The following is a 72,089-nucleotide window of genomic DNA, read 5'->3' as shown; positions in this document are numbered from 1 at the left end:
GGAATAGTAAAGATACGCAAACGATGTAAAGATACTCAGTTTGAAAGAAACACACTCCCACACTTGCAAAACTCTCAAATACAATAGAAACTCGCATCAGAAGCCTTACAGAAAGATACTCAAACGAGAAATGAAAAGATACACAATTGGAATAGTAAAGATACGCAAACGATGTAAAGATACACAATTGGAATAGTAAACATACGCAAACAATGTAAAGATACTCAGTTTGAAAGAAACACACTCCCACACTTGCAAAACTCTCAAATACACTAGAAACTCGTCTCAGAAAGCCTTACAGAATGATACTCAAACAAGAAATGAAAAGATACACAATTGGAATAGTAAAGATACGCAAACGATGTAAAGATACACAATTGGAATAGTAAAGATACGCAAACGATGTAAAGATACTCAGTTTGAAAGAAACACACTCCCATACTTGCAAAACTCTCAAATTCAATAGAAACTCGCATCCGAAAGCCTTACAGAAAGATACTCAAATGAGAAATGAAAAGATACACAATTGGAATAGTAAAGATACGCAAACGATGTAAAGATACACAATTGGAATAGTAAACATACGCAAACGATGTAAAGATACTCAGTTTGAAAGAAACACACTCCCACACTTGCAAAACTCTCAAATACAATAGAAACTCGCATCAGAAAGCCTTACAGAAAGATACTCAAACGAGAAATGAAAAGATACACAATTGGAATAGTAAAGATACGCAAACGATGTAAAGATACTCAGTTTGAAAGAAACACACTCCCACACTTGCAAAACTCTCAAATACAATAGAAACTCGCATCAGAAAGCCTTACAGAAAGATACTCAAACAAGAAATGAAAAAATACACAATTGGAATAGTAAAGATACGCAAACGATGTAAAGATACACAATTGGAATAGTAAAGATAAGCAAACGATGTAAAGATACTCAGTTTGAAAGAAACACACTCCCACACTTGCAAAACTCTCAAATTCAATAGAAACTCGCATCAGAAAGCCTTACAGAAAGATACTCAAACGAGAAATGAAAAGATACTCAATTGGAATAGTAAAGATATGCAACGATGTAAAGATACACAATTAGAATAGTAAAGATACGCAAACGATGTAAAGATACTCAGATTGAAAGAAACACAGTCCCACACTTGCAAAACTCTCAAATTCAATAGAAACTCGCATCAGAAAGCCTTACAGAAAGATACTCAAACGAGAAATGAAAAAATACACAATTGGAATAGTAAAGATACGCAAACGATGTAAAGATACTCAGTTTGAAAGAAACAGATTCCCACACTTGCAAAACTCTCAAATACAATAGAAACTCGCATCAGAAGCCTTACAGAAAGATACTCAAACGAGAAATGAAAAGATACACAATTGGAATAGTAAAGATACGCAAACGATGTGAAGATACTCAGTTTGAAAGAAACACACTCCCACACTTGCAAAACTCTCAAATTCAATAGAAACTCGCATCAGAAAGCCTTACAGAAAGATACTCAAACGAGAAATGAAAAGATAGACAATTGGAATAGTAAAGATACGCAAACGATGTAAAGATACTCAGATTGAAAGAAACACACTCCCACACTTGCAAAACTCTCAAATACAATAGAAACTCGCATCAGAAAGCCTTACAGAAAGATACTCAAACGAGAAATGAAAAGATACACAATTGGAATAGTAAAGATACGCAAACGATGTAAAGATACACAATTGGAATAGTAAACATACGCAAACGATGTAAAGATACTCAGTTTGAAAGAAACACACTCCCACACTTGCAAAACTCTCAAATACACTAGAAACTCGCATCAGAAAGCCTTACAGAAAGATACTCAAACAAGAAATGAAAAGATACACAATTGGAATAGTAAAGATACGCAAACGATGTAAAGATACACAATTGGAATAGTAAAGATACGCAAACGATGTAAAGATACTCAGTTTGAAAGAAACACACTCCCACACTTGCAAAACTCTCAAATTCAATAGAAACTCGCATCCGAAAGCCTTACAGAAAGATACTCAAATGAGAAATGAAAAGATACACAATTGGAATAGTAAAGATACGCAAACGATGTAAAGATACACAATTGGAATAGTAAACATACGCAAACGATGTAAAGATACTCAGTTTGAAAGAAACACACTCCCACACTTGCAAAACTCTCAAATTCAATAGAAACTCGCATCAGAAAGCCTTACAGAAAGATACTCAAACGAGAAATGAAAAGATGCACAATTGGAATAGTAAAGATACACAAACGATGTAAAGATACTCAGATTGAAAGAAACAGACTCCCACACTTGCAAAACTCTCAAATACAATAGAAACTCGCATCAGAAGCCTTACAGAAAGATACTCAAACGAGAAATGAAAAGATACACAATTGGAATAGTAAAGATACGCAAACGATGTAAAGATACTCAGTTTGAAAGAAACACACTCCCACACTTGCAAAACTCTCAAATTCAATAGAAACTCGCATCAGAAAGCCTTACAGAAAGATACTCAAACGAGAAATGAAAAGATAGACAATTGGAATAGTAAAGATACGCAAACGATGTAAAGATACTCAGTTTGAAAGAAACACACTCCCACACTTGCAAAACTCTCAAATACAATAGAAACTCGCATCAGAAAGCCTTACAGAAAGATACTCAAACGAGAAATGAAAAGATAAACAATTGGAATAGTAAAGATACGCAAACGATGTAAAGATACTCAGTTTGAAAGAAACACACTCCCACATTTGCAAAACTCTCAAATACAATAGAAACTCGCATCAGAAAGCCTTACAGAAAGATACTCAAACGAGAAATGAAAAGATACTCAATTGGAATAGTAAAGATACGCAAACGATGTAAAGATACACAATTGGAATAGTAAAGATATGCAAACGATGTAAAGATACACAATTGGAATAGTAAAGATACGCAAACGATGTAAAGATACTCAGTTTGAAAGAAACACACTCCCACACTTGCAAAACTCTCAAATACAATAAAAACTCGCATCAGAAGCCTTACAGAAAGATACTCAAACGAGAAATGAAAAGATACACAATTGGAATAGTAAAGATACGCAAACGATGTAAAGATACACAATTGGAATAGTAAAGATACGCAAACGATGTAAAGATAGACAATTGGAATAGTAAAGATACGGAAACGATGTAAAGATACACAATTGGAATTGTAAAGATACGCAAACGATGTAAAGATACTCAGTTTGAAAGAAACACAGTCCCGCACTTGCAAAACTCTCAAATTCAATAGAAACTCGCATCAGAAAGCCTTACAGAAAGATACTCAAACGAGAAATGAAAAGATACACAATTGGAATAGTAAAGATACGCAAACGATGTAAAGATACTCAGTTTGAAAGAAACACACTCCCACACTTGCAAAACTCTGAAATACAATAGAAACTCGCATCAGAAGCCTTACAGAAAGATACTCAAACGAGAAATGAAAAGATACACAATTGGAATAGTAAAGATACGCAAACGATGTAAAGATACATAATTGGAATAGTAAAGATACGCAAACGATGTAAAGATACTCAGTTTGAAAGAAACACACTCCCACACTTGCAAAACTCTCAAATTCAATAGAAACTCGCATCAGAAAGCCTTACAGAAAGATACTCAAACGAGAAATGAAAAGATACTCAATTGGAATAGTAAAGATACACAAACGATGTAAAGATACACAATTGGAATAGTAAAGATACGCAAACGATGTAAAGATACTCAGTTTGAAAGAAACACAGTCCCACACTTGCAAAACTCTCAAATTCAATAGAAACTCGCATCAGAAAGCCTTACAGAAAGATACTCAAACAAGAAATGAAAAGATACACAATTGGAATAGTAAAGATACGCAACGATGTAAAGATACACAATTAGAATAGTAAAGATACGCAAACGATGTAAAGATACTCAGATTGAAAGAAACACAGTCCCACACTTGCAAAACTCTCAAATTCAATAGAAACTCGCATCAGAAAGCCTTACAGAAAGATACTCAAACGAGAAATGAAAAAATACACAATTGGAATAGTAAAGATACGCAAACGATGTAAAGATACTCAGTTTGAAAGAAACAGATTTCCACACTTGCAAAACTCTCAAATACAATAGAAACTCGCATCAGAAGCCTTACAGAAAGATACTCAAACGAGAAATGAAAAGATACACAATTGGAATAGTAAAGATACGCAAACGATGTAAAGATACTCAGTTTGAAAGAAACACACTCCCACACTTGCAAAACTCTCAAATTCAATAGAAACTCGCATCAGCAAGCCTTACAGAAAGATACTCAAACGAGAAATGAAAAGATACACAATTGGAATAGTAAAGATACGCAAACGATGTAAAGATACTCAGATTGAAAGAAACACACTCCCACACTTGCAAAACTCTCAAATACAATAGAAACTCGCATCAGAAAGCCTTACAGAAAGATACTCAAACAAGAAATGAAAAGATACACAATTGGAATAGTAAAGATACGCAAACGATGTAAAGATACACAATTGGAATAGTAATGATACGCAAACGATGTAAAGATACTCAATTTGAAAGAAACACACTCCCACACTTGCAAAACTCTCAAATTCAATAGAAACTCGCATCCGAAAGCCTTACAGAAAGATACTCAAATGAGAAATGAAAAGATACAAAATTGGAATAGTAAAGATACGCAAACGATGTAAAGATACACAATTGGAATAGTAAACATACGCAAACGATGTAAAGATACTCAGTTTGAAAGAAACACACTCCCACACTTGCAAAACTCTCAAATTCAATAGAAACTCGCCTCAGAAAGCCTTACAGAAAGATACTCAAACGAGAAATGAAAAGATGAACAATTGGAATAGTAAAGATACACAAACGATGTAAAGAAACTCAGATTGAAAGAAACAGACTCCCACACTTGCAAAACTCTCAAATACAATAGAAACTCGCATCAGAAGCCTTACAGAAAGATACTCAAACGAGAAATGAAAAGATACACAATTGGAATAGTAAAGATACGCAAACGATGTGAAGATACTCAGTTTGAAAGAAACACACTCCCACACTTGCAAAACTCTCAAATACAATAGAAACTCGCATCAGAAAGCCTTACAGAAAGATACTCAAACGAGAAATGAAAAGATAGACAATTGGAATAGTAAAGATACGCAAACGATGTAAAGATACTCAGATTGAAAGAAACACACTCCCACACTTGCAAAACTCTCAAATACAATAGAAACTCGCATCAGAAAGCCTTACAGAAAGATACTCAAACGAGAAATGAAAAGATACACAATTGGAATAGTAAAGATACGCAAACGATGTAAAGATACTCAGTTTGAAAGAAACACACTCCCACACTTGCAAAACTCTCAAATACAATAGAAACTCGCATCAGAAAGCCTTACAGAAAGATACTCAAACAAGAAATGAAAAAATACACAATTGGAATAGTAAAGATACGCAAACGATGTAAAGATACTCAGTTTGAAGGAAACACACTCCCACACTTGCAAAACTCTCAAATTCAATGGAAACTCGCATCAGAAAGCCTTATAGAAAGATACTTAAACGAGAAATGAAAAGATACACAATTGGAATAGTAAAGATACGCAAACGATGTAAAGATACACAATTGGAATAGTAAAGATAAGCAAACGATGTAAAGATACTCAGTTTGAAAGAAACACACTCCCACACTTGCAAAACTCTCAAATTCAATAGAAACTCGCATCAGAAAGCCTTACAGAAAGATACTCAAACGAGAAATGAAAAGATACTCAATTGGAATAGTAAAGATACGCAACGATGTAAAGATACACAATTAGAATAGTAAAGATACGCAAACGATGTAAAGATACTCAGATTGAAAGAAACACAGTCCCACACTTGCAAAACTCTCAAATTCAATAGAAATTCGCATCAGAAAGCCTTACAGAAAGATACTCAAACGAGAAATGAAAAAATACACAATTGGAATAGTAAAGATACGCAAACGATGTAAAGATACTCAGTTTGAAAGAAACAGATTCCCACACTTGCAAAACTCTCAAATACAATAGAAACTCGCATCAGAAGCCTTACAGAAAGATACTCAAACGAGAAATGAAAAGATACACAATTGGAATAGTAAAGATACGCAAACGATGTGAAGATACTCAGTTTGAAAGAAACACACTCCCACACTTGCAAAACTCTCAAATTCAATAGAAACTCGCATCAGAAAGCCTTACAGAAAGATACTCAAACGAGAAATGAAAAGATACACAATTGGAATAGTAAAGATACACAAACGATGTAAAGATACTCAGATTGAAAGAAACACACTCCCACACTTGCAAAACTCTCAAATTCAATAGAAACTCGCATCAGAAAGCCTTACAGAAAGATACTCAAACGAGAAATGAAAAGATAGACAATTGGAATAGTAAAGATACGCAAACGATGTAAAGATACTCAGATTAAAAGAAACACACTCCCACACTTGCAAAACTCTCAAATACAATAGAAACTCGCATCAGAAAGCCTTACAGAAAGATACTCAAACGAGAAATGAAAAGATACACAATTGGAATAGTAAAGATACGCAAACGATGTAAAGATACACAATTGGAATAGTAAACATACGCAAACAATGTAAAGATACTCAGTTTGAAAGAAACACACTCCCACACTTGCAAAACTCTCAAATACACTAGAAACTCGCATCAGAAAGCCTTACAGAATGATACTCAAACAAGAAATGAAAAGATACACAATTGAAATAGTAAAGATACGCAAACGATGTAAAGATACACAATTGGAATAGTAAAGATACGCAAACGATGTAAAGATACTCAGTTTGAAAGAAACACACTCCCACACTTGCAAAACTCTCAAATGCAATAGAAACTCGCATCCGAAAGCCTTACAGAAAGATACTCAAATGAGAAATGAAAAGATACACAATTGGAATAGTAAAGATACGCAAACGATGTAAAGATACACAATTGGAATAGTAAACATACGCAAACGATGTAAAGATACTCAGTTTGAAAGAAACACACTCCCACACTTGCAAAACTCTCAAATACAATAGAAACTCGCATCAGAAAGCCTTACAGAAAGATACTCAAACGAGAAATGAAAAGATACACAATTGGAATAGTAAAGATACGCAAACGATGTAAAGATACTCAGTTTGAAAGAAACACACTCCCACACTTGCAAAACTCTCAAATACAATAGAAACTCGCATCAGAAAGCCTTACAGAAAGATACTCAAACAAGAAATGAAAAAATACACAATTGGAATAGTAAAGATACGCAAACGATGTAAAGATACACAATTGGAATAGTAAAGATAAGCAAACGATGTAAAGATACTCAGTTTGAAAGAAACACACTCCCACACTTGCAAAACTCTCAAATTCAATAGAAACTCGCATCAGAAAGCCTTACAGAAAGATACTCAAACGAGAAATGAAAAGATACTCAATTGGAATAGTAAAGATACGCAACGATGTAAATATACACAATTAGAATAGTAAAGATACGCAAACGATGTAAAGATACTCAGATTGAAAGAAACACAGTCCCACACTTGCAAAACTCTCAAATTCAATAGAAACTCGCATCAGAAAGCCTTACAGAAAGATACTCAAACGAGAAATGAAAAAATACACAATTGGAATAGTAAAGATACGCAAACGATGTAAAGATACTCAGTTTGAAAGAAACAGATTCCCACACTTGCAAAACTCTCAAATACAATAGAAACTCGCATCAGAAGCCTTACAGAAAGATACTCAAACGAGAAATGAAAAGATACTCAATTGGAATAGTAAAGATACGCAACGATGTAAAGATACACAATTAGAATAGTAAAGATACGCAAACGATGTAAAGATACTCAGATTGAAAGAAACACAGTCCCACACTTGCAAAACTCTCAAATTCAATAGAAATTCGCATCAGAAAGCCTTACAGAAAGATACTCAAACGAGAAATGAAAAAATACACAATTGGAATAGTAAAGATACGCAAACGATGTAAAGATACTCAGTTTGAAAGAAACAGAGTCCCACACTTGCAAAACTCTCAAATACAATAGAAACTCGCATCAGAAGCCTTACAGAAAGATACTCAAACGAGAAATGAAAAGATACACAATTGGAATAGTAAAGATACGCAAACGATGTGAAGATACTCAGTTTGAAAGAAACACACTCCCACACTTGCAAAACTCTCAAATTCAATAGAAACTCGCATCAGAAAGCCTTACAGAAAGATACTCAAACGAGAAATGAAAAGATACACAATTGGAATAGTAAAGATACACAAACGATGTAAAGATACTCAGATTGAAAGAAACACACTCCCACACTTGCAAAACTCTCAAATTCAATAGAAACTCGCATCAGAAAGCCTTACAGAAAGATACTCAAACGAGAAATGAAAAGATAGACAATTGGAATAGTAAAGATACGCAAACGATGTAAAGATACTCAGATTGAAAGAAACACACTCCCGCACTTGCAAAACTCTCAAATACAATAGAAACTCGCATCAGAAAGCCTTACAGAAAGATACTCAAACGAGAAATGAAAAGATACACAATTGGAATAGTAAAGATACGCAAACGATGTAAAGATACACAATTGGAATAGTAAACATACGCAAACAATGTAAAGATACTCAGTTTGAAAGAAACACACTCCCACACTTGCAAAACTCTCAAATACACTAGAAACTCGCATCAGAAAGCCTTACAGAATGATACTCAAACAAGAAATGAAAAGATACACAATTGGAATAGTAAAGATACGCAAACGATGTAAAGATACACAATTGGAATAGTAAAGATACGCAAACGATGTAAAGATACTCAGTTTGAAAGAAACACACTCCCATACTTGCAAAACTCTCAAATTCAATAGAAACTCGCATCCGAAAGCCTTACAGAAAGATACTCAAATGAGAAATGAAAAGATACACAATTGGAATAGTAAAGATACGCAAACGATGTAAAGATACACAATTGGAATAGTAAACATATGCAAACGATGTAAAGATACTCAGTTTGAAAGAAACACACTCCCACACTTGCAAAACTCTCAAATACAATAGAAACTCGCATCAGAAAGCCTTACAGAAAGATACTCAAACGAGAAATGAAAAGATACACAATTGGAATAGTAAAGATACGCAAACGATGTAAAGATACTCAGTTTGAAAGAAACACACTCCCACACTTGCAAAACTCTCAAATACAATAGAAACTCGCATCAGAAAGCCTTACAGAAAGATACTCGAACAAGAAATGAAAAAATACACAATTGGAATAGTAAAGATACGCAAACGATGTAAAGATACACAATTGGAATAGTAAAGATAAGCAAACGATGTAAAGATACTCAGTTTGAAAGAAACACACTCCCACACTTGCAAAACTCTCAAATTCAATAGAAACTCGCATCAGAAAGCCTTACAGAAAGATACTCAAACGAGAAATGAAAAGATACTCAATTGGAATAGTAAAGATACGCAACGATGTAAAGATACACAATTAGAATAGTAAAGATACGCAAACGATGTAAAGATACTCAGATTGAAAGAAACACAGTCCCACACTTGCAAAACTCTCAAATTCAATAGAAACTCGCATCAGAAAGCCATACAGAAAGATACTCAAACGAGAAATGAAAAAATACACAATTGGAATAGTAAAGATACGCAAACGATGTAAAGATACACAATTGGAATAGTAAACATACGCAAACGATGTAAAGATACTCAGTTTGAAAGAAACACACTCCCACACTTGCAAAACTCTCAAATACAATAGAAACTCGCATCAGAAAGCCTTACAGAAAGATACTCAAACGAGAAATGAAAAGATACACAATTGGAATAGTAAAGATACGCAAACGATGTAAAGATACTCAGTTTGAAAGAAACACACTCCCACACTTGCAAAACTCTCAAATACACTAGAAACTCGCATCAGAAAGCCTTACAGAATGATACTCAAACAAGAAATGAAAAGATACACAATTGGAATAGTAAAGATACGCAAACGATGTAAAGATACACAATTGGAATAGTAAAGATACGCAAACGATGTAAAGATACTCAGTTTGAAAGAAACACACTCCCATACTTGCAAAACTCTCAAATTCAATAGAAACTCGCATCCGAAAGCCTTACAGAAAGATACTCAAATGAGAAATGAAAAGATACACAATTGGAATAGTAAAGATACGCAAACGATGTAAAGATACACAATTGGAATAGTAAACATACGCAAACGATGTTAAGATACTCAGTTTGAAAGAAACACACTCCCACACTTGCAAAACTCTCAAATACAATAGAAACTCGCATCAGAAAGCCTTACAGAAAGATACTCAAACGAGAAATGAAAAGATACACAATTGGAATAGTAAAGATACGCAAACGATGTAAAGATACTCAGTTTGAAAGAAACACACTCCCACACTTGCAAAACTCTCAAATACAATAGAAACTCGCATCAGAAAGCCTTACAGAAAGATACTCAAACAAGAAATGAAAAAATACACAATTGGAATAGTAAAGATACGCAAACGATGTAAAGATACACAATTGGAATAGTAAAGATAAGCAAACGATGTAAAGATACTCAGTTTGAAAGAAACACACTCCCACACTTGCAAAACTCTCAAATTCAATAGAAACTCGCATCAGAAAGCCTTACAGAAAGATACTCAAACGAGAAATGAAAAGATACTCAATTGGAATAGTAAAGATACGCAACGATGTAAAGATACACAATTAGAATAGTAAAGATACGCAAACGATGTAAAGATACTCAGATTGAAAGAAACACAGTCCCACACTTGCAAAACTCTCAAATTCAATAGAAACTCGCATCAGAAAGCCTTACAGAAAGATACTCAAACGAGAAATGAAAAAATACACAATTGGAATAGTAAAGATACGCAAACGATGTAAAGATACACAATTGGAATAGTAAACATACGCAAACGATGTAAAGATACTCAGTTTGAAAGAAACACACTCCCACACTTGCAAAACTCTCAAATACAATAGAAACTCGCATCAGAAAGCCTTACAGAAAGATACTCAAACGAGAAATGAAAAGATACACAATTGGAATAGTAAAGATACGCAAACGATGTAAAGATACTCAGTTTGAAAGAAACACACTCCCACACTTGCAAAACTCTCAAATACACTAGAAACTCGCATCAGAAAGCCTTACAGAATGATACTCAAACAAGAAATGAAAAGATACACAATTGGAATAGTAAAGATACGCAAACGATGTAAAGATACACAATTGGAATAGTAAAGATACGCAAACGATGTAAAGATACTCAGTTTGAAAGAAACACACTCCCATACTTGCAAAACTCTCAAATTCAATAGAAACTCGCATCCGAAAGCCTTACAGAAAGATACTCAAATGAGAAATGAAAAGATACACAATTGGAATAGTAAAGATACGCAAACGATGTAAAGATACACAATTGGAATAGTAAACATACGCAAACGATGTAAAGATACTCAGTTTGAAAGAAACACACTCCCACACTTGCAAAACTCTCAAATACAATAGAAACTCGCATCAGAAAGCCTTACAGAAAGATACTCAAACGAGAAATGAAAAGATACACAATTGGAATAGTAAAGATACGCAAACGATGTAAAGATACACAATTGGAATAGTAAACATACGCAAACGATGTAAAGATACTCAGTTTGAAAGAAACACACTCCCACACTTGCAAAACTCTCAAATACACTAGAAACTCGCATCAGAAAGCCTTACAGAAAGATACTCAAAAAAGAAATGAAAAGATACACAATTGGAATAGTAAAGATACGCAAACGATGTAAAGATACACAATTGGAATAGTAAAGATACGCAAACGATGTAAAGATACTCAGTTTGAAAGAAACACACTCCCACACTTGCAAAACTCTCAAATTCAATAGAAACTCGCATCCGAAAGCCTTACAGAAAGATACTCAAATGAGAAATGAAAAGATACACAATTGGAATAGTAAAGATACGCAAACGATGTAAAGATACACAATTGGAATAGTAAACATACGCAAACGATGTAAAGATACTCAGTTTGAAAGAAACACACTCCCACACTTGCAAAACTCTCAAATTCAATAGAAACTCGCATCCGAAAGCCTTACAGAAAGATACTCAAATGAGAAATGAAAAGATACACAATTGGAATAGTAAAGATACGCAAACGATGTAAAGATACACAATTGGAATAGTAAACATACGCAAACGATGTAAAGATACTCAGTTTGAAAGAAACACACTCCCACACTTGCAAAACTCTCAAATTCAATAGAAACTCGCATCCGAAAGCCTTACAGAAAGATACTCAAATGAGAAATGAAAAGATACACAATTGGAATAGTAAAGATACGCAAACGATGTAAAGATACACAATTGGAATAGTAAACATACGCAAACGATGTAAAGATACTCAGTTTGAAAGAAACACACTCCCACACTTGCAAAACTCTCAAATTCAATAGAAACTCGCATCAGAAAGCCTTACAGAAAGATACTCAAACGAGAAATGAAAAGATGCACAATTGGAATAGTAAAGATACACAAACGATGTAAAGATACTCAGATTGAAAGAAACAGACTCCCACACTTGCAAAACTCTCAAATACAATAGAAACTCGCATCAGAAGCCTTACAGAAAGATACTCAAACGAGAAATGAAAAGATACACAATTGGAATAGTAAAGATACGCAAACGATGTAAAGATACACAATTGGAATAGTAAAGATACGCAAACGATGTAAAGATACTCAGTTTGAAAGAAACACACTCCCACACTTGCAAAACTCTCAAATTCAATAGAAACTCGCATCAGAAAGCCTTACAGAAAGATACTCAAACGAGAAATGAAAAGATACTCAATTGGAATAGTAAAGATACGCAACGATGTAAAGATACACAATTAGAATAGTAAAGATACGCAAACGATGTAAAGATACTCAGATTGAAAGAAACACAGTCCCACACTTGCAAAACTCTCAAATTCAATAGAAACTCGCATCAGAAAGCATTACAGAAAGATACTCAAACGAGAAATGAAAAAATACACAATTGGAATAGTAAAGATACGCAAACGATGTAAAGATACTCAGTTTGAAAGAAACAGATTCCCACACTTGCAAAACTCTCAAATACAATAGAAACTCGCATCAGAAGCCTTACAGAAAGATACTCAAACGAGAAATGAAAAGATACTCAATTGGAATAGTAAAGATACGCAACGATGTAAAGATACACAATTAGAATAGTAAAAATACGCAAACGATGTAAAGATACTCAGATTGAAAGAAACACAGTCCCACACTTGCAAAACTCTCAAATTCAATAGAAACTCGCATCAGAAAGCCTTACAGAAAGATACTCAAACGAGAAATGAAAAAATACACAATTGGAATAGTAAAGATACGCAAACGATGTAAAGATACTCAGTTTGAAAGAAACAGATTCCCACACTTGCAAAACTCTCAAATACAATAGAAACTCGCATCAGAAGCCTTACAGAAAGATACTCAAACGAGAAATGAAAAGATACACAATTGGAATAGTAAAGATATGCAAACGATGTAAATATACTCAGTTTGAAAGAAACACACTCCCACACTTACAAAACTCTCAAATTCAATAGAAACTCGCATCAGAAAGCCTTACAGGAAGATACTCAAACGAGAAATGAAAAGATACACAATTGGAATAGTAAAGATACGCAAACGATATAAAGATACTCAGATTGAAAGAAACACACTCCCACACTTGCAAAACTCTCAAATTCAATAGAAACTCGCATCAGAAAGCCTTACAGAAAGATACTCAAACGAGAAATGAAAAGTTACATAATTGGAATAGTAAAGATACACAAACGATGTAAAGATACTCAGATTGAAAGAAACACACTCCCACACTTGCAAAACTCTCAAATACAATAGAAACTCGCATCAGAAGCCTTACAGAAAGATACTCAAACGAGAAATGAAAAGATACACAATTGCAATAGTAAAGATACTCAAGCGATGTAAAGATACACAATTGGAATAGTAAAGATACGCAAACGATGTAAAGATACTCAGTTTGAAAGAAACACATTCCCACACTTGCAAAACTCTCAAATTCAATAGAAACTCGCATCAGAAGCCTAACAGAAAGATACTCAAACGAGAAATGAAAAGATACACAATTGGAATAGTAAAGATACGCAAACGATGTAAAGATACTCAGATTGAAAGAAACACACTCCCACACTTGCAAAAGTCTCAAATACAATAGAAACTCGCATCAGAAAGCCTTACAGAAAGATACTCAAACGAGAAATGAAAAGACACACAATTGGAATAGTAAAGATACGCAAACGATGTAAAGATACTCAGTTTGAAAGAAACACACTCCCACACTTGCAAAACTCTCAAATACAATAGAAACTCGCATCAGAAAGCCTTACAGAAAGATACTCAAACAAGAAATGAAAAGATACACAATTGGAATAGTAAAGATACGCAAACGATGTAAAGATACACAATTGGAATAGTAAACATACGCAAACGATGTAAAGATACTCAGTTTGAAAGAAACACAGTCCCACACTTGCAAAACTCTCAAATTCAATAGAAACTCGCATCAGAAAGCCTTACAGAAAGATACTCAAACGAGAAATGAAAAGATACACAATTGGAATAGTAAAGATACGCAAACGATATAAAGATACACAATTGGAATAGTAAAGATACGCAAACGATGTAAATATTCTCAGTTTGAAAGAAACACACTCCCACACTTGCAAAACTCTCAAATTCAATAGAAACTCGCATCAGAAAGCCTTACAGAAAGATACTCAAACGAGAAATGAAAAGATACTCAATTGGAATAGTAAAGATACGCAAACGATGTAAAGATACACAATTGGAATAGTAAAGATACGCAAACGATGTAAAGATACACAATTGGAATAGTAAAGATACGCAAACGATGTAAAGATACTCAGTTTGAAAGAAACACATTCCCACACTTGCAAAACTCTCAAATACAATAGAAACTCGCATCAGAAGCCTTACAGAAAGATACTCAAACGAGAAATGAAAAGATACACAATTGGAATAGTAAAGATACGCAAACGATGTAAAGATACACAATTGGAATAGTAAAGATACGCAAACGATGTAAAGATACACAATTGGAATAGTAAAGATACGCAAACGATGTAAAGATACTCAGTTTGAAAGAAACACAGTCCCACACTTGCAAAACTCTCAAATTCAATAGAAACTCGCATCAGAAAGCCTTACAGAAATATACTCAAACGAGAAATGAAAAGATACACAATTGGAATAGTAAAGATACACAAACGATGTAAAGATACTCAGATTGAAAGAAACACACTCCCACACTTGCAAAACTCTCAAATACAATAGAAACTCGCATCAGAAGCCTTACAGAAAGATACTCAAACGAGAAATGAAAAGATACACAATTGCAATAGTAAAGATACTCAAACGATGTAAAGATACACAATTGGAATAGTAAAGATACGCAAACGATGTAAAGATACTCAGTTTGAAAGAAACACAGTCCCACACTTGCAAAACTCTCAAATTCAATAGAAACTCGCATCAGAAAGCCTTACAGAAAGATACTCAAACGAGAAATGAAAAGATACACAATTGGAATAGTAAAGATACACAAACGATGTAAAGATACTCAGATTGAAAGAAACACACTCCCACACTTGCAAAACTCTCAAATACAATAGAAACTCGCATCAGAAGCCTTACAGAAAGATACTCAAACGAGAAATGAAAAGATACACAATTGGAATAGTAAAGATACGCAAACGATGTAAAGATACACAATTGGAATAGTAAAGATACGCAAACGATGTAAAGATACACAATTGGAATAGTAAAGATACGCAAACGATGTAAAGATACTCAGTTTGAAAGAAACACAGTCCCACACTTGCAAAACTCTCAAATTCAATAGAAACTCGCATCAGAAAGCCTTACAGAAAGATACTCAAACGAGAAATGAAAAGATACACAATTGGAATAGTAAAGATACACAAACGATGTAAAGATACTCAGATTGAAAGAAACACACTCCCACACTTGCAAAACTCTCAAATACAATAGAAACTCGCATCAGAAGCCTTACAGAAAGATACTCAAACGAGAAATGAAAAGATACACAATTGCAATAGTAAAGATACTCAAACGATGTAAAGATACACAATTGGAATAGTAAAGATACACAAACGATGTAAAGATACTCAGATTGAAAGAAACACACTCCCACACTTGCAAAACTCTCAAATTCAATAGAAACTCGCATCAGAAAGCCTTACAGAAAGATACTCAAACGAGAAATGAAAAGATAGACAATTGGAATAGTAAAGATACGCAAACGATGTAAAGATACTCAGATTGAAAGAAACACACTCCCACACTTGCAAAACTCTCAAATACAATAGAAACTCGCATCAGAAAGCCTTACAGAAAGATACTCAAACGAGAAATGAAAAGACACACAATTGGAATAGTAAAGATACGCAAACGATGTAAAGATACTCAGTTTGAAAGAAACACACTCCCACACTTGCAAAACTCTCAAATACAATAGAAACTCGCATCAGAAAGCCTTACAGAAAGATACTCAAACAAGAAATGAAAAAATACACAATTGGAATAGTAAAGATACGCAAACGATGTAAAGATACTCAGTTTGAAGGAATCACACTCCCACACTTGCAAAACTCTCAAACACAATAGAAACTCGCATCAGAAAGCCTTACAGAAACATACTCAAACGAGAAATGAAAAGATACACAATTGGAATAGTAAAGATACGCAAACGATGTAAAGATACTCAGTTTGAAAGAAACACACTCCCACACTTGCAAAACTCTCAAATACAATAGAAACTCGCATCAGAAAGCCTTACAGAAAGATACTTAAACAAGAAATGAAAAAATACACAATTGGAATAGTAAAGATACGCAAACGATGTAAAGATACACAATTGGAATAGTAAACGTACGCAAACGATGTAAAGATACTCAGTTTGAAAGAAACACACTCCCACACTTGCAAAACTCTCAAATACAATAGAAACTCGCATCAGAAAGCCTTACAGAAAGATACTCAAACAAGAAATGAAAAAATACACAATTGGAATAGTAAAGATACGCCAACGATGTAAAGATACACAATTGGAATAGTAAACATACGCAAACGATGTAAAGATACTCAGTTTGAAAGAAACACACTCCCACACTTGCAAAACTCTCAAATTCAATAGAAACTCGCATCAGAAAGCCTTACAGAAAGATACTCAAACGAGAAATGAAAAGATACACAATTGGAATAGTAAAGATACACAAACGATGTAAAGATACTCAGATTGAAAGAAACACACTCCCACACTTGCAAAACTCTCAAATACAATAGAAACTCGCATCAGAAGCCTTACAGAAAGATACTCAAACGAGAAATGAAAAGATACACAATTGCAATAGTAAAGATACTCAAACGATGTAAAGATACACAATTGGAATAGTAAAGATACGCAAACGATGTAAAGATATTCAGTTTGAAAGAAACACACTCCCACACTTGCAAAACTCTCAAATTCAATAGAAACTCGCATCAGAAGCCTAACAGAAAGATACTCAAACGAGAAATGAAAAGATACACAATTGGAATAGTAAAGATACGCAAACGATGTAAAGATACTCAGTTTGAAAGAAACACACTCCCACACTTGCAAAACTCTCAAATACACTAGAAACTCGCATCAGAAAGCCTTACAGAAAGATACTCAAACAAGAAATGAAAAGATACACAATTGGAATAGTAAAGATACACAAACGATGTAAAGATACTCAGATTGAAAGAAACACACTCCCACACTTGCAAAACTCTCAAATACAATAGAAACTCGCATCAGAAGCCTTACAGAAAGATACTCAAACGAGAAATGAAAAGATACACAATTGCAATAGTAAAGATACTCAAACGATGTAAAGATACACAATTGGAATAGTAAAGATACGCAAACGATGTAAAGATATTCAGTTTGAAAGAAACACATTCCCACACTTGCAAAACTCTCAAATTCAATAGAAACTCGCATCAGAAGCCTAACAGAAAGATACTCAAACGAGAAATGAAAAGATACACAATTGGAATAGTAAAGATACGCAAACGATGTAAAGATACTCAGTTTGAAAGAAACACACTCCCACACTTGCAAAACTCTCAAATACAATAGAAACTCGCATCAGAAAGCCTTACAGAAAGATACTTAAACAAGAAATGAAAAAATACACAATTGGAATAGTAAAGATACGCAAACGATGTAAAGATACACAATTGGAATAGTAAACGTACGCAAACGATGTAAAGATACTCAGTTTGAAAGAAACACAGTCCCACACTTGCAAAACTCTCAAATTCAATAGAAACTCGCATCAGAAAGCCTTACAGAAAGATACTCAAACGAGAAATGAAAAGATACACAATTGGAATAGTAAAGATACGCAAACGATGTAAAGATACTCAGTTTGAAAGAAACACACTCCCACACTTGCAAAACTCTCAAATTCAATAGAAACTCGCATCCGAAAGCCTTACAGAAAGATACTCAAACGAGAAATGAAAAGATACACAATTGGAATAGTAAAGATACACAAACGATGTAAAGATACTCAGATTGAAAGAAACACACTCCCACACTTGCAAAACTCTCAAATACAATAGAAACTCGCATCAGAAGCCTTACAGAAAGATACTCAAACGAGAAATGAAAAGATACACAATTGGAATAGTAAAGATACGCAAACGATGTAAAGATACTCAGTTTGAAAGAAACACACTCCCACACTTGCAAAACTCTCAAATACACTAGAAACTCGCATCAGAAAGCCTTACAGAAAGATACTCAAACAAGAAATGAAAAGATACACAATTGGAATAGTAAAGATACGCAAACGATGTAAAGATACACAATTGGAATAGTAAAGATACGCAAACGATGTAAAGATACTCAGTTTGAAAGAAACACACTCCCACACTTGCAAAACTCTCAAATTGAATAGAAACTCGCATCCGAAAGCCTTACAGAAAGATACTCAAATGAGAAATGAAAAGATACACAATTGGAATAGTAAAGATACGCAAACGATGTAAAGATACACAATTGGAATAGTAAACATACGCAAACGATGTAAAGATACTCAGTTTGAAAGAAACACAGTCCCACACTTGCAAAACTCTCAAATTCAATAGAAACTCGCATCAGAAAGCCTTACAGAAAGATACTCAAACGAGAAATGAAAAGATACACAATTGGAATAGTAAAGATACGCAAACGATATAAAGATACACAATTGGAATAGTAAAGATACGCAAACGATGTAAATATTCTCAGTTTGAAAGAAACACACTCCCACACTTGCAAAACTCTCAAATTCAATAGAAACTCGCATCAGAAAGCCTTACAGAAAGATACTCAAACGAGAAATGAAAAGATACACAATTGGAATAGTAAAGATACGCAAACGATGTAAAGATACACAATTGGAATAGTAAAGATACGCAAACGATGTAAAGATACACAATTGGAATAGTAAAGATACGCAAACGATGTAAAGATACTCAGTTTGAAAGAAACACATTCCCACACTTGCAAAACTCTCAAATTCAATAGAAACTCGCATCAGAAAGCCTTACAGAAAGATACTCAAACGAGAAATGAAAAGATACACAATTGGAATAGTAAAGATACACAAACGATGTAAAGATACTCAGATTGAAAGAAACACACTCCCACACTTGCAAAACTCTCAAATACAATAGAAACTCGCATCAGAAGCCTTACAGAAAGATACTCAAACGAGAAATGAAAAGATACACAATTGGAATAGTAAAGATACGCAAACGATGTAAAGATACACAATTGGAATAGTAAAGATACGCAAACGATGTAAAGATACACAATTGGAATAGTAAAGATACGCAAACGATGTAAAGATACACAATTGGAATAGTAAAGATACGCAAACGATGTAAAGATACTCAGTTTGAAAGAAACACAGTCCCACACTTGCAAAACTCTCAAATTCAATAGAAACTCGCATCAGAAAGCCTTACAGAAAGATACTCAAACGAGAAATGAAAAGATACACAATTGGAATAGTAAAGATACACAAACGATGTAAAGATACTCAGATTGAAAGAAACACACTCCCACACTTGCAAAACTCTCAAATACAATAGAAACTCGCATCAGAAGCCTTACAGAAAGATACTCAAACGAGAAATGAAAAGATACACAATTGCAATAGTAAAGATACTCAAACGATGTAAAGATACACAATTGGAATAGTAAAGATACACAAACGATGTAAAGATACTCAGATTGAAAGAAACACACTCCCACACTTGCAAAACTCTCAAATTCAATAGAAACTCGCATCAGAAAGCCTTACAGAAAGATACTCAAACGAGAAATGAAAAGATACACAATTGGAATAGTAAAGATACGCAAACGATGTAAAGATACTCAGTTTGAAAGAAACACACTCCCACACTTGCAAAACTCTCAAATACAATAGAAACTCGCATCAGAAAGCCTTACAGAAAGATACTCAAACGAGAAATGAAAAGACACACAATTGGAATAGTAAAGATACGCAAACGATGTAAAGATACTCAGTTTGAAAGAAACACACTCCCACACTTGCAAAACTCTCAAATACAATAGAAACTCGCATCAGAAAGCCTTACAGAAAGATACTCAAACAAGAAATGAAAAAATACACAATTGGAATAGTAAAGATACGCAAACGATGTAAAGATACTCAGTTTGAAGGAATCACACTCCCACACTTGCAAAACTCTCAAACACAATAGAAACTCGCATCAGAAAGCCTTACAGAAACATACTCAAACGAGAAATGAAAAGATACACAATTGGAATAGTAAAGATACGCAAACGATGTAAAGATACTCAGTTTGAAAGAAACACACTCCCACACTTGCAAAACTCTCAAATACAATAGAAACTCGCATCAGAAAGCCTTACAGAAAGATACTTAAACAAGAAATGAAAAAATACACAATTGGAATAGTAAAGATACGCAAACGATGTAAAGATACACAATTGGAATAGTAAACGTACGCAAACGATGTAAAGATACTCAGTTTGAAAGAAACACACTCCCACACTTGCAAAACTCTCAAATACAATAGAAACTCGCATCAGAAAGCCTTACAGAAAGATACTCAAACAAGAAATGAAAAAATACACAATTGGAATAGTAAAGATACGCCAACGATGTAAAGATACACAATTGGAATAGTAAACATACGCAAACGATGTAAAGATACTCAGTTTGAAAGAAACACACTCCCACACTTGCAAAACTCTCAAATTCAATAGAAACTCGCATCAGAAAGCCTTACAGAAAGATACTCAAACGAGAAATGAAAAGATACACAATTGGAATAGTAAAGATACACAAACGATGTAAAGATACTCAGATTGAAAGAAACACACTCCCACACTTGCAAAACTCTCAAATACAATAGAAACTCGCATCAGAAGCCTTACAGAAAGATACTCAAACGAGAAATGAAAAGATACACAATTGCAATAGTAAAGATACTCAAACGATGTAAAGATACACAATTGGAATAGTAAAGATACGCAAACGATGTAAAGATATTCAGTTTGAAAGAAACACATTCCCACACTTGCAAAACTCTCAAATTCAATAGAAACTCGCATCAGAAGCCTTACAGAAAGATACTCAAACGAGAAATGAAAAGATACACAATTGGAATAGTAAAGATACGCAAACGATGTAAAGATACTCAGTTTGAAAGAAACACACTCCCACACTTGCAAAACTCTCAAATACACTAGAAACTCGCATCAGAAAGCCTTACAGAAAGATACTCAAACAAGAAATGAAAAGATACACAATTGGAATAGTAAAGATACACAAACGATGTAAAGATACTCAGATTGAAAGAAACACACTCCCACACTTGCAAAACTCTCAAATACAATAGAAACTCGCATCAGAAGCCTTACAGAAAGATACTCAAACGAGAAATGAAAAGATACACAATTGCAATAGTAAAGATACTCAAACGATGTAAAGATACACAATTGGAATAGTAAAGATACGCAAACGATGTAAAGATATTCAGTTTGAAAGAAACACATTCCCACACTTGCAAAACTCTCAAATTCAATAGAAACTCGCATCAGAAGCCTAACAGAAAGATACTCAAACGAGAAATGAAAAGATACACAATTGGAATAGTAAAGATACGCAAACGATGTAAAGATACTCAGTTTGAAAGAAACACACTCCCACACTTGCAAAACTCTCAAATACAATAGAAACTCGCATCAGAAAGCCTTACAGAAAGATACTTAAACAAGAAATGAAAAAATACACAATTGGAATAGTAAAGATACGCAAACGATGTAAAGATACACAATGGGAATAGTAAACGTACGCAAACGATGTAAAGATACTCAGTTTGAAAGAAACACAGTCCCACACTTGCAAAACTCTCAAATTCAATAGAAACTCGCATCAGAAAGCCTTACAGAAAGATACTCAAACGAGAAATGAAAAGATACACAATTGGAATAGTAAAGATACGCAAACGATGTAAAGATACTCAGTTTGAAAGAAACACACTCCCACACTTGCAAAACTCTCAAATTCAATAGAAACTCGCATCCGAAAGCCTTACAGAAAGATACTCAAACGAGAAATGAAAAGATACACAATTGGAATAGTAAAGATACACAAACGATGTAAAGATACTCAGATTGAAAGAAACACACTCCCACACTTGCAAAACTCTCAAATACAATAGAAACTCGCATCAGAAGCCTTACAGAAAGATACTCAAACGAGAAATGAAAAGATACACAATTGGAATAGTAAAGATACGCAAACGATGTAAAGATACTCAGTTTGAAAGAAACACACTCCCACACTTGCAAAACTCTCAAATACACTAGAAACTCGCATCAGAAAGCCTTACAGAAAGATACTCAAACAAGAAATGAAAAGATACACAATTGGAATAGTAAAGATACGCAAACGATGTAAAGATACACAATTGGAATAGTAAAGATACGCAAACGATGTAAAGATACTCAGTTTGAAAGAAACACACTCCCACACTTGCAAAACTCTCAAATTGAATAGAAACTCGCATCCGAAAGCCTTACAGAAAGATACTCAAATGAGAAATGAAAAGATACACAATTGGAATAGTAAAGATACGCAAACGATGTAAAGATACACAATTGGAATAGTAAACATACGCAAACGATGTAAAGATACTCAGTTTGAAAGAAACACAGTCCCACACTTGCAAAACTCTCAAATTCAATAGAAACTCGCATCAGAAAGCCTTACAGAAAGATACTCAAACGAGAAATGAAAAGATACACAATTGGAATAGTAAAGATACGCAAACGATATAAAGATACACAATTGGAATAGTAAAGATACGCAAACGATGTAAATATTCTCAGTTTGAAAGAAACACACTCCCACACTTGCAAAACTCTCAAATTCAATAGAAACTCGCATCAGAAAGCCTTACAGAAAGATACTCAAACGAGAAATGAAAAGATACTCAATTGGAATAGTAAAGATACGCAAACGATGTAAAGATACACAATTGGAATAGTAAAGATACGCAAACGATGTAAAGATACACAATTGGAATAGTAAAGATACGCAAACGATGTAAAGATACTCAGTTTGAAAGAAACACATTCCCACACTTGCAAAACTCTCAAATTCAATAGAAACTCGCATCAGAAAGCCTTACAGAAAGATACTCAAACGAGAAATGAAAAGATACACAATTGGAATAGTAAAGATACACAAACGATGTAAAGATACTCAGATTGAAAGAAACACACTCCCACACTTGCAAAACTCTCAAATACAATAGAAACTCGCATCAGAAGCCTTACAGAAAGATACTCAAACGAGAAATGAAAAGATACACAATTGGAATAGTAAAGATACGCAAACGATGTAAAGATACACAATTGGAATAGTAAAGATACGCAAACGATGTAAAGATACACAATTGGAATAGTAAAGATACGCAAACGATGTAAAGATACTCAGTTTGAAAGAAACACAGTCCCACACTTGCAAAACTCTCAAATTCAATAGAAACTCGCATCAGAAAGCCTTACAGAAAGATACTCAAACGAGAAATGAAAAGATACACAATTGGAATAGTAAAGATACACAAACGATGTAAAGATACTCAGATTGAAAGAAACACACTCCCACACTTGCAAAACTCTCAAATACAATAGAAACTCGCATCAGAAGCCTTACAGAAAGATACTCAAACGAGAAATGAAAAGATACACAATTGCAATAGTAAAGATACTCAAACGATGTAAAGATACACAATTGGAATAGTAAAGATACACAAACGATGTAAAGATACTCAGATTGAAAGAAACACACTCCCACACTTGCAAAACTCTCAAATTCAATAGAAACTCGCATCAGAAAGCCTTACAGAAAGATACTCAAACGAGAAATGAAAAGATAGACAATTGGAATAGTAAAGATACGCAAACGATGTAAAGATACTCAGATTGAAAGAAACACACTCCCACACTTGCAAAACTCTCAAATACAATAGAAACTCGCATCAGAAAGCCTTACAGAAAGATACTCAAACGAGAAATGAAAAGACACACAATTGGAATAGTAAAGATACGCAAACGATGTAAAGATACTCAGTTTGAAAGAAACACACTCCCACACTTGCAAAACTCTCAAATACAATAGAAACTCGCATCAGAAAGCCTTACAGAAAGATACTCAAACAAGAAATGAAAAAATACACAATTGGAATAGTAAAGATACGCAAACGATGTAAAGATACTCAGTTTGAAGGAATCACACTCCCACACTTGCAAAACTCTCAAATACAATAGAAACTCGCATCAGAAAGCCTTACAGAAACATACTCAAACGAGAAATGAAAAGATACACAATTGGAATAGTAAAGATACGCAAACGATGTAAAGATACTCAGTTTGAAAGAAACACACTCCCACACTTGCAAAACTCTCAAATACAATAGAAACTCGCATCAGAAAGCCTTACAGAAAGATACTTAAACAAGAAATGAAAAAATACACAATTGGAATAGTAAAGATACGCAAACGATGTAAAGATACACAATTGGAATAGTAAACGTACGCAAACGATGTAAAGATACTCAGTTTGAAAGAAACACACTCCCACACTTGCAAAACTCTCAAATACAATAGAAACTCGCATCAGAAAGCCTTACAGAAAGATACTCAAACAAGAAATGAAAAAATACACAATTGGAATAGTAAAGATACGCCAACGATGTAAAGATACACAATTGGAATAGTAAACATACGCAAACGATGTAAAGATACTCAGTTTGAAAGAAACACACTCCCACACTTGCAAAACTCTCAAATTCAATAGAAACTCGCATCAGAAAGCCTTACAGAAAGATACTCAAACGAGAAATGAAAAGATACACAATTGGAATAGTAAAGATACACAAACGATGTAAAGATACTCAGATTGAAAGAAACACACTCCCACACTTGCAAAACTCTCAAATACAATAGAAACTCGCATCAGAAGCCTTACAGAAAGATACTCAAACGAGAAATGAAAAGATACACAATTGCAATAGTAAAGATACTCAAACGATGTAAAGATACACAATTGGAATAGTAAAGATACGCAAACGATGTAAAGATATTCAGTTTGAAAGAAACACATTCCCACACTTGCAAAACTCTCAAATTCAATAGAAACTCGCATCAGAAGCCTAACAGAAAGATACTCAAACGAGAAATGAAAAGATACACAATTGGAATAGTAAAGATACGCAAACGATGTAAAGATACTCAGTTTGAAAGAAACACACTCCCACACTTGCAAAACTCTCAAATACACTAGAAACTCGCATCAGAAAGCCTTACAGAAAGATACTCAAACAAGAAATGAAAAGATACACAATTGGAATAGTAAAGATACACAAACGATGTAAAGATACTCAGTTTGAAAGAAACACACTCCCACACTTGCAAAACTCTCAAATACAATAGAAACTCGCATCAGAAGCCTTACAGAAAGATACTCAAACGAGAAATGAAAAGATACACAATTGCAATAGTAAAGATACTCAAACGATGTAAAGATACACAATTGGAATAGTAAAGATACGCAAACGATGTAAAGATATTCAGTTTGAAAGAAACACACTCCCACACTTGCAAAACTCTCAAATTCAATAGAAACTCGCATCAGAAGCCTAACAGAAAGATACTCAAACGAGAAATGAAAAGATACACAATTGGAATAGTAAAGATACGCAAACGATGTAAAGATACTCAGTTTGAAAGAAACACACTCCCACACTTGCAAAACTCTCAAATACACTAGAAACTCGCATCAGAAAGCCTTACAGAAAGATACTCAAACAAGAAATGAAAAGATACACAATTGGAATAGTAAAGATACGCAAACGATGTAAAGATACACAATTGGAATAGTAAAGATACGCAAACGATGTAAAGATACTCAGTTTGAAAGAAACACACTCCCACACTTGCAAAACTCTCAAATTCAATAGAAACTCGCATCCGAAAGCCTTACAGAAAGATACTCAAATGAGAAATGAAAAGATACACAATTGGAATAGTAAAGATACGCAAACGATGTAAAGATACACAATTGGAATAGTAAACATACGCAAACGATGTAAAGATACTCAGTTTGAAAGAAACACAGTCCCACACTTGCAAAACTCTCAAATTCAATAGAAACTCGCATCAGAAAGCCTTACAGAAAGATACTCAAACGAGAAATGAAAAGATACACAATTGGAATAGTAAAGATACGCAAACGATATAAAGATACACAATTGGAATAGTAAAGATACGCAAACGATGTAAATATTCTCAGTTTGAAAGAAACACACTCCCACACTTGCAAAACTCTCAAATTCAATAGAAACTCGCATCAGAAAGCCTTACAGAAAGATACTCAAACGAGAAATGAAAAGATACTCAATTGGAATAGTAAAGATACGCAAACGATGTAAAGATACACAATTGGAATAGTAAAGATACGCAAACGATGTAAAGATACACAATTGGAATAGTAAAGATACGCAAACGATGTAAAGATACTCAGTTTGAAAGAAACACATTCCCACACTTGCAAAACTCTCAAATACAATAGAAACTCGCATCAGAAGCCTTACAGAAAGATAATCAAACGAGAAATGAAAAGATACACAATTGGAATAGTAAAGATACGCAAACGATGTAAAGATACACAATTGGAATAGTAAAGATACGCAAACGATGTAAAGATACACAATTGGAATAGTAAAGATACGCAAACGATGTAAAGATACTCAGTTTGAAAGAAACACAGTCCCACACTTGCAAAACTCTCAAATTCAATAGAAACTCGCATCAGAAAGCCTTACAGAAAGATACTCAAACGAGAAATGAAAAGATACACAATTGGAATAGTAAAGATACGCAAACGATGTAAAGATACTCAGTTTGAAAGAAACACACTCCCACACTTGCAAAACTCTCAAATTCAATAGAAACTCGCATCCGAAAGCCTTACAGAAAGATACTCAAACGAGAAATGAAAAGATACACAATTGGAATAGTAAAGATACGCAAACGATGTAAAGATATTCAGTTTGAAAGAAACACATTCCCACACTTGCAAAACTCTCAAATTCAATAGAAACTCGCATCAGAAGCCTAACAGAAAGATACTCAAACGAGAAATGAAAAGATACACAATTGGAATAGTAAAGATACGCAAACGATGTAAAGATACTCAGTTTGAAAGAAACACACTCCCACACTTGCAAAACTCTCAAATACACTAGAAACTCGCATCAGAAAGCCTTACAGAAAGATACTCAAACAAGAAATGAAAAGATACACAATTGGAATAGTAAAGATACGCAAACGATGTAAAGATACACAATTGGAATAGTAAAGATACGCAAACGATGTAAAGATACTCAGTTTGAAAGAAACACACTCCCACACTTGCAAAACTCTCAAATTCAATAGAAACTCGCATCCGAAAGCCTTACAGAAAGATACTCAAATGAGAAATGAAAAGATACACAATTGGAATAGTAAAGATACGCAAACGATGTAAAGATACACAATTGGAATAGTAAACATACGCAAACGATGTAAAGATACTCGGTTTGAAAGAAACACAGTCCCACACTTGCAAAACTCTCAAATTCAATAGAAACTCGCATCAGAAAGCCTTACAGAAAGATACTCAAACGAGAAATGAAAAGATACACAATTGGAATAGTAAAGATACGCAAACGATATAAAGATACACAATTGGAATAGTAAAGATACGCAAACGATGTAAATATTCTCAGTTTGAAAGAAACACACTCCCACACTTGCAAAACTCTCAAATTCAATAGAAACTCGCATCAGAAAGCCTTACAGAAAGATACTCAAACGAGAAATGAAAAGATACTCAATTGGAATAGTAAAGATACGCAAACGATGTAAAGATACACAATTGGAATAGTAAAGATACGCAAACGATGTAAAGATACACAATTGGAATAGTAAAGATACGCAAACGATGTAAAGATACTCAGTTTGAAAGAAACACATTCCCACACTTGCAAAACTCTCAAATACAATAGAAACTCGCATCAGAAGCCTTACAGAAAGATACTCAAACGAGAAATGAAAAGATACACAATTGGAATAGTAAAGATACGCAAACGATGTAAAGATACACAATTGGAATAGTAAAGATACGCAAACGATGTAAAGATACACAATTGGAATAGTAAAGATACGCAAACGATGTAAAGATACTCAGTTTGAAAGAAACACAGTCCCACACTTGCAAAACTCTCAAATTCAATAGAAACTCGCATCAGAAAGCCTTACAGAAAGATACTCAAACGAGAAATGAAAAGATACACAATTGGAATAGTAAAGATACACAAACGATGTAAAGATACTCAGATTGAAAGAAAGACACTCCCACACTTGCAAAACTCTCAAATACAATAGAAACTCGCATCAGAAGCCTTACAGAAAGATACTCAAACGAGAAATGAAAAGATACACAATTGCAATAGTAAAGATACTCAAACGATGTAAAGATACACAATTGGAATAGTAAAGATACGCAAACGATGTAAAGATACTCAGTTTGAAAGAAACACAGTCCCACACTTGCAAAACTCTCAAATTCAATAGAAACTCGCATCAGAAAGCCTTACAGAAAGATACTCAAACGAGAAATGAAAAGATACACAATTGGAATAGTAAAGATACACAAACGATGTAAAGATACTCAGATTGAAAGAAACACACTCCCACACTTGCAAAACTCTCAAATACAATAGAAACTCGCATCAGAAGCCTTACAGAAAGATACTCAAACGAGAAATGAAAAGATACACAATTGGAATAGTAAAGATACGCAAACGATGTAAAGATACACAATTGGAATAGTAAAGATACGCAAACGATGTAAAGATACACAATTGGAATAGTAAAGATACGCAAACGATGTAAAGATACTCAGTTTGAAAGAAACACAGTCCCACACTTGCAAAACTCTCAAATTCAATAGAAACTCGCATCAGAAAGCCTTACAGAAAGATACTCAAACGAGAAATGAAAAGATACACAATTGGAATAGTAAAGATACACAAACGATGTAAAGATACTCAGATTGAAAGAAACACACTCCCACACTTGCAAAACTCTCAAATACAATAGAAACTCGCATCAGAAGCCTTACAGAAAGATACTCAAACGAGAAATGAAAAGATACACAATTGCAATAGTAAAGATACTCAAACGATGTAAAGATACACAATTGGAATAGTAAAGATACACAAACGATGTAAAGATACTCAGATTGAAAGAAACACACTCCCACACTTGCAAAACTCTCAAATTCAATAGAAACTCGCATCAGAAAGCCTTACAGAAAGATACTCAAACGAGAAATGAAAAGATAGACAATTGGAATAGTAAAGATACGCAAACGATGTAAAGATACTCAGATTGAAAGAAACACACTCCCACACTTGCAAAACTCTCAAATACAATAGAAACTCGCATCAGAAAGCCTTACAGAAAGATACTCAAACGAGAAATGAAAAGACACACAATTGGAATAGTAAAGATACGCAAACGATATAAAGATACTCAGTTTGAAAGAAACACACTCCCACACTTGCAAAACTCTCAAATACAATAGAAACTCGCATCCGAAAGCCTTACAGAAAGATACTCAAACAAGAAATGAAAAAATACACAATTGGAATAGTAAAGATACGCAAACGATGTAAAGATACACAATTGGAATAGTAAAGATACGCAAACGATGTAAAGATACTCAGTTTGAAAGAAACACAGTCCCACACTTGCAAAACTCTCAAATTCAATAGAAACTCGCATCAGAAAGCCTTACAGAAAGATACTCAAACGAGAAATGAAAAGATACACAATTGGAATAGTAAAGATACGCAAACGATATAAAGATACACAATTGGAATAGTAAAGATACGCAAACGATGTAAAGATACTCAGTTTGAAAGAAACACAGTCCCACACTTGCAAAACTCTCAAATTCAATAGAAACTCGCATCAGAAGCCTTACAGAAAGATACTCAAACGAGAAATGAAAAGATACACAATTGGAATAGTAAAGATACGCAAACGATGTAAAGATACACAATTGGAATAGTAAAGATACGCAAACGATGTAAAGATACACAATTGGAATAGTAAAGATACGCAAACGATGTAAAGATACTCAGTTTGAAAGAAACACAGTCCCACACTTGCAAAACTCTCAAATTCAATAGAAACTCGCATCAGAAAGCCTTACAGAAAGATACTCAAACGAGAAATGAAAAGATACACAATTGGAATAGTAAAGATACACAAACGATGTAAAGATACTCAGATTGAAAGAAACACACTCCCACACTTGCAAAACTCTCAAATACAATAGAAACTCGCATCAGAAGCCTTACAGAAAGATACTCAAACGAGAAATGAAAAGATACACAATTGCAATAGTAAATATACTCAAACGATGTAAAGATACACAATTTGAATAGTAAAGATACGCAAACGATGTAAAGATACTCAGTTTGAAAGAAACACAGTCCCACACTTGCAAAACTCTCAAATTCAATAGAAACTCGCATCAGAAAGCCTTACAGAAAGATACTCAAACGAGAAATGAAAAGATACACAATTGGAATAGTAAAGATACACAAACGATGTAAAGATACTCAGATTGAAAGAAACACACTCCCACACTTGCAAAACTCTCAAATACAATAGAAACTCGCATCAGAAGCCTTACAGAAAGATACTCAAACGAGAAATGAAAAGATACACAATTGCAATAGTAAAGATACTCAAACGATGTAAAGATACACAATTGGAATAGTAAAGATACGCAAACGATGTAAAGATACTCAGTTTGAAAGAAACACAGTCCCACACTTGCAAAACTCTCAAATTCAATAGAAACTCGCATCAGAAAGCCTTACAGAAAGATACTCAAACGAGAAATGAAAAGATAGACAATTGGAATAGTAAAGATACGCAAACGATGTAAAGATACTCAGATTGAAAGAAACACACTCCCACACTTGCAAAACTCTCAAATACAATAGAAACTCGCATCAGAAAGCCTTACAGAAAGATACTCAAACGAGAAATGAAAAGACACACAATTGGAATAGTAAAGATACGCAAACGATATAAAGATACTCAGTTTGAAAGAAACACACTCCCACACTTGCAAAACTCTCAAATACAATAGAAACTCGCATCCGAAAGCCTTACAGAAAGATACTCAAACAAGAAATGAAAAAATACACAATTGGAATAGTAAAGATACGCAAACGATGTAAAGATACACAATTGGAATAGTAAAGATACGCAAACGATGTAAAGATACTCAGTTTGAAAGAAACACAGTCCCACACTTGCAAAACTCTCAAATTCAATAGAAACTCGCATCAGAAAGCCTTACAGAAAGATACTCAAACGAGAAATGAAAAGATACACAATTGGAATAGTAAAGATACGCAAACGATATAAAGATACACAATTGGAATAGTAAAGATACGCAAACGATGTAAAGATACTCAGTTTGAAAGAAACACAGTCCCACACTTGCAAAACTCTCAAATTCAATAGAAACTCGCATCAGAAGCCTTACAGAAAGATACTCAAACGAGAAATGAAAAGATACACAATTGGAATAGTAAAGATACGCAAACGATGTAAAGATACACAATTGGAATAGTAAAGATACGCAAACGATGTAAAGATACACAATTGGAATAGTAAAGATACGCAAACGATGTAAAGATACTCAGTTTGAAAGAAACACAGTCCCACACTTGCAAAACTCTCAAATTCAATAGAAACTCGCATCAGAAAGCCTTACAGAAAGATACTCAAACGAGAAATGAAAAGATACACAATTGGAATAGTAAAGATACACAAACGATGTAAAGATACTCAGATTGAAAGAAACACACTCCCACACTTGCAAAACTCTCAAATACAATAGAAACTCGCATCAGAAGCCTTACAGAAAGATACTCAAACGAGAAATGAAAAGATACACAATTGCAATAGTAAATATACTCAAACGATGTAAAGATACACAATTGGAATAGTAAAGATACGCAAACGATGTAAAGATACTCAGTTTGAAAGAAACACAGTCCCACACTTGCAAAACTCTCAAATTCAATAGAAACTCGCATCAGAAAGCCTTACAGAAAGATACTCAAACGAGAAATGAAAAGATACACAATTGGAATAGTAAAGATACACAAACGATGTAAAGATACTCAGATTGAAAGAAACACACTCCCACACTTGCAAAACTCTCAAATACAATAGAAACTCGCATCAGAAGCCTTACAGAAAGATACTCAAACGAGAAATGAAAAGATACACAATTGCAATAGTAAAGATACTCAAACGATGTAAAGATACACAATTGGAATAGTAAAGATACGCAAACGATGTAAAGATACTCAGTTTGAAAGAAACACAGTCCCACACTTGCAAAACTCTCAAATTCAATAGAAACTCGCATCAGAAAGCCTTACAGAAAGATACTCAAACGAGAAATGAAAAGATAGACAATTGGAATAGTAAAGATACGCAAACGATGTAAAGATACTCAGATTGAAAGAAACACACTCCCACACTTGCAAAACTCTCAAATACAATAGAAACTCGCATCAGAAAGCCTTACAGAAAGATACTCAAACGAGAAATGAAAAGACACACAATTGGAATAGTAAAGATACGCAAACGATATAAAGATACTCAGTTTGAAAGAAACACACTCCCACACTTGCAAAACTCTCAAATACAATAGAAACTCGCATCCGAAAGCCTTACAGAAAGATACTCAAACAAGAAATGAAAAAATACACAATTGGAATAGTAAAGATACGCAAACGATGTAAAGATACACAATTGGAATAGTAAAGATACGCAAACGATGTAAAGATACTCAGTTTGAAAGAAACACAGTCCCACACTTGCAAAACTCTCAAATTCAATAGAAACTCGCATCAGAAAGCCTTACAGAAAGATACTCAAACGAGAAATGAAAAGATACACAATTGGAATAGTAAAGATACGCAAACGATATAAAGATACACAATTGGAATAGTAAAGATACGCAAACGATGTAAAGATACTCAGTTTGAAAGAAACACAGTCCCACACTTGCAAAACTCTCAAATTCAATAGAAACTCGCATCAGAAGCCTTACAGAAAGATACTCAAACGAGAAATGAAAAGATACACAATTGGAATAGTAAAGATACGCAAACGATGTAAAGATACACAATTGGAATAGTAAAGATACGCAAACGATGTAAAGATACACAATTGGAATAGTAAAGATACGCAAACGATGTAAAGATACTCAGTTTGAAAGAAACACAGTCCCACACTTGCAAAACTCTCAAATTCAATAGAAACTCGCATCAGAAAGCCTTACAGAAAGATACTCAAACGAGAAATGAAAAGATACACAATTGGAATAGTAAAGATACACAAACGATGTAAAGATACTCAGATTGAAAGAAACACACTCCCACACTTGCAAAACTCTCAAATACAATAGAAACTCGCATCAGAAGCCTTACAGAAAGATACTCAAACGAGAAATGAAAAGATACACAATTGCAATAGTAAATATACTCAAACGATGTAAAGATACACAATTGGAATAGTAAAGATACGCAAACGATGTAAAGATACTCAGTTTGAAAGAAACACAGTCCCACACTTGCAAAACTCTCAAATTCAATAGAAACTCGCATCAGAAAGCCTTACAGAAAGATACTCAAACGAGAAATGAAAAGATACACAATTGGAATAGTAAAGATACACAAACGATGTAAAGATACTCAGATTGAAAGAAACACACTCCCACACTTGCAAAACTCTCAAATACAATAGAAACTCGCATCAGAAGCCTTACAGAAAGATACTCAAACGAGAAATGAAAAGATACACAATTGCAATAGTAAAGATACTCAAACGATGTAAAGATACACAATTGGAATAGTAAAGATACGCAAACGATGTAAAGATACTCAGTTTGAAAGAAACACAGTCCCACACTTGCAAAACTCTCAAATACAATAGAAACTCGCATCAGAAAGCCTTACAGAAAGATACTCAAACGAGAAATGAAAAGATACACAATTGGAATAGTAAAGATACACAAACGATGTAAAGATACTCAGATTGAAAGAAACACACTCCCACACTTGCAAAACTCTCAAATACAATAGAAACTCGCATCAGAAGCCTTCCAGAAAGATACTCAAACGAGAAATGAAAAGATACACAATTGGAATAGTAAAGATACGCAAACGATGTAAAGATACACAATTGGAATAGTAAAGATACGCAAACGATGTAAAGATACACAATTGGAATAGTAAAGATACGCAAACGATGTAAAGATACTCAGTTTGAAAGAAACACAGTCCCACACTTGCAAAACTCTCAAATTCAATAGAAACTCGCATCAGAAAGCCTTACAGAAAGATACTCAAACGAGAAATGAAAAGATACACAATTGGAATAGTAAAGATACACAAACGATGTAAAGATACTCAGATTGAAAGAAACACACTCCCACACTTGCAAAACTCTCAAATACAATAGAAACTCGCATCAGAAGCCTTACAGAAAGATACTCAAACGAGAAATGAAAAGATACACAATTGCAATAGTAAAGATACTCAAACGATGTAAAGATACTCAGTTTGAAAGAAACACACTCCCACACTTGCAAAACTCTCAAATTCAATAGAAACTCGCATCAGAAAGCCTTACAGAAAGATACTCAAACGAGAAATGAAAAGATACACAATTGGAATAGTAAAGATACACAAACGATGTAAAGATACTCAGATTGAAAGAAACACACTCCCACACTTGCAAAACTCTCAAATACAATAGAAACTCGCATCAGAAGCCTTACAGAAAGATACTCAAACGAGAAATGAAAAGATACACAATTGCAATAGTAAAGATACTCAAACGATGTAAAGATACACAATTGGAATAGTAAAGATACACAAACGATGTAAAGATACTCAGATTGAAAGAAACACACTCCCACACTTGCAAAACTCTCAAATTCAATAGAAACTCGCATCAGAAAGCCTTACAGAAAGATACTCAAACGAGAAATGAAAAGATAGACAATTGGAATAGTAAAGATACGCAAACGATGTAAAGATACTCAGATTGAAAGAAACACACTCCCACACTTGCAAAACTCTCAAATACAATAAAAACTCGCATCAGAAAGCCTTACAGAAAGATACTCAAACGAGAAATGAAAAGACACACAATTGGAATAGTAAAGATACGCAAACGATATAAAGATACTCAGTTTGAAAGAAACACACTCCCACACTTGCAAAACTCTCAAATACAATAGAAACTCGCATCCGAAAGCCTTACAGAAAGATACTCAAACAAGAAATGAAAAAATACACAATTGGAATAGTAAAGATACGCAAACGATGTAAAGATACACAATTGGAATAGTAAAGATACGCAAACGATGTAAAGATACTCAGTTTGAAAGAAACACAGTCCCACACTTGCAAAACTCTCAAATTCAATAGAAACTCGCATCAGAAAGCCTTACAGAAAGATACTCAAACGAGAAATGAAAAGATACACAATTGGAATAGTAAAGATACGCAAACGATATAAAGATACACAATTGGAATAGTAAAGATACGCAAACGATGTAAAGATACTCAGTTTGAAAGAAACACAGTCCCACACTTGCAAAACTCTCAAATTCAATAGAAACTCGCATCAGAAGCCTTACAGAAAGATACTCAAACGAGAAATGAAAAGATACACAATTGGAATAGTAAAGATACGCAAACGATGTAAAGATACACAATTGGAATAGTAAAGATACGCAAACGATGTAAAGATACACAATTGGAATAGTAAAGATACGCAAACGATGTAAAGATACTCAGTTTGAAAGAAACACAGTCCCACACTTGCAAAACTCTCAAATTCAATAGAAACTCGCATCAGAAAGCCTTACAGAAAGATACTCAAACGAGAAATGAAAAGATACACAATTGGAATAGTAAAGATACACAAACGATGTAAAGATACTCAGATTGAAAGAAACACACTCCCACACTTGCAAAACTCTCAAATACAATAGAAACTCGCATCAGAAGCCTTACAGAAAGATACTCAAACGAGAAATGAAAAGATACACAATTGCAATAGTAAATATACTCAAACGATGTAAAGATACACAATTGGAATAGTAAAGATACGCAAACGATGTAAAGATACTCAGTTTGAAAGAAACACAGTCCCACACTTGCAAAACTCTCAAATTCAATAGAAACTCGCATCAGAAAGCCTTACAGAAAGATACTCAAACGAGAAATGAAAAGATACACAATTGGAATAGTAAAGATACACAAACGATGTAAAGATACTCAGATTGAAAGAAACACACTCCCACACTTGCAAAACTCTCAAATACAATAGAAACTCGCATCAGAAGCCTTACAGAAAGATACTCAAACGAGAAATGAAAAGATACACAATTGGAATAGTAAAGATACGCAAACGATGTAAAGATACACAATTGGAATAGTAAAGATACGCAAACGATGTAAAGATACACAATTGGAATAGTAAAGATACGCAAACGATGTAAAGATACTCAGTTTGAAAGAAACACAGTCCCACACTTGCAAAACTCTCAAATTCAATAGAAACTCGCCTCAGAAAGCCTTACAGAAAGATACTCAAACGAGAAATGAAAAGATACACAATTGGAATAGTAAAGATACACAAACGATGTAAAGATACTCAGATTGAAAGAAACACACTCCCACACTTGCAAAACTCTCAAATACAATAGAAACTCGCATCAGAAGCCTTACAGAAAGATACTCAAACGAGAAATGAAAAGATACACAATTGGAATAGTAAAGATACGCAAACGATGTAAAGATACACAATTGGAATAGTAAAGATACGCAAACGATGTAAAGATACACAATTGGAATAGTAAAGATACGCAAACGATGTAAAGATACTCAGTTTGAAAGAAACACAGTCCCACACTTGCAAAACTCTCAAATTCAATAGAAACTCGCATCAGAAAGCCTTACAGAAAGATACTCAAACGAGAAATGAAAAGATACACAACTGGAATAGTAAAGATACACAAACGATGTAAAGATACTCAGATTGAAAGAAACACACTCCCACACTTGCAAAACTCTCAAATACAATAGAAAGTCGCATCAGAAGCCTTACAGAAAGATACTCAAACGAGAAATGAAAAGATACACAATTGCAATAGTAAAGATACTCAAACGATGTAAAGATACACAATTGGAATAGTAAAGATACACAAACGATGTAAAGATACTCAGATTGAAAGAAACACACTCCCACACTTGCAAAACTCTCAAATTCAATAGAAACTCGCATCAGAAAGCCTTACAGAAAGATACTCAAACGAGAAATGAAAAGATAGACAATTGGAATAGTAAAGATACGCAAACGATGTAAAGATACTCAGATTGAAAGAAACACACTCCCACACTTGCAAAACTCTCAAATACAATAGAAACTCGCATCAGAAAGCCTTACAGAAAGATACTCAAACGAGAAATGAAAAGACACAAAATTGGAATAGTAAAGATACGCAAACGATGAAAAGATACTCTGTTTGAAAGAAACACACTCCCACACTTGCAAAACTCTCAAATACAATAGAAACTCGCATCAGAAAGCCTTACAGAAAGATACTCAAACAAGAAATGAAAAAATACACAATTGGAATAGTAAAGATACGCAAACGATGTAAAGATACTCAGTTTGAAGGAATCACACTCCCACACTTGCAAAACTCTCAAACACAATAGAAACTCGCATCAGAAAGCCTTACAGAAACATACTCAAACGTGAAATGAAAAGATACACAATTGGAATAGTAAAGATACGCAAACGATGTAAAGATACTCAGTTTGAAAGAAACACAGTCCCACACTTGCAAAACTCTCAAATACAATAGAAACTCGCATCAGAAAGCCTTACAGAAAGATACTCAAACAAGAAATGAAAAAATACACAATTGGAATAGTAAAGATACGCAAACGATGTAAAGATACACAATTGGAATAGTAAACGTACGCAAACGATGTAAAGATACTCAGTTTGAAAGAAACACACTCCCACACTTGCAAAACTCTCAAATACAATAGAAACTCGCATCAGAAAGCGTTACAGAAAGATACTCAAATGAGAAATGAAAAAATACACAATTGGAATAGTAAAGATACGCAAACGATGTAAAGATACACAATTGGAATAGTAAACATACGCAAACGATGTAAAGATACTCAGTTTGAAAGAAACACAGTCCCACACTTGCAAAACTCTCAAATTCAATAGAAACTCGCATCAGAAAGCCTTACAGAAAGATACTCAAACGAGAAATGAAAAGATACACAATTGGAATAGTAAAGATACGCAAACGATATAAAGATACACAATTGGAATAGTAAAGATACGCAAACGATGTAAAGATACTCAGTTTGAAAGAAACAGAGTCCCACACTTGCAAAACTCTCAAATTCAATAGAAACTCGCATCAGAAGCCTTACAGAAAGATACTCAAACGAGAAATGAAAAGATACACAATTGGAATAGTAAAGATACGCAAACGATGTAAAGATACACAATTGGAATAGTAAAGATACGCAAACGATGTAAAGATACACAATTGGAATAGTAAAGATACGCAAACGATGTAAAGATACTCAGTTTGAAAGAAACACAGTCCCACACTTGCAAAACTCTCAAATTCAATAGAAACTCGCATCAGAAAGCCTTACAGAAAGATACTCAAACGAGAAATGAAAAGATACACAATTGGAATAGTAAAGATACACAAACGATGTAAAGATACTCAGATTGAAAGAAACACACTCCCACACTTGCAAAACTCTCAAATACAATAGAAACTCGCATCAGAAGCCTTACAGAAAGATACTCAAACGAGAAATGAAAAGATACACAATTGCAATAGTAAATATACTCAAACGATGTAAAGATACACAATTGGAATAGTAAAGATACGCAAACGATGTAAAGATACTCAGTTTGAAAGAAACACAGTCCCACACTTGCAAAACTCTCAAATTCAATAGAAACTCGCATCAGAAAGCCTTACAGAAAGATACTCAAACGAGAAATGAAAAGATACACAATTGGAATAGTAAAGATACACAAACGATGTAAAGATACTCAGATTGAAAGAAACACACTCCCACACTTGCAAAACTCTCAAATACAATAGAAACTCGCATCAGAAGCCTTACAGAAAGATACTCAAACGAGAAATGAAAAGATACACAATTGGAATAGTAAAGATACGCAAACGATGTAAAGATACACAATTGGAATAGTAAAGATACGCAAACGATGTAAAGATACACAATTGGAATAGTAAAGATACGCAAACGATGTAAAGATACTCAGTTTGAAAGAAACACAGTCCCACACTTGCAAAACTCTCAAATTCAATAGAAACTCGCATCAGAAAGCCTTACAGAAAGATACTCAAACGAGAAATGAAAAGATACACAATTGGAATAGTAAAGATACACAAACGATGTAAAGATACTCAGATTGAAAGAAACACACTCCCACACTTGCAAAACTCTCAAATACAATAGAAACTCGCATCAGAAGCCTTACAGAAAGATACTCAAACGAGAAATGAAAAGATACACAATTGGAATAGTAAAGATACGCAAACGATGTAAAGATACACAATTGGAATAGTAAAGATACGCAAACGATGTAAAGATACACAATTGGAATAGTAAAGATACGCAAACGATGTAAAGATACTCAGTTTGAAAGAAACACAGTCCCACACTTGCAAAACTCTCAAATTCAATAGAAACTCGCATCAGAAAGCCTTACAGAAAGATACTCAAACGAGAAATGAAAAGATACACAATTGGAATAGTAAAGATACACAAACGATGTAAAGATACTCAGATTGAAAGAAACACACTCCCACACTTGCAAAACTCTCAAATACAATAGAAACTCGCATCAGAAGCCTTACAGAAAGATACTCAAACGAGAAATGAAAAGATACACAATTGCAATAGTAAAGATACGCAAACGATGTAAAGATACACAATTGGAATAGTAAAGATACGCAAACGATGTAAAGATACACAATTGGAATAGTAAAGATACGCAAACGATGTAAAGATACTCAGTTTGAAAGAAACACAGTCCCACACTTGCAAAACTCTCAAATTCAATAGAAACTCGCATCAGAAAGCCTTACAGAAAGATACTCAAACGAGAAATGAAAAGATACACAATTGGAATAGTAAAGATACACAAACGATGTAAAGATACTCAGATTGAAAGAAACACACTCCCACACTTGCAAAACTCTCAAATACAATAGAAACTCGCATCAGAAGCCTTACAGAAAGATACTCAAACGAGAAATGAAAAGATACACAATTGCAATAGTAAAGATACTCAAACGATGTAAAGATACACAATTGGAATAGTAAAGATACACAAACGATGTAAAGATACTCAGATTGAAAGAAACACACTCCCACACTTGCAAAACTCTCAAATTCAATAGAAACTCGCATCAGAAAGCTTAGAGAAAAATACTCAAACGAGAAATGAAAAGATAGACAATTGGAATAGTAAAGATACGCAAACGATGTAAAGATACTCAGATTGAAAGAAACACACTCCCACACTTGCAAAACTCTCAAATACAATAGAAACTCGCATCAGAAAGCCTTACAGAAAGATACTCAAACGAGAAATGAAAAGACACAAAATTGGAATAGTAAAGATACGCAAACGATGTAAAGATACTCAGTTTGAAAGAAACACACTCCCACACTTGCAAAACTCTCAAATACAATAGAAACTCGCATCAGAAAGCCTTACAGAAAGATACTCAAACAAGAAATGAAAAAATACACAATTGGAATAGTAAAGATACGCAAACGATGTAAAGATACTCAGTTTGAATGAATCACACTCCCACACTTGCAAAACTCTCAAACACAATAGAAACTCGCATCAGTAAGCCTTACAGAAACATACTCAAACGTGAAATGAAAAGATACACAATTGGAATAGTAAAGATACGCAAACGATGTAAAGATACTCAGTTTGAAAGGAAACACAGTCCCACACTTGCAAAACTCTCAAATACAATAGAAACTCGCATCAGAAAGCCTTACAGAAAGATACTCAAACAAGAAATGAAAAAATACACAATTGGAATAGTAAAGATACGCAAACGATGTAAAGATACTCAGTTTGAAGGAATCACACTCCCACACTTGCAAAACTCTCAAACACAATAGAAACTCGCATCAGAAAGCCTTACAGAAACATACTCAAACGTGAAATGAAAAGATACACAATTGGAATAGTAAAGATACGCAAACGATGTAAAGATACTCAGTTTGAAAGAAACACAGTCCCACACTTGCAAAACTCTCAAATACAATAGAAACTCGCATCAGAAAGCCTTACAGAAAGATACTCAAACAAGAAATGAAAAAATACACAATTGGAATAGTAAAGATACGCAAACGATGTAAAGATACTCAGTTTGAAGGAATCACACTCCCACACTTGCAAAACTCTCAAACACAATAGAAACTCGCATCAGAAAGCCTTACAGAAACATACTCAAACGTGAAATGAAAAGATACACAATTGGAATAGTAAAGATACGCAAACGATGTAAAGATACTCAGTTTGAAAGAAACACAGTCCCACACTTGCAAAACTCTCAAATACAATAGAAACTCGCATCAGAAAGCCTTACAGAAAGATACTCAAACAAGAAATGAAAAAATACACAATTGGAATAGTAAAGATACGCAAACGATGTAAAGATACACAATTGGAATAGTAAACATACGCAAACGATGTAAAGATACTCAGTTTGAAAGAAACACACTCCCACACTTGCAAAACTCTCAAATACAATAGAAACTCGCATCAGAAAGCCTTACAGAAAGATACTCAAACAAGAAATGAAAAAATACACAATTGGAATAGTAAAGATACGCAAACGATGTAAAGATACACAATTGGAATAGTAAACATACGCAAACGATGTAAAGATACTCAGTTTGAAAGAAACACACTCCCACACTTGCAAAACTCTCAAATTCAATAGAAACTCGCATCAGAAGCCTTACAGAAAGATACTCAAACGAGAAATGAAAAGATACACAATTGGAATAGTAAAGATACGCAAACGATATAAAGATACACAATTGGAATAGTAAAGATACGCAAACGATGTAAAGATACTCAGTTTGAAAGAAACACAGTCCCACACTTGCAAAACTCTCAAATTCAATAGAAACTCGCATCAGAAGCCTTACAGAAAGATACTCAAACGAGAAATGAAAAGATACACAATTGGAATAGTAAAGATACGCAAACGATGTAAAGATACACAATTGGAATAGTAAAGATACGCAAACGATGTAAAGATACTCAGTTTGAAAGAAACACAGTCCCACACTTGCAAAACTCTCAAATTCAATAGAAACTCGCATCAGAAAGCCTTACAGAAAGATACTCAAACGAGAAATGAAAAGATACACAATTGGAATAGTAAAGATACACAAACGATGTAAAGATACTCAGATTGAAAGAAACACACTCCCACACTTGCAAAACTCTCAAATACAATAGAAACTCGCATCAGAAGCCTTACAGAAAGATACTCAAACGAGAAATGAAAAGATACACAATTGCAATAGTAAATATACTCAAACGATGTAAAGATACACAATTGGAATAGTAAAGATACGCAAACGATGTAAAGATACTCAGTTTGAAAGAAACACAGTCCCACACTTGCAAAACTCTCAAATTCAATAGAAACTCGCATCAGAAAGCCTTACAGAAAGATACTCAAACGAGAAATGAAAAGATACACAATTGGAATAGTAAAGATACACAAACGATGTAAAGATACTCAGATTGAAAGAAACACACTCCCACACTTGCAAAACTCTCAAATACAATAGAAACTCGCATCAGAAGCCTTACAGAAAGATACTCAAACGAGAAATGAAAAGATACACAATTGGAATAGTAAAGATACGCAAACGATGTAAAGATACACAATTGGAATAGTAAAGATACGCAAACGATGTAAAGATACACAATTGGAATAGTAAAGATACGCAAACGATGTAAAGATACTCAGTTTGAAAGAAACACAGTCCCACACTTGCAAAACTCTCAAATTCAATAGAAACTCGCATCAGAAAGCCTTACAGAAAGATACTCAAACGAGAAATGAAAAGATACACAATTGGAATAGTAAAGATACACAAACGATGTAAAGATACTCAGATTGAAAGAAACACACTCCCACACTTGCAAAACTCTCAAATACAATAGAAACTCGCATCAGAAGCCTTACAGAAAGATACTCAAACGAGAAATGAAAAGATACACAATTGGAATAGTAAAGATACGCAAACGATGTAAAGATACACAATTGGAATAGTAAAGATACGCAAACGATGTAAAGATACACAATTGAAATAGTAAAGATACGCAAACGATGTAAAGATACTCAGTTTGAAAGAAACACAGTCCCACACTTGCAAAACTCTCAAATTCAATAGAAACTCGCATCAGAAAGCCTTACAGAAAGATACTCAAACGAGAAATGAAAAGATACACAATTGGAATAGTAAAGATACACAAACGATGTAAAGATACTCAGATTGAAAGAAACACACTCCCACACTTGCAAAACTCTCAAATACAATAGAAACTCGCATCAGAAGCCTTACAGAAAGATACTCAAACGAGAAATGAAAAGATACACAATTGCAATAGTAAAGATACTCAAACGATGTAAAGATACACAATTGGAATAGTAAAGATACACAAACGATGTAAAGATACTCAGATTGAAAGAAACACACTCCCACACTTGCAAAACTCTCAAATTCAATAGAAACTCGCATCAGAAAGCCTTACAGAAAGATACTCAAACGAGAAATGAAAAGATAGACAATTGGAATAGTAAAGATACGCAAACGATGTAAAGATACTCAGATTGAAAGAAACACACTCCCACACTTGCAAAACTCTCAAATACAATAGAAACTCGCATCAGAAAGCCTTACAGAAAGATACTCAAACGAGAAATGAAAAGACACACAATTGGAATAGTAAAGATACGCAAACGATGTAAAGATACTCAGTTTGAAAGAAACACACTCCCACACTTGCAAAACTCTCAAATACAATAGAAACTCGCATCAGAAAGCCTTACAGAAAGATACTCAAACAAGAAATGAAAAAATACACAATTGGAATAGTAAAGATACGCAAACGATGTAAAGATACTCAGTTTGAAGGAATCACACTCCCACACTTGCAAAACTCTCAAACACAATAGAAACTCGCATCAGAAAGCCTTACAGAAACATACTCAAACGAGAAATGAAAAGATACACAATTGGAATAGTAAAGATACGCAAACGATGTAAAGATACTCAGTTTGAAAGAAACACAGTCCCACACTTGCAAAACTCTCAAATACAATAGAAACTCGCATCAGAAAGCCTTACAGAAAGATACTCAAACAAGAAATGAAAAAATACACAATTGGAATAGTAAAGATACGCAAACGATGTAAAGATACACAATTGGAATAGTAAACGTACGCAAACGATGTAAAGATACTCAGTTTGAAAGAAACACACTCCCACACTTGCAAAACTCTCAAATACAATAGAAACTCGCATCAGAAAGCCTTACAGAAAGATACTCAAACAAGAAATGAAAAAATACACAATTGGAAAAGTAAAGATACGCAAACGATGTAAAGATACACAATTGGAATAGTAAACATACGCAAACGATGTAAAGATACTCAGTTTGAAAGAAACACACTCCCACACTTGCAAAACTCTCAAATTCAATAGAAACTCGCATCAGAAAGCCTTACAGAAAGATACTCAAACGAGAAATGAAAAGATACACAATTGGAATAGTAAAGATACACAAACGATGTAAAGATACTCAGATTGAAAGAAACACACTCCCACACTTGCAAAACTCTCAAATACAATAGAAACTCGCATCAGAAGCCTTACAGAAAGATACTCAAACGAGAAATGAAAAGATACACAATTGCAATAGTAAAGATACTCAAACAAGAAATGAAAAAATACACAATTGGAATAGTAAAGATACGCAAACGATGTAAAGATATTCAGTTTGAAAGAAACACAATCCCACACTTGCAAAACTCTCAAATTCAATAGAAACTCGCATCAGAAGCCTAACAGAAAGATACTCAAACGAGAAATGAAAAGATACACAATTGGAATAGTAAAGATACGCAAACGATGTAAAGATACTCAGTTTGAAAGAAACACACTCCCACACTTGCAAACTCTCAAATACACTAGAAACTCGCATCAGAAAGCCTTACAGAAAGATACTCAAACAAGAAATGAAAAGATACACAATTGGAATAGTAATGATACGCAAACGATGTAAAGATACACAATTGGAATAATAAAGATACGCAAACGATGTAAAGATACTCAGTTTGAAAGAAACACACTCCCACACTTGCAAAACTCTCAAATTCAATAGAAACTCGCATCCGAAAGCCTTACAGAAAGATACTCAAATGAGAAATGAAAAGATACACAATTGGAATAGTAAAGATACGCAAACGATGTAAAGATACACAATTGGAATAGTAAACATACGCAAACGATGTAAAGATACTCAGTTTGAAAGAAACACAGTCCCACACTTGCAAAACTCTCAAATTCAATAGAAACTCGCATCAGAAAGCCTTACAGAAAGATACTCAAACGAGAAATGAAAAGATACACAATTGGAATAGTAAAGATACGCAAACGATATAAAGATACACAATTGGAATAGTAAAGATACGCAAACGATGTAAATATTCTCAGTTTGAAAGAAACACACTCCCACACTTGCAAAACTCTCAAATTCAATAGAAACTCGCATCAGAAAGCCTTACAGAAAGATACTCAAACGAGAAATGAAAAGATACTCAATTGGAATAGTAAAGATACGCAAACGATGTAAAGATACACAATTGGAATAGTAAAGATACGCAAACGATGTAAAGATACACAATTGGAATTGTAAAGATACGCAAACGATGTAAAGATACTCAGTTTGAAAGAAACACATTCCCACACTTGCAAAACTCTCAAATACAATAGAAACTCGCATCAGAAGCCTTACAGAAAGATACTCAAACGAGAAATGAAAAGATACACAATTGGAATAGTAAAGATACGCAAACGATGTAAAGATACACAATTGGAATAGTAAAGATACGCAAACGATGTAAAGATACACAATTGGAATAGTAAAGATACGCAAACGATGTAAAGATACTCAGTTTGAAAGAAACACAGTCCCACACTTGCAAAACTCTCAAATTCAATAGAAACTCGCATCAGAAAGCCTTACAGAAAGATACTCAAACGAGAAATGAAAAGATACACAATTGGAATAGTAAAGATACACAAACGATGTAAAGATACTCAGATTGAAAGAAACACACTCCCACACTTGCAAAACTCTCAAATACAATAGAAACTCGCATCAGAAGCCTTACAGAAAGATACTCAAACGAGAAATGAAAAGATACACAATTGCAATAGTAAAGATACTCAAACGATGTAAAGATACACAATTGGAATAGTAAAGATACGCAAACGATGTAAAGATACTCAGTTTGAAAGAAACACAGTCCCACACTTGCAAAACTCTCAAATTCAATAGAAACTCGCATCAGAAAGCCTTACAGAAAGATACTCAAACGAGAAATGAAAAGATACACAATTGGAATAGTAAAGATACACAAACGATGTAAAGATACTCAGATTGAAAGAAACACACTCCCACACTTGCAAAACTCTCAAATACAATAGAAACTCGCATCAGAAGCCTTACAGAAAGATACTCAAACGAGAAATGAAAAGATACACAATTGGAATAGTAAAGATACGCAAACGATGTAAAGATACACAATTGGAATAGTAAAGATACGCAAACGATGTAAAGATACACAATTGGAATAGTAAAGATACGCAAACGATGTAAAGATACTCAGTTTGAAAGAAACACAGTCCCACACTTGCAAAACTCTCAAATTCAATAGAAACTCGCATCAGAAAGCCTTACAGAAAGATACTCAAACGAGAAATGAAAAGATACACAATTGGAATAGTAAAGATACACAAACGATGTAAAGATACTCAGATTGAAAGAAACACACTCCCACACTTGCAAAACTCTCAAATACAATAGAAACTCGCATCAGAAGCCTTACAGAAAGATACTCAAACGAGAAATGAAAAGATACACAATTGCAATAGTAAAGATACTCAAACGATGTAAAGATACACAATTGGAATAGTAAAGATACGCAAACGATGTAAAGATACTCAGTTTGAAAGAAACACAGTCCCACACTTGCAAAACTCTCAAATTCAATAGAAACTCGCATCAGAAAGCCTTACAGAAAGATACTCAAACGAGAAATGAAAAGATACACAATTGGAATAGTAAAGATACACAAACGATGTAAAGATACTCAGATTGAAAGAAACACACTCCCACACTTGCAAAACTCTCAAATACAATAGAAACTCGCATCAGAAGCCTTACAGAAAGATACTCAAACGAGAAATGAAAAGATACACAATTGGAATAGTAAAGATACGCAAACGATGTAAAGATACACAATTGGAATAGTAAAGATACGCAAACGATGTAAAGATACACAATTGGAATAGTAAAGATACGCAAACGATGTAAAGATACTCAGTTTGAAAGAAACACAGTCCCACACTTGCAAAACTCTCAAATTCAATAGAAACTCGCATCAGAAAGCCTTACAGAAAGATACTCAAACGAGAAATGAAAAGATACACAATTGGAATAGTAAAGATACACAAACGATGTAAAGATACTCAGATTGAAAGAAACACACTCCCACACTTGCAAAACTCTCAAATACAATAGAAACTCGCATCAGAAGCCTTACAGAAAGATACTCAAACGAGAAATGAAAAGATACACAATTGCAATAGTAAAGATACGCAAACGATGTAAAGATACACAATTGGAATAGTAAAGATACGCAAACGATGTAAAGATACACAATTGGAATAGTAAAGATACGCAAACGATGTAAAGATACTCAGTTTGAAAGAAACACACTCCCACACTTGCAAAACTCTCAAATTCAATAGAAACTCGCATCAGAAAGCCTTACAGAAAGATACTCAAACGAGAAATGAAAAGATACACAATTGGAATAGTAAAGATACACAAACGATGTAAAGATACTCAGATTGAAAGAAACACACTCCCACACTTGCAAAACTCTCAAATACAATAGAAACTCGCATCAGAAGCCTTACAGAAAGATACTCAAACGAGAAATGAAAAGATACACAATTGCAATAGTAAAGATACTCAAACGATGTAAAGATACACAATTGGAATAGTAAAGATACACAAACGATGTAAAGATACTCAGATTGAAAGAAACACACTCCCACACTTGCAAAACTCTCAAATTCAATAGAAACTCGCATCAGAAAGCCTTACAGAAACATACTCAAACGAGAAATGAAAAGATAGACAATTGGAATAGTAAAGATACGCAAACGATGTAAAGATACTCAGATTGAAAGAAACACACTCCCACACTTGCAAAACTCTCAAATACAATAGAAACTCGCATCAGAAAGCCTTACAGAAAGATACTCAAACGAGAAATGAAAAGACACAAAATTGGAATAGTAAAGATACGCAAACGATGTAAAGATACTCAGTTTGAAAGAAACACACTCCCACACTTGCAAAACTCTCAAATACAATAGAAACTCGCATCAGAAAGCCTTACAGAAAGATACTCAAACAAGAAATGAAAAAATACACAATTGGAATAGTAAAGATACGCAAACGATGTAAAGATACTCAGTTTGAAGGAATCACACTCCCACACTTGCAAAACTCTCAAACACAATAGAAACTCGCATCAGAAAGCCTTACAGAAACATACTCAAACGAGAAATGAAAAGATACACAATTGGAATAGTAAAGATACGCAAACGATGTAAAGATACTCAGTTTGAAAGAAACACAGTCCCACACTTGCAAAACTCTCAAATACAATAGAAACTCGCATCAGAAAGCCTTACAGAAAGATACTCAAACAAGAAATGAAAAAATACACAATTGGAATAGTAAAGATACGCAAACGATGTAAAGATACACAATTGGAATAGTAAACATACGCAAACGATGTAAAGATACTCAGTTTGAAAGAAACACACTCCCACACTTGCAAAACTCTCAAATACAATAGAAACTCGCATCAGAAAGCCTTACAGAAAGATACTCAAACAAGAAATGAAAAAATACACAATTGGAATAGTAAAGATACGCAAACGATGTAAAGATACACAATTGGAATAGTAAACATACGCAAACGATGTAAAGATACTCAGTTTGAAAGAAACACACTCCCACACTTGCAAAACTCTCAAATTCAATAGAAACTCGCATCAGAAGCCTTACAGAAAGATACTCAAACGAGAAATGAAAAGATACACAATTGGAATAGTAAAGATACGCAAACGATATAAAGATACACAATTGGAATAGTAAAGATACGCAAACGATGTAAACATACTCAGTTTGAAAGAAACACAGTCCCACACTTGCAAAACTCTCAAATTCAATAGAAACTCGCATCAGAAGCCTTACAGAAAGATACTCAAACGAGAAATGAAAAGATACACAATTGGAATAGTAAAGATACGCAAACGATGTAAAGATACACAATTGGAATAGTAAAGATACGCAAACGATGTAAAGATACTCAGTTTGAAAGAAACACAGTCCCACACTTGCAAAACTCTCAAATTCAATAGAAACTCGCATCAGAAAGCCTTACAGAAAGATACTCAAACGAGAAATGAAAAGATACACAATTGGAATAGTAAAGATACACAAACGATGTAAAGATACTCAGATTGAAAGAAACACACTCCCACACTTGCAAAACTCTCAAATACAATAGAAACTCGCATCAGAAGCCTTACAGAAAGATACTCAAACGAGAAATGAAAAGATACACAATTGCAATAGTAAATATACTCAAACGATGTAAAGATACACAATTGGAATAGTAAAGATACGCAAACGATGTAAAGATACTCAGTTTGAAAGAAACACAGTCCCACACTTGCAAAACTCTCAAATTCAATAGAAACTCGCATCAGAAAGCCTTACAGAAAGATACTCAAACGAGAAATGAAAAGATACACAATTGGAATAGTAAAGATACACAAACGATGTAAAGATACTCAGATTGAAAGAAACACACTCCCACACTTGCAAAACTCTCAAATACAATAGAAACTCGCATCAGAAGCCTTACAGAAAGATACTCAAACGAGAAATGAAAAGATACACAATTGGAATAGTAAAGATACGCAAACGATGTAAAGATACACAATTGGAATAGTAAAGATACGCAAACGATGTAAAGATACACAATTGGAATAGTAAAGATACGCAAACGATGTAAAGATACTCAGTTTGAAAGAAACACAGTCCCACACTTGCAAAACTCTCAAATTCAATAGAAACTCGCATCAGAAAGCCTTACAGAAAGATACTCAAACGAGAAATGAAAAGATACACAATTGGAATAGTAAAGATACACAAACGATGTAAAGATACTCAGATTGAAAGAAACACACTCCCACACTTGCAAAACTCTCAAATACAATAGAAACTCGCATCAGAAGCCTTACAGAAAGATACTCAAACGAGAAATGAAAAGATACACAATTGGAATAGTAAAGATACGCAAACGATGTAAAGATACACAATTGGAATAGTAAAGATACGCAAACGATGTAAAGATACACAATTGGAATAGTAAAGATACGCAAACGATGTAAAGATACTCAGTTTGAAAGAAACACAGTCCCACACTTGCAAAACTCTCAAATTCAATAGAAACTCGCATCAGAAAGCCTTACAGAAAGATACTCAAACGAGAAATGAAAAGATACACAATTGGAATAGTAAAGATACACAAACGATGTAAAGATACTCAGATTGAAAGAAACACACTCCCACACTTGCAAAACTCTCAAATACAATAGAAACTCGCATCAGAAGCCTTACAGAAAGATACTCAAACGAGAAATGAAAAGATACACAATTGCAATAGTAAAGATACTTAAACGATGTAAAGATACACAATTGGAATAGTAAAGATACACAAACGATGTAAAGATACTCAGATTGAAAGAAACACACTCCCACACTTGCAAAACTCTCAAATTCAATAGAAACTCGCATCAGAAAGCCTTACAGAAAGATACTCAAACGAGAAATGAAAAGATAGACAATTGGAATAGTAAAGATACGCAAACGATGTAAAGATACTCAGATTGAAAGAAACACACTCCCACACTTGCAAAACTCTCAAATACAATAGAAACTCGCATCAGAAAGCCTTACAGAAAGATACTCAAACGAGAAATGAAAAGACACACAATTGGAATAGTAAAGATACGCAAACGATGTAAAGATACTCAGTTTGAAAGAAACACACTCCCACACTTGCAAAACTCTCAAATACAATAGAAACTCGCATCAGAAGCCTTACAGAAAGATACTCAAACGAGAAATGAAAAGATACACAATTGCAATAGTAAAGATACTCAAACAAGAAATGAAAAAATACACAATTGGAATAGTAAAGATACGCAAACGATGTAAAGATATTCAGTTTGAAAGAAACACATTCCCACACTTGCAAAACTCTCAAATTCAATAGAAACTCGCATCAGAAGCCTAACAGAAAGATACTCAAACGAGAAATGAAAAGATACACAATTGGAATAGTAAAGATACGCAAACGATGTAAAGATACTCAGTTTGAAAGAAACACACTCCCACACTTGCAAACTCTCAAATACACTAGAAACTCGCATCAGAAAGCCTTACAGAAAGATACTCAAACAAGAAATGAAAAGATACACAATTGGAATAGTAATGATACGCAAACGATGTAAAGATACACAATTGGAATAATAAAGATACGCAAACGATGTAAAGATACTCAGTTTGAAAGAAACACACTCCCACACTTGCAAAACTCTCAAATTCAATAGAAACTCGCATCAGAAAGCCTTACAGAAAGATACTCAAACGAGAAATGAAAAGATACACAATTGGAATAGTAAAGATACACAAACGATGTAAAGATACTCAGATTGAAAGAAACACACTCCCACACTTGCAAAACTCTCAAATACAATAGAAACTCGCATCAGAAGCCTTACAGAAAGATACTCAAACGAGAAATGAAAAGATACACAATTGGAATAGTAAAGATACGCAAACGATGTAAAGATACACAATTGGAATAGTAAAGATACGCAAACGATGTAAAGATACACAATTGGAATAGTAAAGATACGCAAACGATGTAAAGATACTCAGTTTGAAAGAAACACAGTCCCACACTTGCAAAACTCTCAAATTCAATAGAAACTCGCATCAGAAAGCCTTACAGAAAGATACTCAAACGAGAAATGAAAAGATACACAATTGGAATAGTAAAGATACACAAACGATGTAAAGATACTCAGATTGAAAGAAACACACTCCCACACTTGCAAAACTCTCAAATACAATAGAAACTCGCATCAGAAGCCTTACAGAAAGATACTCAAACGAGAAATGAAAAGATACACAATTGCAATAGTAAAGATACTCAAACGATGTAAAGATACACAATTGGAATAGTAAAGATACACAAACGATGTAAAGATACTCAGATTGAAAGAAACACACTCCCACACTTGCAAAACTCTCAAATTCAATAGAAACTCGCATCAGAAAGCCTTACAGAAAGATACTCAAACGAGAAATGAAAAGATAGACAATTGGAATAGTAAAGATACGCAAACGATGTAAAGATACTCAGATTGAAAGAAACACACTCCCACACTTGCAAAACTCTCAAATACAATAGAAACTCGCATCAGAAAGCCTTACAGAAAGATACTCAAACGAGAAATGAAAAGACACAAAATTGGAATAGTAAAGATACGCAAACGATGTAAAGATACTCAGTTTGAAAGAAACACACTCCCACACTTGCAAAACTCTCAAATACAATAGAAACTCGCATCAGAAAGCCTTACAGAAAGATACTCAAACAAGAAATGAAAAAATACACAATTGGAATAGTAAAGATACGCAAACGATGTAAAGATACTCAGTTTGAAGGAATCACACTCCCACACTTGCAAAACTCTCAAACACAATAGAAACTCGCATCAGAAAGCCTTACAGAAACATACTCAAACGTGAAATGAAAAGATACACAATTGGAATAGTAAAGATACGCAAACGATGTAAAGATACTCAGTTTGAAAGAAACACACTCCCACACTTGCAAAACTCTCAAATACAATAGAAACTCGCATCAGAAAGCCTTACAGAAAGATACTCAAACAAGAAATGAAAAAATACACAATTGGAATAGTAAAGATACGCAAACGATGTAAAGATACACAATTGGAATAGTAAACATACGCAAACGATGTAAAGATACTCAGTTTGAAAGAAACACACTCCCACACTTGCAAAACTCTCAAATACAATAGAAACTCGCATCAGAAAGCCTTACAGAAAGATACTCAAACAAGAAATGAAAAAATACACAATTGGAATAGTAAAGATACGCAAACGATGTAAAGATACACAATTGGAATAGTAAACATACGCAAACGATGTAAAGATACTCAGTTTGAAAGAAACACACTCCCACACTTGCAAAACTCTCAAATTCAATAGAAACTCGCATCAGAAGCCTTACAGAAAGATACTCAAACGAGAAATGAAAAGATACACAATTGGAATAGTAAAGATACGCAAACGATATAAAGATACACAATTGGAATAGTAAAGATACGCAAACGATGTAAAGATACTCAGTTTGAAAGAAACACAGTCCCACACTTGCAAAACTCTCAAATTCAATAGAAACTCGCATCAGAAGCCTTACAGAAAGATACTCAAACGAGAAATGAAAAGATACACAATTGGAATAGTAAAGATACGCAAACGATGTAAAGATACACAATTGGAATAGTAAAGATACGCAAACGATGTAAAGATACTCAGTTTGAAAGAAACACAGTCCCACACTTGCAAAACTCTCAAATTCAATAGAAACTCGCATCAGAAAGCCTTACAGAAAGATACTCAAACGAGAAATGAAAAGATACACAATTGGAATAGTAAAGATACACAAACGATGTAAAGATACTCAGATTGAAAGAAACACACTCCCACACTTGCAAAACTCTCAAATACAATAGAAACTCGCATCAGAAGCCTTACAGAAAGATACTCAAACGAGAAATGAAAAGATACACAATTGCAATAGTAAATAAACTCAAACGATGTAAAGATACACAATTGGAATAGTAAAGATACGCAAACGATGTAAAGATACTCAGTTTGAAAGAAACACAGTCCCACACTTGCAAAACTCTCAAATTCAATAGAAACTCGCATCAGAAAGCCTTACAGAAAGATACTCAAACGAGAAATGAAAAGATACACAATTGGAATAGTAAAGATACACAAACGATGTAAAGATACTCAGATTGAAAGAAACACACTCCCACACTTGCAAAACTCTCAAATACAATAGAAACTCGCATCAGAAGCCTTACAGAAAGATACTCAAACGAGAAATGAAAAGATACACAATTGGAATAGTAAAGATACGCAAACGATGTAAAGATACACAATTGGAATAGTAAAGATACGCAAACGATGTAAAGATACACAATTGGAATAGTAAAGATACGCAAACGATGTAAAGATACTCAGTTTGAAAGAAACACAGTCCCACACTTGCAAAACTCTCAAATTCAATAGAAACTCGCATCAGAAAGCCTTACAGAAAGATACTCAAACGAGAAATGAAAAGATACACAATTGGAATAGTAAAGATACACAAACGATGTAAAGATACTCAGATTGAAAGAAACACACTCCCACACTTGCAAAACTCTCAAATACAATAGAAACTCGCATCAGAAGCCTTACAGAAAGATACTCAAACGAGAAATGAAAAGATACACAATTGGAATAGTAAAGATACGCAAACGATGTAAAGATACACAATTGGAATAGTAAAGATACGCAAACGATGTAAAGATACACAATTGGAATAGTAAAGATACGCAAACGATGTAAAGATACTCAGTTTGAAAGAAACACAGTCCCACACTTGCAAAACTCTCAAATTCAATAGAAACTCGCATCAGAAAGCCTTACAGAAAGATACTCAAACGAGAAATGAAAAGATACACAATTGGAATAGTAAAGATACACAAACGATGTAAAGATACTCAGATTGAAAGAAACACACTCCCACACTTGCAAAACTCTCAAATACAATAGAAACTCGCATCAGAAGCCTTACAGAAAGATACTCAAACGAGAAATGAAAAGATACACAATTGCAATAGTAAAGATACTCAAACGATGTAAAGATACACAATTGGAATAGTAAAGATACACAAACGATGTAAAGATACTCAGATTGAAAGAAACACACTCCCACACTTGCAAAACTCTCAAATTCAATAGAAACTCGCATCAGAAAGCCTTACAGAAAGATACTCAAACGAGAAATGAAAAGATAGACAATTGGAATAGTAAAGATACGCAAACGATGTAAAGATACTCAGATTGAAAGAAACACACTCCCACACTTGCAAAACTCTCAAATACAATAGAAACTCGCATCAGAAAGCCTTACAGAAAGATACTCAAACGAGAAATGAAAAGACACACAATTGGAATAGTAAAGATACGCAAACGATGTAAAGATACTCAGTTTGAAAGAAACACACTCCCACACTTGCAAAACTCTCAAATACAATAGAAACTCGCATCAGAAGCCTTACAGAAAGATACTCAAACGAGAAATGAAAAGATACACAATTGCAATAGTAAAGATACTCAAACAAGAAATGAAAAAATACACAATTGGAATAGTAAAGATACGCAAACGATGTAAAGATATTCAGTTTGAAAGAAACACATTCCCACACTTGCAAAACTCTCAAATTCAATAGAAACTCGCATCAGAAGCCTAACAGAAAGATACTCAAACGAGAAATGAAAAGATACACAATTGGAATAGTAAAGATACGCAAACGATGTAAAGATACTCAGTTTGAAAGAAACACACTCCCACACGTGCAAACTCTCAAATACACTAGAAACTCGCATCAGAAAGCCTTACAGAAAGATACTCAAACAAGAAATGAAAAGATACACAATTGGAATAGTAATGATACGCAAACGATGTAAAGATACACAATTGGAATAATAAAGATACGCAAACGATGTAAAGATACTCAGTTTGAAAGAAACACACTCCCACACTTGCAAAACTCTCAAATTCAATAGAAACTCGCATCAGAAAGCCTTACAGAAAGATACTCAAACGAGAAATGAAAAGATACACAATTGGAATAGTAAAGATACACAAACGATGTAAAGATACTCAGATTGAAAGAAACACACTCCCACACTTGCAAAACTCTCAAATACAATAGAAACTCGCATCAGAAGCCTTACAGAAAGATACTCAAACGAGAAATGAAAAGATACACAATTGGAATAGTAAAGATACGCAAACGATGTAAAGATACACAATTGGAATAGTAAAGATACGCAAACGATGTAAAGATACACAATTGGAATAGTAAAGATACGCAAACGATGTAAAGATACTCAGTTTGAAAGAAACACAGTCCCACACTTGCAAAACTCTCAAATTCAATAGAAACTCGCATCAGAAAGCCTTACAGAAAGATACTCAAACGAGAAATGAAAAGATACACAATTGGAATAGTAAAGATACACAAACGATGTAAAGATACTCAGATTGAAAGAAACACACTCCCACACTTGCAAAACTCTCAAATACAATAGAAACTCGCATCAGAAGCCTTACAGAAAGATACTCAAACGAGAAATGAAAAGATACACAATTGCAATAGTAAAGATACTCAAACGATGTAAAGATACACAATTGGAATAGTAAAGATACACAAACGATGTAAAGATACTCAGATTGAAAGAAACACACTCCCACACTTGCAAAACTCTCAAATTCAATAGAAACTCGCATCAGAAAGCCTTACAGAAAGATACTCAAACGAGAAATGAAAAGATAGACAATTGGAATAGTAAAGATACGCAAACGATGTAAAGATACTCAGATTGAAAGAAACACACTCCCACACTTGCAAAACTCTCAAATACAATAGAAACTCGCATCAGAAAGCCTTACAGAAAGATACTCAAACGAGAAATGAAAAGACACACAATTGGAATAGTAAAGATACGCAAACGATGTAAAGATACTCAGTTTGAAAGAAACACACTCCCACACTTGCAAAACTCTCAAATACAATAGAAACTCGCATCAGAAGCCTTACAGAAAGATACTCAAACGAGAAATGAAAAGATACACAATTGCAATAGTAAAGATACTCAAACAAGAAATGAAAAAATACACAATTGGAATAGTAAAGATACGCAAACGATGTAAAGATATTCAGTTTGAAAGAAACACATTCCCACACTTGCAAAACTCTCAAATTCAATAGAAACTCGCATCAGAAGCCTAACAGAAAGATACTCAAACGAGAAATGAAAAGATACACAATTGGAATAGTAAAGATACGCAAACGATGTAAAGATACTCAGTTTGAAAGAAACACACTCCCACACTTGCAAACTCTCAAATACACTAGAAACTCGCATCAGAAAGCCTTACAGAAAGATACTCAAACAAGAAATGAAAAGATACGCAATTGGAATAGTAATGATACGCAAACGATGTAAAGATACACAATTGGAATAATAAAGATACGCAAACGATGTAAAGATACTCAGTTTGAAAGAAACACACTCCCACACTTGCAAACTCTCAAATACAATAGAAACTCGCATCAGAAGCCTTACAGAAAGATACTCAAACGAGAAATGAAAAGATACACAGTTGGAATAGTAAAGATACGCAAACGATGTAAAGATACACAATTGGAATAGTAAAGATACGCAAACGATGTAAAGATACACAATTGGAATAGTAAAGATACGCAAACGATGTAAAGATACTCAGTTTGAAAGAAACACAGTCCCACACTTGCAAAACTCTCAAATTCAATAGAAACTCGCATCAGAAAGCCTGACAGAAAGATACTCAAACGAGAAATGAAAAGATACACAATTGGAATAGTAAAGATACACAAACGATGTAAAGATACTCAGATTGAAAGAAACACACTCCCACACTTGCAAAACTCTCAAATACAATAGAAACTCGCATCAGAAGCCTTACAGAAAGATACTCAAACGAGAAATGAAAAGATACACAATTGCAATAGTAAAGATACTCAAACGATGTAAAGATACACAATTGGAATAGTAAAGATACGCAAACGATGTAAAGATACTCAGTTTGAAAGAAACACAGTCCCACACTTGCAAAACTCTCAAATTCAATAGAAACTCGCATCAGAAAGCCTTACAGAAAGATACTCAAACGAGAAATGAAAAGATACACAATTGGAATAGTAAAGATACACAAACGATGTAAAGATACTCAGATTGAAAGAAACACACTCCCACACTTGCAAAACTCTCAAATACAATAGAAACTCGCATCAGAAGCCTTACAGAAAGATACTCAAACGAGAAATGAAAAGATACACAATTGGAATAGTAAAGATACGCAAACGATGTAAAGATACACAATTGGAATAGTAAAGATACGCAAACGATGTAAAGATACACAATTGGAATAGTAAAGATACGCAAACGATGTAAAGATACTCAGTTTGAAAGAAACACAGTCCCACACTTGCAAAACTCTCAAATTCAATAGAAACTCGCATCAGAAAGCCTTACAGAAAGATACTCAAACGAGAAATGAAAAGATACACAATTGGAATAGTAAAGATACACAAACGATGTAAAGATACTCAGATTGAAAGAAACACACTCCCACACTTGCAAAACTCTCAAATACAATAGAAACTCGCATCAGAAGCCTTACAGAAAGATACTCAAACGAGAAATGAAAAGATACACAATTGCAATAGTAAAGATACTCAAACGATGTAAAGATACACAATTGGAATAGTAAAGATACGCAAACGATGTAAAGATACTCAGTTTGAAAGAAACACAGTCCCACACTTGCAAAACTCTCAAATTCAATAGAAACTCGCATCAGAAAGCCTTACAGAAAGATACTCAAACGAGAAATGAAAAGATACACAATTGGAATAGTAAAGATACACAAACGATGTAAAGATACTCAGATTGAAAGAAACACACTCCCACACTTGCAAAACTCTCAAATACAATAGAAACTCGCATCAGAAGCCTTACAGAAAGATACTCAAACGAGAAATGAAAAGATACACAATTGGAATAGTAAAGATACGCAAACGATGTAAAGATACACAATTGGAATAGTAAAGATACGCAAACGATGTAAAGATACACAATTGGAATAGTAAAGATACGCAAACGATGTAAAGATACTCAGTTTGAAAGAAACACAGTCCCACACTTGCAAAACTCTCAAATACAATAGAAACTCGCATCAGAAGCCTTACAGAAAGATACTCAAACGAGAAATGAAAAGATACACAATTGGAATAGTAAAGATACGCAAACGATGTAAAGATACACAATTGGAATAGTAAAGATACGCAAACGATGTAAAGATACACAATTGGAATAGTAAAGATACGCAAACGATGTAAAGATACTCAGTTTGAAAGAAACACAGTCCCACACTTGCAAAACTCTCAAATTCAATAGAAACTCGCATCAGAAAGCCTTACAGAAAGATACTCAAACGAGAACTGAAAAGATACACAATTGGAATAGTAAAGATACACAAACGATGTAAAGATACTCAGATTGAAAGAAACACACTCCCACACTTGCAAAACTCTCAAATTCAATAGAAACTCGCATCAGAAGCCTTACAGAAAGATACTCAAACGAGAAATGAAAAGATACACAATTGCAATAGTAAAGATACTCAAACGATGTAAAGATACACAATTGGAATAGTAAAGATACACAAACGATGTAAAGATACTCAGATTGAAAGAAACACACTCCCACACTTGCAAAACTCTCAAATTCAATAGAAACTCGCATCAGAAAGCCTTACAGAAAGATACTCAAACGAGAAATGAAAAGATAGACAATTGGAATAGTAAAGATACGCAAACGATGTAAAGATACTCAGATTGAAAGAAACACACTCCCACACTTGCAAAACTCTCAAATACAATAGAAACTCGCATCAGAAAGCCTTACAGAAAGATACTCAAACGAGAAATGAAAAGACACACAATTGGAATAGTAAAGATACGCAAACGATGTAAAGATACTCAGTTTGAAAGAAACACACTCCCACACTTGCAAAACTCTCAAATACAATAGAAACTCGCATCAGAAGCCTTACAGAAAGATACTCAAACGAGAAATGAAAAGATACACAATTGCAATAGTAAAGATACTCAAACAAGAAATGAAAAAATACACAATTGGAATAGTAAAGATACGCAAACGATGTAAAGATATTCAGTTTGAAAGAAACACATTCCCACACTTGCAAAACTCTCAAATTCAATAGAAACTCGCATCAGAAGCCTAACAGAAAGATACTCAAACGAGAAATGAAAAGATACACAATTGGAATAGTAAAGATACGCAAACGATGTAAAGATACTCAGTTTGAAAGAAACACACTCCCACACTTGCAAACTCTCAAATACACTAGAAACTCGCATCAGAAAGCCTTACAGAAAGATACTCAAACAAGAAATGAAAAGATACGCAATTGGAATAGTAATGATACGCAAACGATGTAAAGATACACAATTGGAATAATAAAGATACGCAAACGATGTAAAGATACTCAGTTTGAAAGAAACACACTCCCACACTTGCAAACTCTCAAATACAATAGAAACTCGCATCAGAAGCCTTACAGAAAGATACTCAAACGAGAAATGAAAAGATACACAGTTGGAATAGTAAAGATACGCAAACGATGTAAAGATACACAATTGGAATAGTAAAGATACGCAAACGATGTAAAGATACACAATTGGAATAGTAAAGATACGCAAACGATGTAAAGATACTCAGTTTGAAAGAAACACAGTCCCACACTTGCAAAACTCTCAAATTCAATAGAAACTCGCATCAGAAAGCCTGACAGAAAGATACTCAAACGAGAAATGAAAAGATACACAATTGGAATAGTAAAGATACACAAACGATGTAAAGATACTCAGATTGAAAGAAACACACTCCCACACTTGCAAAACTCTCAAATACAATAGAAACTCGCATCAGAAGCCTTACAGAAAGATACTCAAACGAGAAATGAAAAGATACACAATTGCAATAGTAAAGATACTCAAACGATGTAAAGATACACAATTGGAATAGTAAAGATACGCAAACGATGTAAAGATACTCAGTTTGAAAGAAACACAGTCCCACACTTGCAAAACTCTCAAATTCAATAGAAACTCGCATCAGAAAGCCTTACAGAAAGATACTCAAACGAGAAATGAAAAGATACACAATTGGAATAGTAAAGATACACAAACGATGTAAAGATACTCAGATTGAAAGAAACACACTCCCACACTTGCAAAACTCTCAAATACAATAGAAACTCGCATCAGAAGCCTTACAGAAAGATACTCAAACGAGAAATGAAAAGATACACAATTGGAATAGTAAAGATACGCAAACGATGTAAAGATACACAATTGGAATAGTAAAGATACGCAAACGATGTAAAGATACACAATTGGAATAGTAAAGATACGCAAACGATGTAAAGATACTCAGTTTGAAAGAAACACAGTCCCACACTTGCAAAACTCTCAAATTCAATAGAAACTCGCATCAGAAAGCCTTACAGAAAGATACTCAAACGAGAAATGAAAAGATACACAATTGGAATAGTAAAGATACACAAACGATGTAAAGATACTCAGATTGAAAGAAACACACTCCCACACTTGCAAAACTCTCAAATACAATAGAAACTCGCATCAGAAGCCTTACAGAAAGATACTCAAACGAGAAATGAAAAGATACACAATTGCAATAGTAAAGATACTCAAACGATGTAAAGATACACAATTGGAATAGTAAAGATACGCAAACGATGTAAAGATACTCAGTTTGAAAGAAACACAGTCCCACACTTGCAAAACTCTCAAATTCAATAGAAACTCGCATCAGAAAGCCTTACAGAAAGATACTCAAACGAGAAATGAAAAGATACACAATTGGAATAGTAAAGATACACAAACGATGTAAAGATACTCAGATTGAAAGAAACACACTCCCACACTTGCAAAACTCTCAAATACAATAGAAACTCGCATCAGAAGCCTTACAGAAAGATACTCAAACGAGAAATGAAAAGATACACAATTGGAATAGTAAAGATACGCAAACGATGTAAAGATACACAATTGGAATAGTAAAGATACGCAAACGATGTAAAGATACACAATTGGAATAGTAAAGATACGCAAACGATGTAAAGATACTCAGTTTGAAAGAAACACAGTCCCACACTTGCAAAACTCTCAAATACAATAGAAACTCGCATCAGAAGCCTTACAGAAAGATACTCAAACGAGAAATGAAAAGATACACAATTGGAATAGTAAAGATACGCAAACGATGTAAAGATACACAATTGGAATAGTAAAGATACGCAAACGATGTAAAGATACACAATTGGAATAGTAAAGATACGCAAACGATGTAAAGATACTCAGTTTGAAAGAAACACAGTCCCACACTTGCAAAACTCTCAAATTCAATAGAAACTCGCATCAGAAAGCCTTACAGAAAGATACTCAAACGAGAACTGAAAAGATACACAATTGGAATAGTAAAGATACACAAACGATGTAAAGATACTCAGATTGAAAGAAACACACTCCCACACTTGCAAAACTCTCAAATACAATAGAAACTCGCATCAGAAGCCTTACAGAAAGATACTCAAACGAGAAATGAAAAGATACACAATTGCAATAGTAAAGATACTCAAACGATGTAAAGATACACAATTGGAATAGTAAAGATACACAAACGATGTAAAGATACTCAGATTGAAAGAAACACAGTCCCACACTTGCAAAACTCTCAAATTCAATAGAAACTCGCATCAGAAAGCCTTACAGAAAGATACTCAAACGAGAAATGAAAAGATAGACAATAGGAATAGTAAAGATACGCAAACGATGTAAAGATACTCAGATTGAAAGAAACACACTCCCACACTTGCAAAACTCTCAAATACAATAGAAACTCGCATCAGAAAGCCTTACAGAAAGATACTCAAACGAGAAATGAAAAGACACACAATTGGAATAGTAAAGATACGCAAACGATGTAAAGATACTCAGTTTGAAAGAAACACACTCCCACACTTGCAAAACTCTCAAATACAATAGAAACTCGCATCAGAAAGCCTTACAGAAAGATAGTCAAACAAGAAATGAAAAAATACACAATTGGAATAGTAAAGATACGCAAACGATGTAAAGATACTCAGTTTGAAGGAATCACACTCCCACACTTGCAAAACTCTCAAACACAATAGAAACTCGCATCAGAAAGCCTTACAGAAACATACTCAAACGAGAAATGAAAAGATACACAATTGGAATAGTAAAGATACGCAAACGATGTAAAGATACTCAGTTTGAAAGAAACACAGTCCCACACTTGCAAAACTCTCAAATACAATAGAAACTCGCATCAGAAAGCCTTACAGAAAGATACTCAAACAAGAAATGAAAAAATACACAATTGGAATAGTAAAGATACGCAAACGATGTAAAGATACACAATTGGAATAGTAAACGTACGCAAACGATGTAAAGATACTCAGTTTGAAAGAAACACACTCCCACACTTGCAAAACTCTCAAATACAATAGAAACTCGCATCAGAAAGCCTTACAGAAAGATACTCAAACAAGAAATGAAAAAATACACAATTGGAAAAGTAAAGATACGCAAACGATGTAAAGATACACAATTGGATTAGTAAACATACGCAAACGATGTAAAGATACTCAGTTTGAAAGAAACACACTCCCACACTTGCAAAACTCTCAAATTCAATAGAAACTCGCATCAGAAAGCCTTACAGAAAGATACTCGAACGAGAAATGAAAAGATACACAATTGGAATAGTAAAGATACACAAACGATGTAAAGATACTCAGATTGAAAGAAACACACTCCCACACTTGCAAAACTCTCAAATACAATAGAAACTCGCATCAGAAGCCTTACAGAAAGATACTCAAACGAGAAATGAAAAGATACACAATTGCAATAGTAAAGATACTCAAACGATGTAAAGATACACAATTGGAATAGTAAAGATACGCAAACGATGTAAAGATACTCAGTTTGAAAGAAACACATTCCCACACTTGCAAAACTCTCAAATACAATAGAAACTCGCATCAGAAGCCTTACAGAAAGATACTCAAACGAGAAATGAAAAGATACACAATTGGAATAGTAAAGATACGCAAACGATGTAAAGATACACAATTGGAATAGTAAAGATACGCAAACGATGTAAAGATACACAATTGGAATAGTAAAGATACGCAAACGATGTAAAGATACTCAGTTTGAAAGAAACACAGTCCCACACTTGCAAAACTCTCAAATTCAATAGAAACTCGCATCAGAAAGCCTTACAGAAAGATACTCAAACGAGAAATGAAAAGATACACAATTGGAATAGTAAAGATACACAAACGATGTAAAGATACTCAGATTGAAAGAAACACACTCCCACACTTGCAAAACTCTCAAATACAATAGAAACTCGCATCAGAAGCCTTACAGAAAGATACTCAAACGAGAAATGAAAAGATACACAATTGCAATAGTAAAGATACTCAAACGATGTAAAGATACACAATTGGAATAGTAAAGATACGCAAACGATGTAAAGATACTCAGTTTGAAAGAAACACATTCCCACACTTGCAAAACTCTCAAATACAATAGAAACTCGCATCAGAAGCCTTACAGAAAGATACTCAAACGAGAAATGAAAAGATACACAATTGGAATAGTAAAGATACGCAAACGATGTAAAGATACACAATTGGAATAGTAAAGATACGCAAACGATGTAAAGATACACAATTGGAATAGTAAAGATACGCAAACGATGTAAAGATACTCAGTTTGAAAGAAACACAGTCCCACACTTGCAAAACTCTCAAATTCAATAGAAACTCGCATCAGAAAGCCTTACAGAAAGATACTCAAACGAGAAATGAAAAGATACACAATTGGAATAGTAAAGATACACAAACGATGTAAAGATACTCAGATTGAAAGAAACACACTCCCACACTTGCAAAACTCTCAAATACAATAGAAACTCGCATCAGAAGCCTTACAGAAAGATACTCAAACGAGAAATGAAAAGATACACAATTGCAATAGTAAAGATACTCAAACGATGTAAAGATACACAATTGGAATAGTAAAGATACGCAAACGATGTAAAGATACTCAGTTTGAAAGAAACACAGTCCCACACTTGCAAAACTCTCAAATACAATAGAAACTCGCATCAGAAGCCTTACAGAAAGATACTCAAACGAGAAATGAAAAGATACACAATTGGAATAGTAAAGATACGCAAACGATGTAAAGATACACAATTGGAATAGTAAAGATACGCAAACGATGTAAAGATACACAATTGGAATAGTAAAGATACGCAAACGATGTAAAGATACTCAGTTTGAAAGAAACACAGTCCCACACTTGCAAAACTCTCAAATTCAATAGAAACTCGCATCAGAAAGCCTTACAGAAAGATACTCAAACGAGAACTGAAAAGATACACAATTGGAATAGTAAAGATACACAAACGATGTAAAGATACTCAGATTGAAAGAAACACACTCCCACACTTGCAAAACTCTCAAATACAATAGAAACTCGCATCAGAAGCCTTACAGAAAGATACTCAAACGAGAAATGAAAAGATACACAATTGCAATAGTAAAGATACTCAAACGATGTAAAGATACACAATTGGAATAGTAAAGATACACAAACGATGTAAAGATACTCAGATTGAAAGAAACACACTCCCACACTTGCAAAACTCTCAAATTCAATAGAAACTCGCATCAGAAAGCCTTACAGAAAGATACTCAAACGAGAAATGAAAAGATAGACAATAGGAATAGTAAAGATACGCAAACGATGTAAAGATACTCAGATTGAAAGAAACACACTCCCACACTTGCAAAACTCTCAAATACAATAGAAACTCGCATCAGAAAGCCTTACAGAAAGATACTCAAACGAGAAATGAAAAGACACACAATTGGAATAGTAAAGATACGCAAACGATGTAAAGATACTCAGTTTGAAAGAAACACACTCCCACACTTGCAAAACTCTCAAATACAATAGAAACTCGCATCAGAAAGCCTTACAGAAAGATAGTCAAACAAGAAATGAAAAAATACACAATTGGAATAGTAAAGATACGCAAACGATGTAAAGATACTCAGTTTGAAGGAATCACACTCCCACACTTGCAAAACTCTCAAATACAATAGAAACTCGCATCAGAAAGCCTTACAGAAACATACTCAAACGAGAAATGAAAAGATACACAATTGGAATAGTAAAGATACGCAAACGATGTAAAGATACTCAGTTTGAAAGAAACACAGTCCCACACTTGCAAAACTCTCAAATACAATAGAAACTCGCATCAGAAAGCCTTACAGAAAGATACTCAAACAAGAAATGAAAAAATACACAATTGGAATAGTAAAGATACGCAAACGATGTAAAGATACACAATTGGAATAGTAAACGTACGCAAACGATGTAAAGATACTCAGTTTGAAAGAAACACACTCCCACACTTGCAAAACTCTCAAATACAATAGAAACTCGCATCAGAAAGCCTTACAGAAAGATACTCAAACAAGAAATGAAAAAATACACAATTGGAAAAGTAAAGATACGCAAACGATGTAAAGATACACAATTGGATTAGTAAACATACGCAAACGATGTAAAGATACTCAGTTTGAAAGAAACACACTCCCACACTTGCAAAACTCTCAAATTCAATAGAAACTCGCATCAGAAAGCCTTACAGAAAGATACTCAAACGAGAAATGAAAAGATACACAATTGGAATAGTAAAGATACACAAACGATGTAAAGATACTCAGATTGAAAGAAACACACTCCCACACTTGCAAAACTCTCAAATACAATAGAAACTCGCATCAGAAGCCTTACAGAAAGATACTCAAACGAGAAATGAAAAGATACACAATTGCAATAGTAAAGATACTCAAACGATGTAAAGATACACAATTGGAATAGTAAAGATACGCAAACGATGTAAAGATACTCAGTTTGAAAGAAACACATTCCCACACTTGCAAAACTCTCAAATACAATAGAAACTCGCATCAGAAGCCTTACAGAAAGATACTCAAACGAGAAATGAAAAGATACACAATTGGAATAGTAAAGATACGCAAACGATGTAAAGATACACAATTGGAATAGTAAAGATACGCAAACGATGTAAAGATACACAATTGGAATAGTAAAGATACGCAAACGATGTAAAGATACTCAGTTTGAAAGAAACACAGTCCCACACTTGCAAAACTCTCAAATTCAATAGAAACTCGCATCAGAAAGCCTTACAGAAAGATACTCAAACGAGAAATGAAAAGATACACAATTGGAATAGTAAAGATACACAAACGATGTAAAGATACTCAGATTGAAAGAAACACACTCCCACACTTGCAAAACTCTCAAATACAATAGAAACTCGCATCAGAAGCCTTACAGAAAGATACTCAAACGAGAAATGAAAAGATACACAATTGCAATAGTAAAGATACTCAAACGATGTAAAGATACACAATTGGAATAGTAAAGATACGCAAACGATGTAAAGATACTCAGTTTGAAAGAAACACATTCCCACACTTGCAAAACTCTCAAATACAATAGAAACTCGCATCAGAAGCCTTACAGAAAGATACTCAAACGAGAAATGAAAAGATACACAATTGGAATAGTAAAGATACGCAAACGATGTAAAGATACACAATTGGAATAGTAAAGATACGCAAACGATGTAAAGATACACAATTGGAATAGTAAAGATACGCAAACGATGTAAAGATACTCAGTTTGAAAGAAACACAGTCCCACACTTGCAAAACTCTCAAATTCAATAGAAACTCGCATCAGAAAGCCTTACAGAAAGATACTCAAACGAGAAATGAAAAGATACACAATTGGAATAGTAAAGATACACAAACGATGTAAAGATACTCAGATTGAAAGAAACACACTCCCACACTTGCAAAACTCTCAAATACAATAGAAACTCGCATCAGAAGCCTTACAGAAAGATACTCAAACGAGAAATGAAAAGATACACAATTGCAATAGTAAAGATACTCAAACGATGTAAAGATACACAATTGGAATAGTAAAGATACGCAAACGATGTAAAGATACTCAGTTTGAAAGAAACACAGTCCCACACTTGCAAAACTCTCAAATTCAATAGAAACTCGCATCAGAAAGCCTTACAGAAAGATACTCAAACGAGAAATGAAAAGATACACAATTGGAATAGTAAAGATACACAAACGATGTAAAGATACTCAGATTGAAAGAAACACACTCCCACACTTGCAAAACTCTCAAATACAATAGAAACTCGCATCAGAAGCCTTACAGAAAGATACTCAAACGAGAAATGAAAAGATACACAATTGGAATAGTAAAGATACGCAAACGATGTAAAGATACACAATTGGAATAGTAAAGATACGCAAACGATGTAAAGATACACAATTGGAATAGTAAAGATACGCAAACGATGTAAAGATACTCAGTTTGAAAGAAACACAGTCCCACACTTGCAAAACTCTCAAATACAATAGAAACTCGCATCAGAAGCCTTACAGAAAGATACTCAAACGAGAAATGAAAAGATACACAATTGGAATAGTAAAGATACGCAAACGATGTAAAGATACACAATTGGAATAGTAAAGATACGCAAACGATGTAAAGATACACAATTGGAATAGTAAAGATACGCAAACGATGTAAAGATACTCAGTTTGAAAGAAACACAGTCCCACACTTGCAAAACTCTCAAATTCAACAGAAACTCGCATCAGAAAGCCTTACAGAAAGATACTCAAACGAGAAATGAAAAGATACACAATTGGAATAGTAAAGATACACAAACGATGTAAAGATACTCAGATTGAAAGAAACACACTCCCACACTTGCAAAACTCTCAAATACAATAGAAACTCGCATCAGAAGCCTTACAGAAAGATACTCAAACGAGAAATGAAAAGATACACAATTGCAATAGTAAAGATACTCAAACGATGTAAAGATACACAATTGGAATAGTAAAGATACACAAACGATGTAAAGATACTCAGATTGAAAGAAACACACTCCCACACTTGCAAAACTCTCAAATTCAATAGAAACTCGCATCAGAAAGCCTTACAGAAAGATACTCAAACGAGAAATGAAAAGATAGACAATTGGAATAGTAAAGATACGCAAACGATGTAAAGATACTCAGATTGAAAGAAACACACTCCCACACTTGCAAAACTCTCAAATACAATAGAAACTCGCATCAGAATGCCTTACAGAAAGATACTCAAACGAGAAATGAAAAGACACACAATTGGAATAGTAAAGATACACAAACGATGTAAAGATACTCAGTTTGAAAGAAACACACTCCCACACTTGCAAAACTCTCAAATACAATAGAAACTCGCATCAGAAAGCCTTACAGAAAGATACTCAAACAAGAAATGAAAAAATACACAATTGGAATAGTAAAGATACGCACACGATGTAAAGATACTCAGATTGAAAGAAACACACTCCCACACTTGCAAAACTCTCAAATACAATAGAAACTCGCATCAGAAAGCCTTACAGAAAGATACTCAAACGAGAAATGAAAAGACACACAATTGGAATAGTAAAGATACACAAACGATGTAAAGATACTCAGTTTGAAAGAAACACACTCCCACACTTGCAAAACTCTCAAATACAATAGAAACTCGCATCAGAAAGCCTTACAGAAAGATACTCCAACAAGAAATGAAAAGATACACAATTGGAATAGTAAAGATACGCAAACGATGTAAAGATACACAATTGGAATAGTAAACGTACGCAAACGATGTAAAGATACTCAGTTTGAAAGAAACACACTCCCACACTTGCAAAACTCTCAAATACAATAGAAACTCGCATCAGAAAGCCTTACAGAAAGATACTCAAACAAGAAATGAAAAAATACACAATTGGAAAAGTAAAGATACGCAAACGATGTAAAGATACACAATTGGAATAGTAAACATACGCAAACGATGTAAAGATACTCAGTTTGAAAGAAACACACTCCCACACTTGCAAAACTCTCAAATTCAATAGAAACTCGCATCAGAAAGCCTTACAGAAAGATACTCAAACGAGAAATGAAAAGATACACAATTGGAATAGTAAAGATACACAAACGATGTAAAGATACTCAGATTGAAAGAAACACACTCCCACACTTGCAAAACTCTCAAATACAATAGAAACTCGCATCAGAAGCCTTACAGAAAGATACTCAAACGAGAAATGAAAAGATACACAATTGCAATAGTAAAGATACTCAAACGATGTAAAGATACACAATTGGAATAGTAAAGATACGCAAACGATGTAAAGATATTCAGTTTGAAAGAAACACATTCCCACACTTGCAAAACTCTCAAATTCAATAGAAACTCGCATCAGAAGCCTAACAGAAAGA

This window comes from Argentina anserina, unplaced genomic scaffold, assembly GCF_933775445.1.
Source record: "Argentina anserina unplaced genomic scaffold, drPotAnse1.1, whole genome shotgun sequence".
Classification (NCBI taxonomy): Eukaryota; Viridiplantae; Streptophyta; class Magnoliopsida; order Rosales; family Rosaceae; genus Argentina; species Argentina anserina.
The sequence above is the reverse complement of the archived record's forward strand: the minus strand, read 5'-3'. Positions refer to the sequence as shown.